Below are 51,128 nucleotides of genomic sequence, written 5' to 3' on the forward strand. Positions count from 1 at the left end.
ACATATTTGTCCCCCTTTCCACAGCAGCTATACGATGTTGAGTTTAAATCCATCTTTTCACACCGAGGACGACTGAGGGACTCGTACACGACTATAACGACAGGTGCAAACGCTCACCGATGCTCAAGACGGCAACACGATACATTCAAGCGCACCTATTATGGTTTTGAATCGTGCCTAATTTTGTTTTAAATGTCTCGTACGATAAATTTACACGCATCCGAGGTCAAAAAACACGTTAACGTGCTCATAATTTAATCTGCGGCGTTACCTTTTATTCCCCCAGTGTCACAAACGACTCGTTCAATGATCCGTTCTAAATGATTCGTTCTAAACTCCTCCTTTCAGAGAGCATACTCTGCTCTGATTGGTCAGACTTCCCAGTCTGTCGTGATTGGTCTACCGCTGTCAGCGTGTGTCGGAAAAGGAAACGCCCACTAGTGTAACGAGTTTCAGCTCCGTCTGTCAGCGAGCAGACGATGAAGACCGGAGGCGGGGCTTATTGTCACAAACCTACGTAGGTTAGTACAGGAAGTAAAGTCTGGAATCACTAACGAGTCGTTTCAGCTGTTCAGAATCGATTCCTTCATTCAGGAGTCGATAACTCCGTTTGTCCAGCGCTTTGATTTTTGAAACTTTGCAGATTTTTTACCTTCTCAAACAGGTACGTATATAACACACTACATGAAAAAAGGTCATAGTTGAAAAACCATAATGGGTGCACTTTAACAGCCAGAAGGTGTGTAAACTTTTGAACAGGATGATCAGTGCAAATTATTATTCGGTCATTATTGTGTCCTGCGGACTATATGTAAACATCCGCTATGTGAAGGACTAAATAATAAAACTAAATGCAATTTTTAATGATCCCTCTTTTTTTAAAATGATTAACATTCAGCAGATTCTGCAAGGCGTGCGTAAACGTTTGACCTCGACTGTAATAAACCGCACGAGTTTAAACGTGCCTCAAACCTTCAGAGTCGCTCAAGAACTCCACGCGCACTGCCAAACCTCGCCATGCTCTCAGTGTGTGTGTAGTTTTGTTTTTTTTTATTTTATTTTATTTGGAGACACTTTTATCCAAGTGACTTACATGAAAGATCCAAGCTAATTAGCTGTGAAGCTTCCAAGCAGCACTGGGATTATTCCCGAGAACGTAAACCCATCAAACACACTTTAACGCTCAGTAAACTCACACCGTCCTTCTAATTCTGAAGCAAATACATTGATTCGAAGTTTTTTATATGAAATATGAAAAGGTTACCGCTTGAATGAGTCTGTAGCGACGCTAACCACTCACACCTCTGATTATTTCTAGAAGAGGTTTGGTGGGACAGTTGTGGCTTGGCAGTTAAGGCTCCGGGTTACTGATCGGAGGGTCGGGGGTTCAAGCCACAGCAGAGCAAGGCCCTTAACTCTCTCTACTCCAGGGGGCGCTGTATCATGGCTGACCCTGCGCTCTGACCCCAACTTCCTGACATGCTGGGGCATGCGAAGAAAAGAATTTCACTGTGCTGTAGTGTATATGTGATCAATAAAGACTGTAGATGTATCATTACAGAGACGTACACGTTGTAATTCATTTATATTCATGCCATTCGGCAGACGCTCTTATCCAGAGCGACTTACATTTATCTTATTTATACAACTGAGCAGTTGAGGGTTAAGGGCCTCACTCAATGGCAGCTTGCAGTACTGGGATTTGAACTCAAGATCAGACTTCCGATCAGAAGTCCGACATCTTAACCACCGAGCTACCGCTTCCCTTTCGCGTATGAACGCGGACGTTTATTCAGACGTGTCTACACGCCTCATTAATCACGTTGAGCGACGCTTTTAAATCAAGGCTTCCGGCACTTTCGCACTCAGCGATCCCTTTCACAGGAAAATACCGTAAAATCCCCCGTGCCCCGAGTACATATTTATTTAATAAATAACAGAATAGTCGAAATATTAACCACGTTATGTGTGGAATCATTTTGGAGATATTTATTGGAGCCAGAGAGGGGTTTTTTTTATTCATTTCTCAACTTTCTATAGAACACTTTTTTTTTAAATTAAAATTGTTATTAGATTCCAATATGATGACATTATTTACAGGTGTAATCACTGATAAATGACCGTTTGTGATTTCTACCTCTGTAACAAAATGATGGCTATGCTTCCAGGACCCTTATTTGGCCCTAAATGCTTTGATTAAAGTGGTATGTGGACCATGGATAAGTGTCCCAGTGTATGTTACTCAAAGTTCATGAAGAGAATGTGGGATTACCTAAAAATCCCTCTTTTTTTTGCATTTATTATACAGGAATCTTACAAAAGGTGAGGAGATTTTGATGTAGACAGTCAACACAAGCAGATATATCCTTTCAAAAATGAGTTTGGCCCCACCTAGTGGCGGATACAGAAATGACAGTTAAACACTGCATTTGTCGGAAAGTGGCACTGAAATCAAAACGGAGCATTTTGTGCCTGTTTATTCGTTTTATAGACAACAATACGATGGAATGATACGTGATGGAAGAAACAAATATAAAAAGTACTCCTGTTTTCATTTTATCGTGAAGATCGCTCTAGGTGGTGCTGCCCGTTTTACACCAGTGTTCTTTGTCGAGAGGTGTCTCAAAGGGGCATGGGGACACCCTGGACGGGGTGCCAATCCATCGCATGGCACAATCACACACTACGGACACTTTGGGACTCGAACCCTCGACCCTCTAGGCGTGACCTACCCCAAACGCGCTAACCGCTAAGCGATGGGATGATCAAGTATCAAGTGTTCAGGAGGGTTTGAGTTCAAATCCCTGGATGCAAAACAGGGTTGTAAGAGAAAAACTCACAGTCTTTTGTTTTATTCATTTATTTTACAAATGAATCGGAGGAATTATCCTATTCACACTGCACACTTAAACAAGCCAGCATTTAAACGAAGCGTGTACGTGTTATTCGAGACTTTTGCACTATTCTGACGTGCTGCACCAGTGAGCACATTTCTGCGTCCAGCCACGACGTCGAGTGGCGTGAAAACGAACACGGAAATATGCAGCATTACGTAACTGTGTACGTTTGTCATTGACTGATGATCAAAATGTGCAAATGTTACAATCGTCGTAAAATTATGCATCCAAAATAAAATAATAACGTACGGTGGTCAAGGCTTGGGGTGACAGAAAATGTACAAGGTCAATTTGGGGTCATTTGCCCAAAACTGCTGCGTTATCGTTGATTAAGATCACTAATCTTCAATCGTTTGGCTGTATGCGTGGACTGGAAGTCGCTGGAGGTCACTATGCATAAAAGAATAGCTCGATTTTAAATGATGATGATTCTGAATGAGCAGCAAGATTGTACTCTACAGTGCTTGCACAAAGCCGGTGTAATGAGTCCTGTGTGCGTTCTCCTAAAATCACAGGTTGGTGGTTTTCGCCTCTTCCGGTGACTCCATCTCGAGAGCTTTGTTTTCATATACTACACAAAGCTCTGGCGCATGCTCCTCTTCCTCATCCCTGCTGAGGAAAACGTCACTCGAATTAGACATGCCTCAGGTAGAAACGGTAAATCTGTACCAGAAATTTACAACACTTCACTCTCCCTCCACAAATACTGGAACCTTGGAGGCTGGTTAATCATTGTGTTAATCAGCCGGAGTTGATAGATAGACTCATGTGTTATGGACGTGATTTCGGTGCCTGTGTGAGACCTTGGGACGGCGTCTGAGCATGTGCAAAGATCACATCGTATCACCTAAAAGGCAATAAAAGCTCCATAAGCTGAAGAACAGCTCGGCCGTTTGGTTCCTCAAAATCGTTCAAATACATAACCTGCCGTTTGGGAGCTGAAAGAGTCGACTCTTACGGGCGAATCGATTCGAATCGAATCGAATCGAAACATTTGACTCGATGAAAATCAAGCCCGGAACGGTTTAAAGTGAAATCTATGTAGTGAATGGAGTGAGAATGGACTGGGGGGGGGGGGGGGGGTATTTTAGACCTTATGTGTACTCTGTACGTTTGTAAATATCTGCGGTTAAGCTGTAGCGGTCGAAAGCTCTTTTCTTTCTACTCTGTTTGTCTTTGAGTTTAGAAAGTGCGGTAGAATTTCTTATTCGGATCATGATTGAAGCTGTGGCTTATTTTAATTTGACTCGGTTCATGCTTCTAGTGACTAGTATAACGACAATAGATCGAATGGATAGCATTTCGTCGCTCTGCTAACGAAGGCGTTTCTTACGTTCAATAACGTGGACTCTTTAGTAAAGAATGAAATACTGCGTGGCATGTTTATCTTCCTAGAACAGCACATCCCCATGTACGTAATTCCCTCCTAAACCGCACCAACTTGCCGATAATGACGTTTTCTAATTTATCAATGAACGATACCTAGCGCTTTTGTCCTTTGCAGCTACGTTTACTGTTAAGGATCGTCCGCAAGGCGAGCCGCTCCCTGTTATCGCTTGCGTTATAGCGGCTATAAATAGCTCTCTTTTTGAACCTTGTGTTTGGTTCTACCTTTGGGGAAGCATTAAAATGCTGCGTAGACCAGACTACGGACCGTTTCCTTCATCCGACGGAGTCTTAAAGCACGCTCTGATGAATAAACCTTTCAGACTAATGATGTACAGTATACTCACTTCTCTTTCTTGAAAAAGATCCGTTTCACGATGAGGAGGATGAAGACGATGAAGAGGAAGCCAGCCACCGCCGCCAATCCCACCATCGCGTTGGATAGCAAGCCTTTCCCCTGAGTGCCAGTGCTGGCCCTCAGACCGCCTGTGTGGGTTCACGCACATGAAAAGATGTTGAACTTACTATCTAACATACAGCTGCCTGGCAAATAATTTCAATTTATTCCATAATCTCTATTCTGGTCAGTCGGAACGGTTTATGTTAACGCTCTCGTTCTAATGCAGTACCTTATCGCTTCTATAGTTACAGCTCATTCTCAGGGACTTGTACAGTCCGATGGACGCTCCACATAAATAAATAAATAAATAGATAGATAGATAAATACGCGCGTAATCATTGATTTGGTGACGTTTTATGTAAGGAGCTTCATGTAGCCTATATTCGGCATTTTTGGAAGGAGTCTCCAGTGTCAGCGCTCTGTAACGGTCAGAGGTAATGCTGTATCGTAAGTGTGTAACTATTAATGGATAAAAAAAAAAAAGAAAGAAGAAGAAGCAGAACATGTTCTTTGACGAGTATGATTTGTAATCATTGGGAAGTTTGCCGCGGTATACGTTACATGAAAGATATATGATCAGAGAACATTAAATACATAAGCAATAAAACCAGAAAACGATTATTTATTTATTTTTTTTAAATAAAGGATGAGTTTTCTTACCAGTGTTCGCCTGGCAAGTCGAGACAAGGAGCAATAAGCAAGCGAGGATGCTCCCGAGGTACGACATGATACGGCTTTGTGCTCTTCACTGACTGACTGACTTCTGTGAGCTAGCATTAAATGTCCTTGTGTCTCTGGAAAGAGCAAAGTGCAGTTATAACGAGAACACACACACACACACACACACACACACACACATATAACAAGCTTATCTGATCGAGTTCCTTGTAATTACGCTGTAAAGATAAATAGTTCAGCTTTTAGGAGTAGTGCGTTAATAACATGAGCAGACTTGCATTTTATAGTTTCATAATACAGCAGTGTTCATTGGTACATGATCGGAATTGAAGGAACAAAGTATTAATCCATTAATTAAAAATGTATTAATTAGTGAAGCAGTGTTGTCTGTGATTAAGATAAATCATGGTATATATATATATATATAAAACAGTGTAATATCAGTATTATCAGTATTATGAGCTCTTCTAAAGAGAATTTTTGTGCTTTAAGAATATTCCGGTAACGGTACCATACTCCTGATTAGTTAAATATCTAAAGATACAAAAATATGTAAGTAATGCAACCCTTTTAGGCGTGTCATTCTAATAAAATACTCAGTGATCGAGTGGCGTGCTGCGGTCTGAGCTGAAGTGGAGTTACTGTCACCACTCGGAATATTTTTTTTCCAATAACACCACGACTCAAAGTCTTTTATTCCTCTTTTACCACAGCGATTTACCCCCGATTACAATTTTTCATTACTAAAGAACAATCCGTCTTTTTTTTTTTTTTTAAATCATTTCTAGTTACGTTTAACGTTGTGGAACATCTGTGAAACAAGTCAGTTCTTCCCCTGACTTACACGAGAGCAGCTATAAAGAGTCCTTCCTTCACCAGCCCCTAGTCTTTGTCTCTCTATTGAAGTTAATAAGACTAAAACAAACACGCACACACACACACACACACACACACACACACACACGCACACACACACACACACACACAGCTTGTCATGTTACAGAGAAACCTGCAATGCATACACCCCTCTGTCCTGAAGACGTTCTTGTGGGGGAAAACTTCTGACTGTTACGAAGCCCTAACACTGGAGACTCCTTACAGAAATGTTAAATAAACTTCACCTTATCAACAATTATATATATCCATCCATCCATCCATCCATCCATCTTCTATACCTCTTATCCTTTTATCCTTTTCAGGGTCACGGGGAACCTGGAGCCTATCCCAGGGAGCATGGGGCACAAGGCAGGGTACACCCTGGACAGGGTACCAATCCATCGCAGGGCACAATCACATACACATTCACACACCCATTCATACACTACGGACACTTTGGACACGCCAATCAGCCTACCATGAATGTCTTTGGACTGGAGGAGGAAACCGGAGTACCCGGAGGAAACCCGGAGGAAACTCCATATATATATGGAGCATCCTTCGTCCAAGTCCTTGTGTACACTGTTGCAATAGAAAAAATAACATATTACATCGAGCGCATTAATATAAATCTGTGATGTGTTTTGCGCATCCAGAACTACCTCCAGAGCTGCTGCTAAATAAAATGAATCAACACTTTCTGACCAATCACAATCCATATTTCAGGGCTGTTGTGGTATAATACATGAAATCTTGAATGATAGATTTCGCTTTCATTACTTTTAATGCCCTTCTGCTTGGATAAGAAGTGTGTCTGTGTGTGTGCGTGTGTGTGTCCAGCTTTTCATTCAGCTTGATGACAGCAGCGTGTAATCCTTCCAATCTAATCCTCTTCTCTCTCCCAAACCCAAACTTCACTCTGAACCTAACGTCCAGCTCCATGAGACGTTATCTAACACGCACATACCGTGCGTTTCTCCTGGAGCATCACTACATCCTCGTATTTCATCAGAAAGCGTCCAATGCTTTATGAATAAAGTGTTAGCAGCGGTTGATAGAACTTGCTTAATATATATAGTATTTATAAAAAAATAAATAAAATAAAGAAGACACATGGAGTCACGTCAAAAGTTATGTATTTATTGCATGCGCTAGAGCGGAAATATCGAACAGCGGCGTCGATTGATCATGCCTTTACGTTCTTGAGAGAATAAATCAAAGGAAAACAACAACAACAACAACAACAACAAGGTACGAAACTGACGACTAGCATGGTTCTAGCTTGTAACCTTGTTCGAACATAAATTGAGAAATAAAATAGTTAGCATGACTGTTAATTCAGTTCGAGCAATGGGAAACGGTACCACATATAACCTAGCGCACAAGTTAGCTATTTAATCCGTTACATTTTCTACTTATACGTAGTTTATCGTCCACAAAACGTCACTCGTGGATCAAATCGAGATGATTGGCTATAGTTAGTATGCAAATTATTCACAAAACATTACTATTAAGCTTTTTAAGCTTTACGTACACGGCTTAGCCGTAACGCACAATCCGTTTGTTCAAACCGTAGCTAATTCACTGTATTTAACGTAAACGTCATGTAGAACTGATAAAGAGGCGTTCTTAATCACTACACTACGCCACAGTGTTTTTGGTAATATTTTATATTTGGTCATATAAATTCCACAAAGCCACGCGTAAGCTGTGATATTGATTAACACAGGGGTTCCCAAACTTTTCCAGGGCAAGGCCCCCCAAAATGCATTCAAATTTGACCGAGGCCGCCGTTTTGCAAGATGTCTTTAAAACACATTAAAAATACAGACTTCTGCATATATCCCCCCTTTTTTTTTTAAATTAATAATTACATCTTACAACTTTACATTACATTAGGAATTGATTGTGTGTCTGTGTGTGTGTGTGTGTGTGTGTGTGTGTGTGTGTGTGTGTGTGTGTGTGTCTGAGCGTGAGAAAGAGAAAACATACATTTATTTATTTTTCACACCAAATTGTTGAGGCCCCCCGGGCGCCCCCTGGCGGCCACCAAGGGGACCGCGGCCCCCACTTTGAAAACCGCTGGATTAACAGAATACGTTAACAAGATGTTAACGCTTCACGACTGTATTAATGGCTACAGTGGGTTGGTAATCTATACACATCTTTAGTTCCTCATGTACTGAGGATTAGTAGATTATTAATTTGTCGTTAATTAAGTTAGTATAGTATAGGGTAATGCTTATTTGTGGAGTTGTGGATGTTATAGGAAAGTATTACTTGGTTTCGAATGCGATCGCTTTCTTAAACGTCTTAAAAGTTCTAGACGGATCTAGTTTCACGCGAACTACTTCAAAAGTACGGTTTATAGGACAGACGACATTTTACACTGACGGTCGAATGATTAAACGCACATGGACGAAAATGAACGAGTTTGGGAACGAGAGAGATCTGAAAGCGGTCGGTTCTCGTGGTGTTTTCGGTGTTTTTAGGTTATTAATGAAAGTCTAAGTCCCGGACTGTTCTCGTCTACGCCGGTGGCTTTGTGGTTCTCTTCCTGTTTGCCTTTCCGCTCTGCTGCTCCAGTCCGGTCTTCCTGTCCAGACGACTCCACCACGTCCTCTTCCTCCTCATTCTCCTCGGGGTCAGGGCCGAGTAGCCAGTCTGTTAGGAAACGGAGACGATCGTCATTACAGTCACTGAGAAAAGATCTACATCGTAGTGTTACCTACACGGCTTGAACTCTTTCATGCATAGTCTCCTCATTTATGGCCGTTTTGGGGAAATATATGGAAATATAACTCCCCTCCAAAATCACTTCGAGACTATTATCGTAGTTTAATAAGAACAATTTTCCTGGTTTCTGATGCTCTCTGGATTCATTGCGAATTCTCAGTGCAGCACGTCTTTCGTGTACCTGGACAAACTTTCCACTTTCCAAATCCCAAATTAAGTTAAAACTATGTTTAAGGCAGATAAACTACAATTATTATTATTATTATTATTATTATTATTATTATTTTACATTCTTGTACGGGCCAGTAGGAAGAACTTGCTGAAATTTAGTAATGAAATCTTCAAAATGGTCAATGTCAAGTATTTATCTACACCAAAGTAAATTATGAGGTTCAAAATCATAACACAATGCCAAGTAACAAATCAGTGAGATGTCGGTGAGCATGCAGTAATTTAGTATTTAATCTGAATCCCCCCTGCACACCCCCCCCCCCCCCCCCCACGGGATTAACCCGGCTAATCCAGTGCTAAGATGTTGGACATCTCGCTGACGCTGATGTTCCGGGGTTAGTATTTGGTGCCGTTGGCTTTCATCAAGGTGAAACTGTCCGACTGTTCAGCTGAGAGACTAGACGTGTGTGTGTGTGTGTGTGTGTGAGTGTGAGTGAAGCTCAAGGTCCACATGTTGTATATTAAAATCGAAATACAAATAGAACTTTACATTATTCATCATTCATGGCCCTAATGAAGAATAATGTTAGTTTCTGTTAGTAGCCTTACTCGAAAGAATGTTTACCCTACGTACAGGAGATTCTCGATTCTCAATGTTTAGAAGGTGTTATCGATTTAAAAAAAAAAATTTTTTTATAACAGCAGCTCGGACGGTAGTTCCAGCTGCAAATCAAAGGTTTATATTAATTCTAACACGCGACCGTTTACAGCTAACTCACTGGGACTTCGTTTCCGCCTAATAATAAACAGGCTGAAGAATTGATCTGGCGAAGATGCGAGACACATCTCCAGCGGTTTTGGGAGAAAAAAAAAAATGCTACTGTTTTCCAGACTCCTCATCAGACTGGAGCGTACACGCCGAGTCTGCTTGAAAGCGATGGCGGCCATTGGCAGGAGAGCGATTCGTTTGAAACGCAGATCCGTGAAGTGTTAACGGTTAAGGCTCTGGGTTATTGATCAGAAGTTTAAGGGTTCGAGCCCCAGTAATGCCCCAGTTTGGCGCTTGACCCTCTGTGCTCCAGGGGCACCGTATCACGACTGACCCTGCTCCCTGACACCAACTTCCTGACTCGCTGTGCAAGGAAAAGAATGTCACTATGCCGTAACGTATATGTGACAAATAAAGGCTTCTTCTTTTCTTCTTCTTTATTTACCTGCCAGGTCGTGCAACAGATCCTTAATCAGGTGACTAGTGATGCTATACGTTCCCACAATAATCACGACCGCCCCTATCAGGACGTACAGCAGGTATTTGGGCGTGATGACGATGGCGTCTCGGGCAGGTGGGATATATTCGGAGAAGTAGCGTTCATCCTGATGTATCGCCTCCTCCTGAAGGGGACGTCTCGAAACAGGATGTGCTCTCGAACCATTCTCGAGCTCTTTATACTGGAATGCTGGGCTTGGCATGGATCCAGCACTGCTGTTCCTCTCCTAAGCAACATTTAAGCATCGGATATCATTCATGTCGCGTAGATGGGATGGTAAATGAGACGACGGTGAGATGACGATGAAGGTGACACTCGCAGCCTGGATGTAGGCATGATTTCTGATTGGAGGTTCTACACTTGTGATTCATTTCCTGCTGCTGTAGATCCCTACACATGGACACCCTAAAGACTGACACCCAGAAGAGGACGGGTTCCATTTTGAGTCTGGTTCTTCTCAAAACGGGTTCCTGTCATGCGTCATGGATCTAAATCTACGGCTGTGTCTCGGGCACTAATGCACATATGTAGTTCAGACCGATGATAAACCCGAGTGATGAGGTCGACGACGCTAGCCTAGCCAATCAGCGTACTGGCATGTTTCTGAGAGTTGGGAGAAAACTGGAGAACCTGGAGGAACCCCGTGCTTTAAAAACCCTAAGGAGAACATGCACGGACATTAACCCAAACTCAGAGTTTAACCAGGAACCCTGGAGCTGTGAAGCAGCAACACTTCCTGCTCCACTCCACCACCGAGATAAAAAAAAGCAATGATTATTAAAGCGTTTTCTTTAATAAATGCATCTACGTAGCTATATAAGAACGTGCTGCTCACTCAGACAGGCACGACCTCCTCAGATCTGGGTGCGTCTTTAATCTTCTTGCAGAACACCTGGGACAGCAGGAAGTTCCACAGAATCACCGACAGCGACGTGTTGGTTGTTATGATGGCGACCATGAGAGGATGCATCTCTGTCTTCTTCTTCTAAACTCGGACGCCGATGTTACTCTCCGCACGTCACGAGCGACTGAGCAGCTTTCCGTGCGTGTTTACGGACGTGTCGTAGGCTCTCGGGTAGCTCTTATCCTCTCACAGGCGACCTCAATCTCCACCTAACCTAGTCTCCCACCCTTTCTGACCTTCTTGCGGTGCACGCCGGTCTCGCTAATCCACGTTATCGTACATCACACGTTCGGCACGCTTAACTTCACGGTCGTCGAGGTTTACAGAACGCGTCTGATGTAATCCGCGAGATTCGAATGAATTCGGTGCTCGGGATCTCTAGGAGTCTCTAGGTGGCTCAGTGGTTAAAGGCTCTGGGTTACTGATCAGAAGGTCAGGGGTTACTACTGCCAAGCTGCCACTGCTGGGCCCTTGGGCAAGGCCCTTAACCCTCAGTTGCGCAGTTGTATAGAGTAAATGAGATAAATGTACGTCTCTCTGGATAAGGGCGTCTGCCATGTGCCCTAAATGTCAATGTAAATGTACCACAAACAAATATTGCCGCACATTTCCATGTAGTGAGGAAAGAACAGAAACCCTCTCTCACAGAGGAAAGTGAATTACCTCTTCCACTCTTTCCGTTCTGTTCCATTCCTCTTTTTCTCATTATGTTCTTTTTGCTCCATTCTTTCTGTTCTGTTCCCTTCATTCGATTTCCATCTTTCCTCTTTGTTCTTTTCATTCTGCTCTTTCAGTTCCTTTCCATTCTTGGTAAGAAAGACTTTTCTTGTTCATGTTCTGTTCTGTTTTTTTTTTTTTCTCCTCTTTTTTTCCCCCCTCTCTCTTTGATCCTGCCCCTTTTGTTCCGTTCCGTTCTTTTTCGTTTCCCCCCTCATTCCTTTCACATCGTACTCTTCTTTTTAATTCTGTTCTCTCTGTTGCTCTCCATTCTCCTTGTCTCATTCTTTCTTCTTCATGTTCTGTTCTGTTTTTTTGTTTTTTTTTCCTTCTCTTTTTTTTATTTAAATCCTGTTCTTATTGTTCTGGACCCCCCCACCACCCCACCCGCCCCCCTTGTGTTCTCTTTGTTCTGTTCCGTTCCCCTCGTTCCTCGTTCTTTCCACGACACTCGTTCCATTCCGTTCTATGACGTTTACGTTGACGTTCGCGGCAGTTCACAGACGCCCTTATCCCGAGTGACCTACAGACGTGTTCCCTCCGTTTCTGCTCACGGCGCAGAGAAAAGTTCTAGTTTCAGTTCATCGCCATGGTAATGACAGGTGTACACTAAAGATGGCGTGGACACTAAGGATGACGGGTTCCTTTCAGTATTAAAACACGCCTTGCTCCACCAGACGTTCGCGTACTCGTTCTTCGTACTCATTCTTCGTACTCATTCTCTTCGTTGGTTTACTGGACGAGCCTGAGGAAACTTCGCACCTACGAGCGAGATCGCGATAAAACGTAGAGACAAGGACAGCGAGGATGGAAGTGCGCAATGATAGATGAGAGACTGTTGTGGTGAAAGACAAGATGAATGAATGAGATGATTATGGACTCCTAAAAAAAAAAAAACCCCTGCTGATTAAGGTGATTATGATGTTTTAAACGGATAATAAAACAGCACTAACATATTTTCTAGAAAGGATTCTAAACATTGGAACAACAACAACAACAAAAAAAACATCCGGTAACACTTGGACGTGAATAACGTCCAAGTGCACTAATAACTGCACTAATAACTGAATGAATACTTATTCAACTATGAACTGATGATGAGTTAAGGCAGTGGTTTTCAAAGTGGTGGCCACCAGGGGGCGCCCGGGGGGCCTCAACAATTTGGTGTGCCCATCCCTCCCACTAGTATGTTTTCTCTTTCTCACTCTCAGACAACCACACACACACACACACACACACACACACACACACACACACACACAATATATTCCTAATGTAATGTAATGTAAAGATGTAAGATGTAATTATTAATAAAAATAAATAAATAAATAAAAAGTGGGATATATTCAGAAGTCTGTATTATAAAGACATCTTTCAAAATGGGGGGCCACGGTCAAATGTTAATGCCGTTTGGGGATGCCTTGCCCTGGAAAAGTTTGAGAACCCCTGAGTTAAGGCACGTACTAATCACGACCTAACGAAGAGCTAACGTTGACTTTAACCTCAACCACGTGAGTCTTATGAATTCATGCGTGCGTGAATAACAACCACCAACTTACTACATGTCTGTTGGTTAATGTATTCGTTAACTCGTAAGGGTAAACTCAATCAAACGTGCTCTCTAAGAAAGAATACGAGTCGAACGTGCATCATTTCGAACCGTTCCTGAAGCGTAACGAGAGGAATCCAGCGCCATCCTGTAAACTTTCAGCTGCAGACGGCAAACGATATCAACCGTTTGGAATGATGCGCGTTGAATTCGTATTCTTTCTTACAGGGCACGTTAGTCGATCAAGACGCTATCTGAGAAACATGTACATGTCTGTTATCCACGTAAGGATTCATAACATAATAAGGTTAAGGTTAACTCTTCAACCGTCCGTGATTAGTACACGCCTTAGCTTACCATTAGTTCATATTTAAGGAAGTATTCATTCAGGTATTAGTGCAGGATTATTCACGTTCTGTTACTGTAAACTGTCTCAGCATCATGAATTCAGACACCTTCTAATATTATAACATTGCTCTCGCTCTTAGACAGATCTAAGCTTACTCGAACACCTGTTATTATATTATGGCTTATTTCTAGAAAGAAGGCAAATTATCTAAGCGTTCGAAATGATGTCCAGGCTTAGACGGCGGAATAATGAGAAACATCACGTGACGTTTCCTTCGCATCCTTTTTTTTTTTTTTTTTTTTTTGCGGTGTGTATGAAGAAGGAAGGAAATAAGGCCAGAAGAAAACGTTACCTTTTCGCTCGGTATTCGTTCGACGCCGGTCCTTTCCTTCACATGATTAAGCTCGAACGGGTTGATCTGGAGGAGATCTTGTGGACGGTGTCCGGACAAAACGAAGGGGTTTTCTACAATCTGTCAACACGTGGGAAGTGGTAGGAGAGAACGAACACCATCTGTAAGGGGGAAAAGTCACTCTGCAGTACCCAGTCTGTGCAGTTTAATCTTCGCCTCTGCCCAGAATAAGCGGTAATACCCTGAGCAACAGAGGGAAATAAAGCTCAGACCGTACTGCGTGTGGGTGTGGGTGTGGGTGTGTATGCCGATATAAAGCAGACGGTTTTTTATTTAAGAATGCTGAGGATGAATCACCTGAATCTGAATCGTTGACGATTAAATCACATGAACTAAACGAGTTAAACGATGAAAAAGCTTAGCGTGTGAATATATAAACAAACAAACAAACAAAATCTACTCTGGAAGTCGTCTCAGCCCGCGCTCGGACCGTCGTTTTATTCTGGATCGTCGTCGTCTTCAGTCTTCGTGCAGAAGGCTTGTGTCAGGATGTAGGCCCAGTAAACAACAGTAATGGAAGTGTTGACGATTACGATACCGATCATCATCGGGTGCAGCATGGTTCCTCCGGTCCGAGTCCGAGCTTCAGCTCCTGAATCTGTGATGGCTTCGGTTTCTCTGCAGCTTCTTCTGGAACTTAATTCCTTTCTAGCGCTTATGATTTTAAGAGGTTCAGCCCAGGACGTGCTGAGAACTGAATAAATCCTCTCTCGTCTTATGGTTAAAAAAAAAAGAAATATCAGTGTTACAAGGTATCATCTATCACTTGGATTAAACCTGGTTTGAGCATAGGGTGTATAATAGAATAGAATAGAATAGAATAGAATAGAATAACGGTACTCTTTTGGAATTTTTTTTTTTGGGGGAGTTGGAAAAGTTCATTAAATAATGCAATAATGAATTGTTTTTAACTAGCTATCCAGCTAAGAGTTCGTTTCGGATTACGGACGTGAAAATCTTAACGGATGAGACGGACCCCTCGCTGCGCAGGATTATCTAATGTTATTACCCAGCTTTATCCTCCTGCTAGAGACCGAAAAAAAAAAAAAATCCCTGATCATCAGGACCGTAAGCACCTTTTGAGCGCATTTCGTCTCCGCGGGTTTAGTGAGTCAGCACAACGGTACACGACGTCTTTACTACTCGGCGTCCGTCCAAAAAGCCGCGTCCATACAGACACGATTCCGTGCCGGAGACGGACGCGATCACGTCCGAAATAAACGGGATACGGCTGTACGTTAGCGACGTGGAGAAAGCATGCCGCACTGAAAAGCAAAGCTCTCGGGGAAAAAAAGTATTTCGAGATGGCGGGGTGATACCAGCAAAGAGAAAGGTCTGGAATTGGATTTGGGAAATCGTGATGTACCGCACGTGATTTCTGTGTGGAGAACTTTAACCGAATCAGTCATGGTGTTATCAATGTATTTTTCATCATATCGCCCGATACTCAAGCTTTCGGTGTCAGTATCGTAAAAAGAAAAAGGATCGAACAAGGTATCGCGACAGCTCTACTTTTACGGCGTGGTTCGTACGCCGTCCGATCTCTTTAATGAAAACCGATCGACGGTGGATTGAATTTTTTTTAAAAAAAGAATTAAACGCTGAATAAGAGCGAAAAGTGAACGTGGTCCACCAAAAAAAAAAAAAAAAATCAACAATCACTGGGGATTGCTTTTTTAAAGAAATAAACACTGTCTTTTAGCGTCTGCTAAACGAGTAAATGTAAATGTCTTGGCCGCACTGACATGCAATCGCTGTCCAATCACAGTGCTCATATATATATATTTATTTCATCCATATATAAAGGTTTATACACGGTTTATATTGTTTCGTATTGGCTCGTTATTGATTTTTTTCCCCCTCATTCCTGCTGTACGAACTGCTTCATCGCGTTTTTCAGAATTACTACATGGAAAAAAATGACAAAAATATAAACGCCACTGAACTGAACAAACCGTTTTATTTGTAAACAATTTTGTCAATTTCACTTCCTCCTTAGAAAACAAAACTCTTACTTAAACACCGATAAATAGAGGGGTCTGAAAGACGGCAAAAAATAAAGCGCACTGTTACCCAAGTCTTTTTTTTATTTTTTTTTTTAATAAAAGCTTCGATGAGGTAAACAGATTACGTGACTCTGTGAGTTTGTCTGCATTTCTTAGCGCCGAGCTGTAACACGTCTAATTTGCATATTAACGGCTGTTATGTTAAATAAGGTTTATTAATTAAAAGCAAAGTAAGTATACATTAACCGCGCACACCGTCGTTGACTCGTCTCCTCTCGGATACAGCGCTGCGAGCTCGGTCCTGCATGCGATTCTCAAAACGGCCACAAGACGGCGCCATTTATCGGTTGGATCCGATATTACAAAACCGATATCTGTTTATGGAAAAATGCTTAAATATCAGGAAAAACATCAGGGAAACCAATTTTCGGTCGACTTCTAATTTCATTTCATGGTTTTTTTTTTTCAGTGGTACGACTGCTTTGCGCTCCACGATTTTAGGAGCTTAAAAGAAAGAAAGAAAGGAAAAAAAAGCAGCAGGAGCGTAGAAGTTTGTTTGGAAATTTATTGCAATTACAGGAAGCACAACCAAAACAAAAGAAACAACCAGATTATGATACTGAGGAATATCATGCTCCTGCTTTATAAATAAATGATCCGATTTCCGTGTGATCATAGCTTGCAGGAAATATCTGAGGACGAGATTATCCATCAAGCTGCAGCATGGAACTTAGGGAGGATTCTGCTAATTGAAGTTGAGGACGGTTGTACGCGAGTCATAAATCCATCGACCCAACGAGCGTCGCCGCGCACCCAGCGTCGTATTTCACGGATCTGCCCATATCCATGCCTGTCGGACTATTAAATCTGTATCAGAGGCTGGCAGGAGAGCGAGGTCTCCGATTAGATGTCCAGCCTGGTGAATCACAGCCTCGTTTTTCAACTTCTCAACGTTTCTCAATTTCATATCGCTATTTTGAGCTCACAGCGACGCAGGAACGCCTCCCATGTGGCTCAAATACCTTTTCGAAGTTCCATGCATTAATAGGAAAGTAGTGTGGTTAAACCTTTGCGGAAACTCTTGTCACTTGAGTTAACTTGATCATTCCTAAGCATCTCACACCTAGTGGGGATTAATACTCATGCCCAGTGTTACCGTTATGCATTCCAAAACCACGTCTAACCCAGAAAACGCTTGACATGGGTTCAGAAACTGCTCTCGCGGTTTTAAACCGTGAGGTGAGGTGTAGATCGTGGGTAATGACGGAAGTCCTAAATGATTCGGCGTCACTGAGCAGCGTTTACTCGGAGCAGTCCGTCTGCGTACTGGAACTGCGCGCTGTTCTCGTACTCCAGCATGTCCAGCGCGACCTCACAGCTCTCCTTCACCACGCGCTCGCCGTCCTCGCGGTACCGCTGCAGGACGGACAGACACGCGTCCTGCCCGATGGATCCCAGCGCCTCGGCACACTCGTGCCTCACCATGGCGTTCTCGGTCTCGTTCTCCAGAGCGGCGCGCAGGTGAGGGATGCTCGCCTCGTGCTGCATCTGTCCCAACACGTAGCCGATCTCATGACGGAATAAAGCACTGCCGCACTGCAGGCCTGGAGATCACGGGTGAAAAGAAAATAGTGATTATTTTCCCTACAACGGTGTGTCAGGAAGGGCTTCATTTCTCTTAAATGCCATTTTTATTTGTTAAAGGAAAAAATTTTATAAAAGCACCGAATCATGGTTGGGAGAGACTTTTTAACCTCGTTTATATCTAGAAGTTGTTTTTTTTTATCCTCGAGCCCTTACCGTCTCCTAGAGCGAGCACGGCCTCCTCGCTGCTGAGGTTCCTGAGAGCGAACATGGCTCTGTAGCGCTCGAACAGGGGTAGGCTCTCGTCCAGGAGCTGCATCCTGAGCTCAGGAACACTCTTCCTCTGTGCAGGAGGGGCGGGGTCCACCGAGCAGTAAGGGTTACTGTCTGCAGCCTCTGATTTCTCAGCATCGCCACCACTCATCAGCCACTCCAGCCTCCTGACGGCCAGCTGACACGTCTCTGCCACCTACACACACACACACACACACACACACGTACAGAGCTCAGTGCACGTCAGTGAAAGTCTATTAGAAGAGGAGGAGTGATTTTGAATGTTTTACACGATTATACCTCAACGACCGGGTCCTCTGAGTACTGCTTCAGTAAATCCAACACTTTTGGATTCCCAATGGCTCCCAAAGCTTCACCTACAAACATGGACAAAGTTATAAATCACTCACATCCTTCACCAGTGCTCGTCTTATTCCAAAGCCGTGTTGTGTTATTCGACGTGTTGTGTAACTAGGGATTGAAAAAAATATTAATCAAAAGTCTCGCCAAGCCTTTTTAACGTTTATCTTTAAATCATCATATTATCATCCCGATGAAGTCATGTCTCATTCGAGCGCTCCCTCTAAGAACACCGCGTAACAACCGGATCAATCCCGAGATCGGCTGAAGATTTCACCTGCTTCGTGCCTGACCATCGGTTCCTGCTCGGTGTCTCTCAGCACCGTCTCCAGGACGGGAATGGCCCGCTCGTCCTGCATCTGCCCCAGGCAGTACGCCAGCTCGTGCTTGAGAAGCGCGGACTCGTCCGAGAAAGCCTCGCCGATCCATCTCACCGCCTCGGCTCCGCCCAGGTTCCGAAGCGTGAACAGAGCCCGGAAACGAGCGGGAAGCTCCTGCTGGCCATCCACGAGGATGCGTCCCACCGCCGCTACGTCCCGATCGCTCGTCATAACACCTTAAAAAAAAAAAGTTGCCTGTTTTTTTTAAATCACAAAAAATAACAAAGGTTTGGAAGGGATGATACTTTTACTGTTTTCAAGATTTTATGAATACATTCCCATCACCTAGTGTTTCATATTCTGCATATTTACTACGCAATAAGACTTGGTGTCACGTGTTCAATACTAACTCATTTAAATCTTTAAGCTTACTGGAGCTTGAGGAATGAGGAGTGCGCAGTAAAGATGGAGGTCAGTCGGAAGAGGTACACTGTTCCTGTATACCTAAAAAAAAATTACAAAAAATAAAAATAAAGTGCAACCAGAGTCAGTGTTAAAGTTAATCTTGTAGATTATATCAGAATCACTATGAGATCATTTACTGTAACTGTACTTGAGAAGCTGAAGCGAGAATTTACGCCACGTCACGATCTTTTTTTCTCTCATAATTTAACAAACACAAGCTTTTCATCAGCTGCTGTTAATGTTCTGTAACACAGAAATAAAATACTCACTGAGAATAACGTGAGCTATCCACTAGCATTTAATAACATCCAACTCTCCATGCTGTCCATGCAGGAAGGAAGAGTTTTTCGTCGTGACTTCATAGAAACGGTTTAAACGCGCGTTGACGCCGTTTCGCCACCTAGCGGCCTGGAGGAATGGTAACTTGTACTAAAGTCAAGTTGTGACCAAAAATACTGCTTTAGTATTATTATTATTATTAGTAGTAGTAGTAGTAGTAGTAGTAGTATATTATATGTATTAGTATTATATGTTTTCCTTAAGTTCCTTAAGCAGAAAGTATGCTTCACTTATTAATGGTACACTAGGAACAGCGTGCAGTACGCATGACGCAAATTTCGTCATCAGCAGAGTATACGCGTACTGTGACCCTTTCCCACACTGATGTATTTCAATCATTTTCTTCCTCATCATTTCTGGAATTTCTTTGGCATAGTGTGTAACTGGGTAAGACCTTTTAACCCACTTCATGCTGTTGAAAAAGTTCTATTTAAGTGTAGATTTGATTGAACAGGGTTTGCAGTAATCAGGCCTGGTTGCGTCTGGTCCAGCCGAACCTGATTATGAATGCAGTTTCATAGATTTGGGGGATTAGTAACTATGGGGGCAAATACATTTTCACACAGGCCCAGTTGGAATTAGATAGCCTTTTTTTTTTTTTTTTTGCTTCAATAAATAAAAATCATGTAAAAACTGTATTTTGTGTTTACTCAGATTGCCTTTGTTTTATCTCAGATTTTGTTTATATTAAAAAAAAAAAAAAGTTTTAATAACCATTTCTTATCTGTGTGAATTAAAATTACCCACCAGAACTATACAAACTGGAGAGCTTTCACGACCTCTTCCTAACAGTGTAGTTATCTTGGTGAAGTGTAATAATAATCTGTAACATAGAACTTAACTTTCCTATATAAACAGGGGTTTTTCTTTAAGGGTTTTTTGGATGGTCTTAGTCTCAAAGTAGCAATATTATCTGTCATTACAATATTAGAAAAATGTATATACTGCCAGGTGGCAGTAGGGCGTTTAATTATGGAATTGTGGAATTAAATTTATTGACAATTTATTATAAACCATTTTAATTATTGAATAGTTGCTCCGCGTTTTACAAAGAGGTGAGTGTAGATGCTGCAGCTTGGAAAATAGACTGCAACAAATTATTTTTAACTTGTTAATTTGATTTCATTCATATTCTCTTTATATGAATATGTGCTGTGTGGAGTTTTGTTCAAACTTTCACAAAGTAATTAATAATAAAGCATACATAATATACAATTTAACAGATATTTTTTAAAGCTAAATTTCATATGCAAAAGCATTTCTTGCAATAATAAGAAAACCACAACTTATCGTTAGATGTATTGCATTTTAACGTCTTCCTATAATTAAACCGGTCAGTGTTGCAAGGCAGCGCCCCCTCTCGGTGATGAGTGATATTAAATGTCCACTAGTGATGACTGGTGATGTACATATACACATATATACATACATATGCATACATACATATTACCTACTCAGCGTGGCTCAAGGTCCCTATCAAGAACATTCAAACTAACTGTTCCTCAGTGGTGGAATGAACTTCCAACCTCAATCCGGATCGCAGAATCTCTCACCATCTTCAAAAAACAGCTAAAGACCCACCTCTTCCATGACCACCTAACCAACCCATAAAAAAATTAAAAATAATTTAAAATAATAATAATAATAAAAATGCTTCTTCTGGAACTCAATTCATGGATCTTGTATAGTAGCACTACTTGTATTGTTCTCCGCTTGATATATCACTTTGCTTGTATTTTCTCATTTGTAAGTCGCTTTGGATAAAAGCGTCCGCTAAATCAATACATGTAAATGTAAATGTAAATAAATAAATATATATATATATATATATATATATATATATATATATATATACAAATATATATATATATATATAAAAAAATATATATATATATATATATATATATATATATATATATATATATATATATATATATATATATATATATATATATATACACACTTTTACGTGATATCTTTATCACCTAAACATCGAGTTAATTAACATTCACGTATCCATGGCAACGTAACTTGTTTTGATTCAAATTTCGTGACGTCAGTCGTTCAAATCCTCCTTACCCACAATCCTTCGCGGCGGCTTCAATTAAAAAAAAAAAAAAACATATCTATCTCTGCTAGCAGAGATAGCGACTTGCAAAGCTTTGAGTTTTGTAGCAAACTGATTAAAAAAAGTTTGTTTTTTTTAAAGAAAATTCTCTCAAAACCCAGCATTTTCAGTGAATACTAATCGAACCGAGAGCTCGAGGTAAGTTGCGAGTTGTGTGAAATGATTAGCTAGCTAGCATTAGCGTGTTAACGGATTGATTAGCCGTGCTAGTCAGCTGATCTATTTGTATCTATAACAACGCGTTTCAAGATTTCGATATATTGTGTACGTGTGTGTGTGTCAGGTTCGTCTTTAGCTGAAACAATGAAGTATACACGCAAAACATTAACGCCCAGCCTTGTTAATAAAGCCTACAAGTTATGAGCTTAGTAAGCTAGCAAAGATGAAAAGAGAAACCGGGTTTAACAATAGAGCCGCCGCTTTGAAGGCTAGTTAAAGGGTTAACTGAACTAGTTAACACTAACCCTAAACGGGGTTTGTTAATTGTTGCCTAACGTCAAAAAACGTTGCCTAACGTTAATTTCTGACCGGAAACAGCTGTAGACAAAGCTGGAGTCATTGCCTTATATGGGTAATCAGCTGTGTTCTATACACAGTGCTGTCAGTGTATTTCCGCCTCATTTCTCACACTCTGTTTACTTCAGGTTGAATAATTTCACCAGGAGGACGTAGTGATCATCCTGACACACAACCTAATTTCCTTTTTTATTAGTTTTTTATCAGTGACTGATTTGAAGCAGCCGGTCTGAACAGTTGTCTCACACTGTTTATAGCCTGCTTGAACAGGTGTGTGTGTATGAGAGAGAGACAGAGTTTATATAATATTATCTTTTGTTAAACCTCATTTTATAATCTCAAACTAATCCAGGAGAAGCACAGTCCGTATTCATCTGTCCCAGAAGTCTCCACACATAGGGGACTGTGTATTGCAGCGCCACGGCGGTTGTGTCTTCGAAAGTGCATGTTGGTGGAGAAGGGGGGGGGGGGGGGAGTGTTAATTTCCTCTACGTGTAGAGACTTTTTTCACAGAACTAGAATTTGGATCCTGCATTGGCTGATTTCCTCTCGTCTGAGCTCGGGAAGGTCACACCGGCGCCATCGTTCAGTGAAAACTTATTAGTTTTAATGATCCAGAAAGCATTGTGTGTGTGTGTGTGTGTGTGTATATATACTCACAGAAATATTGATGAAGAAGCATAAATGTCGATCGGAGCAGGTGACGAATCAAATCATCTATTGCGTAGGTTCGAGGCATATAAGAAGTAAAGGCGTCAAGTCTACCTGATGATGATGATGATGATAAGAGGAAGAAGAAGAACCGAGAGAGAGAGAAAGGCAGGGTGATTTAGGAATGTTCCGGTACACAAACTAGAGACCTTCAGAATTGCGACACGGCGATCATGCCTGAAACTCATCAGCCACCCTGTCGATGTTAACGACAGTGAAATGAGCTTCATGAATGTAAGGTGTAAATGTTGGGTCACGTTGTTAATACGTGAGCGCTCAAAGGGGAACTCCGCCCTGAAACACGTTAGATATGTTCACGCTGAAATATCTCTGGAGCGCCTAGTGGTTCCGGTGCTAGTTCGATACGCTGTCGGCGGTATATTTCGGTTACTCCCGTGAGAAGTTGGTGATCGTGTGCCGTGCTGATGTCACGAACCGGTCACGGATCTCGAGCCTTTGTCGGGTTTCGCTGTTAGTTCTTGAAAACAAAAGAAGGGGTTGTTTTGGTTTGTTTCTCCTCTTCCTACATTCAAACCAGCGACAAAAGGATTTCAAGGTGATTTCGGTGGCGTTAGAATCGAGACTTCCTGTGCGACTATCACGTGTGCTAAGGTGACGAACGCAGACGATTCCTCGGACCAACCTTGTCGTGTGGTCCGACGTTTCTTTCGGTTCCCCGTTCACAACTTTACTGCCTAAGCTAGTTCCCATTTACTGTACGACTCGCAGACGACTCGTTTGCGCCCCGCTTTCCCGCGACGACATTCTCCAACGTCGTATAAGCGAGAGATCTCGGGATCTCGGGATGTCGGTGCGAACATTGAACTCCCAGAATGTAAGCGGGCAAGCAGATAGCATGACAGTTGAAGCTGTGGAAGCGGACGTGTTTGAGGTGAGAGGAAAGAACCGGACAGACTGAACGACTTAAGCGCCGCTGCATCGCTCTCTTTAGGCAGAGATGCAGTGAGGGGACCGCTATCAGCAGGCAGTCGAACGGCACTGTGCGTAATGTCGTTAACTAAAATGAAAAGCGACCAACGTGTCTCAGTTTAAACACAATAAATCCTGGGTGGTGTTGCAGATCACACATCGGTTTATTTATTTATTTATTTCCTTTAATGAGATGTGACGGAATGAGTGTAAAACCTGCAGTGGTGCTTTGAGGTCCTGTGTAAATTCTGGTCTTAATCTTGGTTTGTATTTTGTGTGTACTTATGTACCACGCTAGCATGGCCTCTTAACGATTATTATTTATTTACATTAAATCCAACCGCAGGTACCAAAATCCCCGCGGACCATTTCCCTCCTCTCCCTGGCCGACCACCTCCATGGATCAGGACTACGAGCGTCGACTTCTGCGGCAGATCAACGTCCAGAATGACAACGCCAGCCCTGTCGTGAGTGCCGCGTTGTCACACACACCTCCATCTCCTCACGTTCGACACGGAAATTCGACAAGAAATTTGCTCGTACTGACGTCGCTAACTCGTGAAGGGATGCTGATGGCTACCAGTTTAGCACCGTGCAGAAACGCTCTTCTCGTGCTGTTCTGAGTTTCCCGAGCAAACCCTGTCGACGTCTAGTAACCGTAACTTCATCACACCACCACGTCGTCGATTATTTTCCTGCAACGGCTCTAAAATAATGTTTCATTCCTTTAACATGAGACTCTGATCTCTATAACAATGGACACGACACTTTTAGTAGTAGCCATCTTGATGATGTGCAGACTTTTGATGATGTGAGGCGAGTGTGTGATTTAGGCGTTTGTGTTTCTTACTTATTAGCACCTGAGCCGACTTCAGACAAACTTAGCACGTGCGTATTGTCTGACTGACTAAGGAGAAAACTGTGTACTTTCATTCATTTATTCACCGAACTATTTTCCAAAAGCATGATTTTGACCGATGTTCGAGACCAATCCAACGACTTTGTTCTGTGAGTCGTGTGATTTTACTTTATTCCTTCGTCTTATTTTGTCCACCTGCAGAAAGTCACGGACGTGATCCGTCACCTGACACCCACCAAGTCGCCGATGTCGTCGCCGAGCAAGCACGGGGATCGGTTCATCCCATCGCGAGCAGGAGCCAACTGGAGCATCAACTTCCACAGGATCAACGTAAATACTCGGTTTAATGTGCAGACTAACTAGAGTAAAAATAAGGAGCTTCTCTCCTGAAGGACAGTGTCGGTTTTGACCTGTGGTCAGGAAGATGGTCCTGTAATTCCTTTTTGATGGTGCGTGACGAGAGCTGATTGTTTTTTTTTGTTTGTTTGGTGCAGGAAAACGAGAAGTCCCCAAGCCAGAATAAGAAAACCAAGGACGCGACATCAGATACGGGCAAAGGTGAGTTCACAGCTTGATTGTTTGGTTCCACTCGATTTGGGTTTGGAGGCTGATTTGAACTCGAGCTCGGCGTCTCTTTAGCAGCGGACGGTTTGGCGTACTCGGCGCTCCTGAAGAACGAGCTGCTCGGAGCCGGGATCGAGAAAGTGCAGGACCCTCAGACCGAAGACCGGAGGCTGCAGCCTTCGACGCCGGAGAAAAGAAGTCTCTTCAGCGTAAGCGTCTTGCGTCCTCCAGCTGCGCCGTGGTTTTTAGACCAGGGCCTCGGAAGCTTCGAACGTAGAGCTCGAAGTGCTGATCATCTACAAGCATTTTGTCTCACATGTAGAGCATGTGACTTCAGAATAGTGGGTGCTGAACCAGTGACAGTAACGAGCTCCTTCGTCTATCCTTACCGGTTCAAGATCTCCTCTAACGCGGCTTATATCTCAGCCGAGACGGCTCGGATGTTTTCTAGCTGGCGAACAGCAGTAATAAGGCGCGTTCGACAATCTTGCGGAGGTTAACGCTCATCTCGCAAGTAAGTTAACTCGCCAGACGATGGTGCGAGATTGGAAGGAGTCCCCAGTGTTAGCGCTTTGTAATTATTTATTTTTTGCTTGTGTTTTAGAAATTCTTCATGATAACTAGGCGAGGGAAGGTTATTTACAGAGTAGAACTACATACACAAGGTAATTGAGTGCTGATTACTGATCTAGACTTCAGTCCTACATTAGGCAGGCATTTTTTATTTTATTTTATTTTATCTAAAGCCATTTGCAAGCAAGGCAGAATCCAATCCAGTCCAATCTCCGAGAGCGACTAGAGGACCGTGACTGGTTTAGTGTAGAGTTAGATTTGTAACACTGCCTGGTATGAGTTAAAATCTTGTTCTTTTTGTTGTTGTTGTTGTTGTTGTTGTTGTTGTATGTCGTGCAGTATACTCTGAGCGCCAAGAGAGCCACGCCTGACGACGGCAACAACGTCTCTCCGTACTCTCTGTCCCCCGTCAGCAGCAAAAGGTAACCGGCGAAAACGCCACCGCTGATGAGAAAACTGACGAGAGGTCACGACCTCTGTTTAAACTGCCCCGCGTTTTTTTTTTTCCCCTCCCCGCAGTCAAAAGTTGCTCCGTTCGCCGAGGAAGCCGACTCGCAAAATCTCCAAGATCCCATTTAAGGTGCTGGACGCACCAGAGCTGCAAGACGATTTCTACCTCAACCTGGTGGACTGGTCCTCCTTAAACGTGCTCAGCGTCGGACTGGGGACCTGCGTGTACCTGTGGAGCGCCTGCACGAGCCAGGTACGTCGTCACGTCGCCGAGGATTTCCGTCCTGGTGTGGAAACGGCTTTTCCGAACGTTTTCTTCCTAATAGAGGGTACGTGTCTTTGTTCTTCGGAGGTGCTAAAAGTTTCTCTGCGCAGGTAACGCGGCTGTGCGACCTGTCCGTAGAGGGAGACTCGGTGACGTCGGTCGGCTGGTCAGAGCGAGTAAGCAGGACCCAGAACTGGTTTCCGTTCGAATTCTGTTTAGACGCTGACAGGTTATTAAGTGTTTTTGTTTGTTGATGTCCGACTGGATCTTTCCGCTTCAGGGGAATCACGTGGCGGTGGGAACGCACAAAGGATTCGTACAGATCTGGGACGCGGCAGCCGGCAAGAAACTCTACACGCTAGAGGGACACACGGCCCGAGTCGGTAAGATGCTCGCAATCCCGACCGGAACATGCAATCGTATATAATAATGCAATATAACGTTGTGCATAAAATGTTTGTGTTTTTTTTAAAAAATATATATTCTTCATGCATTAGTCTGTAATTTAATACGTTACCCGTTGGTCTCATCCTGTCGAGTCTACGGTGCGTCTTGTGCAGGCGTCTATGTAACGAGCACATATAGTGAATACGAAGCCTAGAATAGTAAATAACGCTTTTTTTTTTTTTTTTTTTTTTTAAACAGTATATTCTACATCAGCTCGCTGTAGTGTGATCTGAATGCGCCGTGTAGCACCGCGTTTGCGTCGTCCGTGGCAGTAAACGCGCAGCCACGTTAAAGAACACGAAGAAAAAAGCGATAAGACGACACGACACGGTGACTGATCTGTTTTCTTCCCCGTCGTCGTCAGGCGCGTTGGCGTGGAACGCAGATCAGCTTTCCTCGGGCAGTCGGGACCGCATGATCCTGCAGAGGGACATCAGGACGCCGCCGCTGCAGTCTGAGCGCAGACTGCAAGGCCACAGGCAGGAAGTGTGTGGCCTTAAATGGAGCACCGACCACCAGCTTCTCGCCTCCGGAGGAAACGATAACAAGGTGGCTTCGTCGTAACGAAGCGTAACGTTGGTGTTAAGTGTTTCTAGAAATGCGCCGTCTCTCTGAACGCTTTCTCTCTCTCAGCTGCTGGTGTGGAATCACTCGAGCGTGGCGCCTGTTCAGCAGTACACAGAGCATTTAGCGGCAGTGAAGGCCATCGCGTGGTCTCCTCACCAACACGGCCTCCTGGCGTCCGGAGGAGGAACGGCCGACCGCTGCATCCGCTTCTGGAACACGCTCACGGCTCAGCCGCTCCAGTGCATCGACACCGGCTCTCAGGTCTGCAACCTGGCCTGGTCCAAACACACCAACGAACTGGTAAGAGTGCACGTGCGCACACACACCTACGCCAAATCGCACGCATCGTCCTCAGACCAGTGATTTTAGCTTGAAAAAAAACCCCCAACATTTTTTATACATATATATTTTATTTTTTTTTTATTGCGAGGGAGTACAAGAACCAGTTGTTCATCCTACTGCAGTAATCCGTGTCTAACCTTCACGCTCATCGTCATTGTGTAGTTTGTTTTTGTTTGTTTTTTTTCTTTAGATCCGTGCCGACGCTTTTCACTATCGTTTCCTCCTCACCGTTTTCCTGGCGTCTTTTTCAGTCCTCTAACAAACAACGGGTCTCGTTCGTTAAGCTGGATACAAGCAGATTTCTTCTTAAAGTCGTACGCACGAGCATTTCCACAGGAAACCTGGCGTCCGTAAAAATCCCGTCGATTCGGAAACACGTCCGTAACCTGCTCGTGCTCCCGAGTTTGTGTAAATCTCCGCGTAAGAAGACTGACTAACGTAAACCTCGGCTTGATCGACTTCAAATCATATCATCATTACTATCGTGGATTACCGCAGTTTAATATCTGGAATGTACTGTCGAGGTTAAACTGCTTATTTATATAACTTTAACAGCGTTTAGTTTATCCAGAGCAGCTTCTAGGAGAGCTTTGGCGTCTCTATCTGAAGCACATCCTCGTACGAGTTCACTGCGCGAGGGCGTCCGAGGACCCGTCGTCTCGCATGATTAATTAAAAGAAGAGAGCCGACACAATGCTCTAAATTAAGACGAAATGAATCATTCGGTCATGACATTGTCTCATGTGATCAGTGTTGCGCGCGAGTGTGTGTGTGTTTGAATAAGATGTGAGTGAAGTATATGCAGTCGTGCCAGAACTTTCCATAAGATGGTATACGTGTTCTTTAGTGTATGAGATTTCTTTATTCCTTCTCTCTCTCTCTCTCTCTCTCTCTCTGGGGTGTGTTCCTCTGCAGGTTAGCACACATGGCTACTCACAGAACCAGATCCTCGTGTGGAAATACCCGTCTCTTACTCAGATCGCCAAACTGACCGGTCACTCGTACAGAGTGCTTTATCTGGTGAGTATCTTCTTTATTAACTGTAGATCAAGAAGGTTTAGGAATTTATTTATTTATTTATGTATGTATGTATGTATGTATGTATGTATGTATGTATGAACATTTTCAGTTGTAACCGAGTTAGATAAAAAGAAGAAAACTACAGGAACCAAGCAGACTATCTCTCTAAGGAATAAAAGACTCCAGGATGTGCTCGATTATGGCAAAAACTTATTTAAAAAATTATTTACTGACTTTGGAAACATCGTGCATTTATTGAATTTAAAAAAAAAAAAAAAGTAACCCTTTTTTTATTGTATTTTTAACAGTGGATTTCCTTGAATATAATTCAACTGGGGGAAAAAAAATATGTAAAACAAAATTAAACAAAGCTCGCGGAGCTGGTCACGTGACTCATTTCGGCGAATCGCATCGCCAGACATGAACTTAACTTCCTTAGCCGATGAAATCCTGTCGCCTGTAGTTTCTCACCGTTAGCGAGCTCTAGAACGGAAACGAGCGTGTTTACAGTTCTTCTTATTAATTAAAGAACGAAACCCGCCCAGATTATAGCCACGTGGAACGATGTGGAACGTTGAAGTTCTAGCTGCTGTAACGCAAGTGAAAACCGGAACCACGCAGTTTCCTCTCCAGACTCTCTCGTCGTTGATTCTTTTAAAAATAAATAAAATCGGAAAGTGTAAACTCCTGTTCTACTGCTACAGAGCACTGACATCGGCGACTCCTTCCAGCCAACTTCTAACACGTTTCATTAATTCAACCACTTTTTATCCGTTTCCTCTCTTGAAGTTACGACGAATATAACACGGAATCCTGTCAAACGTACAACTCCTAGTGCGAGTTGTCACTATAGAAACCAGCGCATTAGCTTTTGATTTGCAGCCGCACTACAGTCAGAGCTGCTGTTATAGACAACGAGTCGAGAGCGCCACGCGATCGGACCGCCGTTTTAATAAATGAAACATTTAGCTCTCGTTATTGTTTTTGTTTCACCACGAACTGACGTCTGTCGTCCGTTTCTAGGCGATGTCTCCGGACGGGGAGGCCATCGTGACCGGAGCAGGCGACGAGACGCTACGCTTCTGGAACGTGTTTAGTAAAACTCGATCGACGAAGGTAACTACGCGAATTCCCAGAACGTTATGATGCCCCCCCCCCCCCCCCCACCCATTTGCAAGTTCGCTCTGGTGTGTTACTGTTAATTTAATAAACAAAAATCTGGCTTTGTTTTGCTTTCAGGAGTCCGTGTCCGTTTTAAACCTGTTCACCAGAATACGGTAATGGCGTGGCTGCGTTCCAGGATCTCGTCATTACATCCGCTTCTTACCGGCCGCTCACAGACGGAACGCAGACGGCGTGAAGCTGAGAAGGCCGCGTAACTCTCTCGTTCCTATTTGTACAGTTCTGGACTTTGGGCCGCACTGCCGCCGTTCATCGGGCCGACTCCAGTGTTGTCACGATCGTGTTTGTTTATTTTTATGTTTGTTGTACAGTTTATTTAGTTCATGTTTTTACGTTACCTTGGAGGGTCTGACGACGCAAGCCTTAAGAGCGTACCCTAACTAACGTTCCTGGGGGGAAAAAAGGGTGTGATGGAAAAGCATACGAAACAAAAAAAAAATCAGCATCTCAAGAAAGTATGTGTAGCGAATTAATCATCGTTGTTTATTGGGGGGGGGAATTGTAAAATGTGTATTTAAAAACTAATAAATCATGACTGTACAGCAAGAACATGTCTGTCTAAAAGCATAAATGGAGCTGCGGAAGATTAACAATACAAAAACACCCTGAAAGAGCAGTGCGGCTTGACTTATTTTCCTACAGCACAACACCCCGACAACTCACGTGGTTTATACTTCAGTATAGGCTACAGTCTCTAGCCCCGCCTCCTTCCTCCATCTGGAACAGAGCTGCTCAGCCCGGCCTCCTTTTCTTTTTTTCCTGAAAAGGAAATCGAAGGCGCAGAAAGGGAGGAAGGACAACGACGTCTTCTGTGCAGCCTAAAAGATCGCTTTCCGTTGCGTTAAAAACGACAAACTGCTCCTAAACGTGAACGGACCGGCGTTTAGAAATACAGTTCGTAGTGACGCGGACGACAAATCCACGTGCGATTAAAGTTCCTTTGTAGCCAGTTTCCATCTCTGCAGCCACTGCTGAAAGGTCAGGCCGTCCTGCTGCATGTCTGGCAGAGCGAACTGAGCCGGCTGCTCCCACCTACACACACACACACACACACACAAGGCTCTCGTTAATTTCTTCGCTGGTCTAAAGACAGAATTGTGTCCTCGCTCTGTTTATTGAACCACCCCACACACACACTATTTCATGTCACAAAACCGCAATTTAATTGAACAAACTCCACCTTTTTTAAGGTGTAGATGTAATTGCATGACCATACATCACACTCCGTGTCCCTGTATTTAAAAAAAAAAAAAAAAAAAGCGTGTGAGGTGTAGGTTTAAGAGCCGTTTCCTCACCAGTGTGTGATGGAGGTGTTGACCTGACTGGCGTAGGCCATGCCTTTAGAGCACCTCTGTGTGAGCTCCTGTACACGGGGCAACAGAGACTGCAGCAGGTCTGCGTCCTCCGCTTTCACACGCTGAAGCAGAGCTGTCTCACACACACACAAAACATTTAAAAGATTTAAAAACACTGCAGTCCCAGCTTTTACATTGAGTATGCTATGCTTTTTAACACGTTTCACTAATACAAGGGCAATTTACGGTTAGGAATATAGAGCAGGGAGGTGTGCGTGTTAGTTACCCTGCTGATTAGGAGCAGGCAGCTGTGCTGTCTGGTTCTTCAGGTCCGTTAGAGAGTCGGTGCGCAGCTGCAGGAGGCGACGGAGGAAACGCAACTGCAGCCTCTGAGACACGGCCTGAGAGAACAACGACTCCGGCGCCTGTACGATACAAAACGACGACGCCGGCCCTGAGGGTTATATTACACGCTACACACAGACAGATCTGAAAAACGCTTTCTCAGACGCCAGCTGAACTTATCGGCGTGATGACACTGACTCTGGATTGATCGATACATATACCGTCCACCAACGTAATACATTTTAGAACCAAGAGTTGAGACAAATCTATTGGATCTGAAATAGACGGAAATGTAATGACAAAAGCAACTCGAGTCATCGTGGCAACCCGGATTTACAAAGGCTTGACGGTTAAAAGACTTGAATTGTCCAGGTACGATTCATTTAACCGTTAAATGGTTCCCGAATTACGATACAGAAGAAACAGAATATTACACTGCATCCCGAAGTGTTTAATTTCTCTTACGCCACTGCGAATCACCAATGCTAACCATTTCTATCCGTTAAAGAACGACAAGTCGTTCTTATGTGGAACATTATGTGGATTAGTTCCTGTTCTCAAGTGCGTTACAGCAGCTATAAACAAACAGGCGCTCTCTCTACAGCCTCTGTTTTCATTAGAGATTTAGCATTTTTCCCATGATCGGTTATCGTTTTTTTAATATCGGCCATCTTGTGGCCGTTTTGAGAATTGCGCGCAGGACCGCTATAACAGCCGTTAATGCACAAATGAGAGGTGTTCGGTAAATGCTTGAGATGTAGTTTAAGCAGCTTGGTGCTAAGAAATCACGACAAACTTTAGTAACAGTGCACTTTATTTTTTGCACTCTTTTTTGGTGTACAAATAAGAGTTTGCAAGGAGGAAGTGAAGTTGACAAAATTGTCATCAATAAAACGGTTTGTCTGGTTCAGTGGTGTCGTTATCATTGTGTTGAACACAGAAGTGAAACAGTAAATAAATAAATAAATAAATATCGGTTATTAAAAAAAATTGTGGTTTGTCACGTTAACGCAAAAGTGTAAACCCCTCTGTCCTGAAGATGTCGGAAAACATAAAGCTTTACCTCTGACACTGGAGACTCCTTCCATGAACGTTAAAGAAAAAAAAAAAAAAGTCTCCTTACGGAAAACATCATCAGATCTACGATAGTTTTTTTTTTTTTTTATCCGTTTACGTGGACCGGCCCTGCGTCGGGTGTTGCTATAGAAACGATAAGAGCGCGTCTATGCAATCCTGTGGTTTGTAAGACTACTCACCATGTAGAGTGGTGCGCAGAGGTCCTGACGGACGGCCTGCAGAGCCGGAGAGTTCACGCGATACACGGAGAGCTGATCCACCGGTATTCTCTCACTACGACATACAGGAGAAACGCAAAGCTGCAGAACATCCCATGTGATCTTTATTCCAATCAGCGTTCATTTCCCAACACTAATGCAGGAGAAGTGAAGGATATTACGTCATACGCATCATGAGGTATAAGCGACGATGTAACGGCTGATATAAACCAGCGTATTCGCCTTAGTTACCCGTCTGCGATCCTGCGGTCCAGGGCAGCGAGAGACACCGAGTTAAACAGCTTGGCCTCCTGGGACACGGAGTTACGGAGTTGGTTGGCAGACCGGATCACACCCCCGAACTGTGGACCGAGCTTCTCCCGCACAAACTCCCTCAACTGACGGGACAAACAAACAACATTTATCCTCCGGGTTATCTGTACGAGTAAGAAATAAAAATATATCGACTACTGCACCTTTAATAAATCATAAAATGAATGCTCTGCTGCCAGTCTGTTATCAGACCCGTACATCACTATGCAGATCATACATCAGAAATGTCTTTTGAGTATGATAATATGTTTGGGGTTTTGTTTTTTTGGGCAATATCGCCCACCCCTAGACTGACCGAAGATCCGCTGCTGGTTCTGTCCCGCTTGATCCCAGCTTTCTGAATACTCAACGTCAAAGGCAAATGATTTACAGCGACATTCTTAAGAAAAGTTCGGTCCCTAGCGGTTGGTTAGCGAAACCTACAGTACAGTATATAAAGGTTTTGGATGGCAAACCCCGGTCGAAGGGAAAGAAACGCTTGTAGTACAGAGAAGGAAAACATGCAGACGCTCGTACCTCCGAGTGAACACGTGCGAGTTCGGTCTTTAGCGTGGAGTTTCCTTTGATCAGACTCCGTATCTGTTCCTGTCTAATATCCTGCGTCACATCACACACACACACACACACACACACACACAGATATCAGAAGTAGCGGAGACAGCAAACATGGGAAGATCTTGAACACTGGTTAAGATTCGAGGTCGACTCGGAAAATGAAGTACAGAACACTGACCACTTTACATGATGGACAAGGAGGAACTACTGCAACTGCGAATTAGCTTAAGCAAAAAGTTTAAGATGACCCAAACCCCGCCCCCCCCCAAAAAAAATGTACCGGTGCCAGATAACCAAGTACCGATTCAGTGCATACGTCAACAAGGTGAGAAAATGAGATCTATGATTACGGTGACTCGTGTTCTCCTTGTCTCCTTCCTCGATAATTGGAGTTATTATACCCACCGCTGGTTCACACGGTCACTGCCACGTACCACGAGCTGCCTGAAGTCCATGATGCTTTGCCACTGCGCGTGGAGGTTGCGCAGAGCCTCACGTCTCTCTCGGTTCTCCAGCTGGAGCTGTGCACACTGCTCTCGCACGCTGTCTCTCACCGCAGCCCGTCTCACCGCCTGCACCTCCAACTCAAACACATTCCTGAGACGCACACGACACGACGGAGGTTTTATTTATTGGGCAGATCTTGGGGGCGGAGCTTAATAAAAGTAACGATCCGGCGAGATCCATTGCATTGAAAAAAATTTTTAAAAAAATACATATTTCAAACGAGATATAAGGCAACATCGTCAGCGTATAAATCAAGCGTTGATGAGTGAGGAGAGTGAACTCGCCGGGCCGTGGGGTTAAGGAGATCGTCCTGTCCCAGAATTCTTAGCTGGACCTCCTTCGTGAGAGCGCCGAGATCAGCGCGCAGTCTCCGAGCTCTACTCCGAACCTCTGCCAAGCGCATGTAACGCTGTTCCTCCTCCTCCCACGTAGACTGCACACACACACAAAAGACACACAAGCACAATATAATGAACATGAGGCCATTTAAAATGAACTAATGCCACAGCGCTGTTTTGTTTTTTTTAAAGAATACTCTGATTGGTCAGAAGCCGTTGATAAATTTTCCATCACAGCAGCTCCGAGAGTAGTTCCAGACTCCCACATAAACAGTGTATAACTGTCGACGTGGTGAAGTTTACTTTAAGGAGACGCTTACTTAGCCTATAAGGAAGGAGTCTCCAGTGTCAGCGCTCGTGTTATTAAGGTATGAAGAAATGCATTTCTAGACCGATTAAGAGTCCGGCGTCGGTGGGAACTCCTTTACCGGCTGCTTTTCTGAATATTTCGCTCCGCGTCGTCCGTTTCAAATAATAATTTTTGTAAATAAAATGTTCGTTTTCTAATGAAAGAAACGAATACGTTGGGCACGACTGGTATTTTGTGTCTACGACGCCGACTTCGCGCGTTTAATCACGCGCCTTCGGATCGAAAGCTTTTTAAAGATCACGAGAAACATTCCAGTCGAGCGTCCACAAACTTTTGAGCGGTAGCGTGGATATATTCGCGTTGTTCTTATATTCATCTCACCTGTAACAGACTGCGCACCGGCGGCAAGTCCTCGTCTTCCTCCACGGACACGTCGAGCAGGTGATCGCGCTCATATCGAAACCTAGAGCCGTCAAAAATCATCGTTAAGAACAGAGCTTTTTCTTTTTTTTTTTTTCCTTTACGACTTCTGCCATGCCGAGGAAACTTGAATTCTTTTTATACCCGAGAGCAGAAACGTCACGTTCCACATCCAAAGCTGCGGTTTTCTCCTCCAGCGCCACCTGCTGTTTGGAGGCCAAAGCCTGCAGAGCTAAAAGGAGCTGATTCGGCGGGTGAGATCGCAGCACGTCCTCAAAAAGCCAAGGAAAGACAGTTTTACAAAATAATAATCTGATACCTCATAAAAAACGATTCTGCAATAATCTGATTATGTTCCTATGCACTTGTGTAAGTCCATACAGTATAATGAGTCAAAATCTGATTGTTTAAATACATGTTCTGATAGAAAAGTGTTCGCACGGACACGGTTTAAAGTCAGGTAGCCTGTACTATTTGAACCGGTTAACAGTCACGTAATCCTCTCAAATATCTTTACTGGTAAATGTTTATTCTGAGGTTACGCTTAAAGCTACGTTCACACACACACACAGCCTTTTTATCGCTGCGAGTCGCCAGTCACTGTACTATGATGCCGTTCCTACGACTGGTTGCCATAGTAACGTTTGTCAGCAGGCGACAATCGTATCTACTCGTTTGCACCGAATTACATTTTGCCCCCAAATAGCAAGATGGTACAATAAATACTCTTTTTTCCCCAAAACAAGTACGCCATTTAAAAGATTGAAACACACGCATTGATCATGAAAAACAAACAAACAAACAAACAAACAAACAAACAAACAAGCATGTGCCTCACCTCCACAGAACTAAGCCAGTGCTGATAAACTGCACTCCTCTGATCAGCAGTAAAGCTGCAGAGAAGCAAATAATCAGCGTTTATTAAACAGGAGAAGAAAAAAAAAAAGGAAAGAGGTGAAATTGTTCCTGGGTGACGTTTTTAAGCGACCCTGCTCTTACTCTGAAGACGTGGACTTCAGCATGTTGTCCTGCAGAGACTGGAAGAAGAGGACTCGCTCCCTGCACAGATCTCGGACGTGCCTCTAAAGAAGGAAGAGACAGAACCGAGTCAGCGAACATTTTCATTAATTAAAGACATTTTAATCTAACAGCTGGATTAGTACTAGATTAGTACCAAAACCAGAGGCTCTGCAGCCGTGCCGCCGTCACCGTCGCCGTCTCTGCCGTCGGATCCTCCGAACGCTACGGTCACCTCGGCTTTCCTGTAAACGTAAACGACACGGGAAAACCGGCATTTAGATCAAACGGTCGAAATGAACGGGCTTGAACTTTAAAATAGGTGATGCAACTAAAGATGGCACTGAGATGATACCCAGCATCAACGGTGGAACAGATATCGAATTAGACGTATATCGGATATCGATCGGATCCCGTAGCGATCGGCAAAAAGGTTGGAAATCGGATTCGGAAAAGAAATTCACGTGTACGTATAAAGACTCTTGACTGTTTATTCCTTTTAGTCGCGATGAGCTTTATTATATTTATACTTTATTATATCTATAACGCAGCTGTTCTGTTGGTTTTTTTTGGTGAAAGATTACCTGTAAAGTGCTTCAGTTCAAATAAAATGTTTTTTTTTAAAGCTTAGTAGTTTTTAAAGGAAACGGGTATCGATATCGGCTGATGCTGAAGGTTTCAGTATCCGTATCTACAAACATATAACGTTCGACTCTTTCTGTGTTTCTGTCAAACGCTATATTGACCGCCATTTGACAGATGTGTGTGTGTGTGTGTGTGTGTGTGTGTGATATTAAATAAGTTCTTACCTGGAGAGCTGCTCTAAAGCCTGCCTCTGGCTGCTGATGGTCTGCGTGTCGTGCGTGAGGGCGTCTCGTTCCTCGGCGCAGCGCAGCCTGAACGATTCCAGCATCAGCTCCCTCAGTCGGCTCTCCTCGTACTGAGCACAGTGTCTGTTCACACTCTGCTCTACTCCACACACACACACATACATACATACATACATACACTGCGGTGTAAGATAACAGTACAAAATGTGGAAATGTTCAAGGGGTGAATACTTACGTGATGCATTAGATTTGCATAAGTGAAAGGCTTATAAAATGAACTAATACAATAAATAAAAACAACTTCAGATGCCGAAGAGATCTTCACCGATCGAGTAGATACGATGAAAGAAAATAAATCATTCGGAGGGAATCCTGACCTTCGTTAGCGAGCTGCTCCTCGGCCGTGCTGATTTTCTGGTCGATGTGACGGAGTTCAGTCTGCAGCTCGGAGATCTCCTTCTGCAGCTCCACACGCCGAGCGTCTTTATTTTGTCCCTCCACCTGCTTCAGCTGCACATGAACACACACACACATACATACATACATGCGACAGGTCATTTAATCCCACTGTAATCTCCTGCAATCAAAAGTCCAAGATCGAAGCATATTTTAACTCCTTACCTCTTTATCCTGTAGAATTTTGTACCTTGGGAATCAAGACGTCAAGGAAAACTGATAACAGTTGTACGGAAGCCCGTTTCCACCACGGAGAATTATTTATTTCATTTTTTTTTAAAAAAAAGGTCATTTAAAAAGGTTGCAACTTTATTTCTCACGATTTTGAGTTAACATCTCGCAATTCTGACTTGTCATGCAGCAAAAAGGGCGGAAGAGGGGAGGGGCTACCAGGTGCTGACGTCGGATGAGGGAAAAAAAAAAAAGAGTCGTGGCAGTTCTCAGACTCCTAGAGTTTAATTTTAAAAAATGTACAACACCGACAAAACTATGTCTTCGGCCATCTTTGGGGTCAAAGGCATGCCGGTGAACCCGTCACGTATGTTCCGAGACCACAGACTCATTTCAGCTCATGGCGTAAGAATTGTTTTACGATTCTTTTGCGATTTATCTACGGCAACAGACAACGGATAGAAAATCGTACTGTCTGAAACAAGCTACAGAATAAACACCAGTGAGCCGTTTGGGAGCTGAAAGAGTCGACTCTTACGGGCGACTCGACTCGACTCGACTCGACTCGAATCGAATCAAAAGATTTGACTCAATGAAAAGAGCCGGAATCAAGTCTGGAATGGTTTAAAATGAAATCTAGGATTCAAGTAGGATACCACTGAAGATTCCTTCTCATGAGTCGCACCTTCCTGTAGAAGAAAAATGGCAGAAAGTGTAAATAAAAGAAATATGGATAGGGAAGGTACAATGTTATAAGAGTGATGTTATAAAAGGACAGACTTCACATTACCTCTCACTGTAAACATGCTGTATGACATATTTCCAAATTGAGGCTCCTGTGCCAACACACAACCTTTAAAAAAAATTACAACATAACTAAGTACTGTTTAATTAACTATCAAAAGTTATAACAAGCTCAGTTATAATAATTTAATTCTTATTTACGTTTTAATGTAGCTGTCGTGTGGGAGGTTGTGAGGAGGCAAATCCAGCTCTTCTGTCGCCCAACGCTTCACCTCCTGAACCAAACTCCCCATTTTCTGCGTTAATTCCTTCACTAGCATGCACTTTTCCGGACTCTTATGAACTATAAACTCTAACTGAGTTGTAAATAATAACTTTTTCCAACACAGACCTGGAGAATGGTCGTTACGCTGAAGCGTACGTTATCCTCCAGTTCGACACCCGTATTCTAACAAATCCCGCCTCCTGATTGCTCTGATTAGCTAGAAGTTCGTACTCAAAAGCAGTCAGCCTATCAGAAAGTCCTGCTAGAGTGTATTATCCAATCACAACGGACTGGTCGGTATACAGGTAGGAAATATATATTTAAAAAATGTTTGCTAACGGGTATTTTCGTAAACGAGCTCCAACCGGAATTGTTAACCAAATTGTACTCTTTTTTTTTTAGAATATAAAACTGTGAAATAACATCCGAGTTAACTGTATAACGTACTAAAAAATATTTTTCAGGGAAGGTCGATTAAATATTTTGTTTAAAACTCGCACCGCTTCCCGGGTTTATTTTTAGTTCCGCCTACGTCATTCTACGTCATTAATTAAACGAATAAAATTGACTTCAAACACATTTGAAGAAAATTTTTTTGATTGATTTTATGAGCCTGTGTGGTAAAAGAATATATTTTGAACGTCATTTAATACTGCTTTTGTAAATTAAAAAGAAATAAAGAAAAATAATAATACCATTGCATTCTGATAGGACGAAACGTACAACTTAACAGGAAAGATGTCGGAAGAGGACATTAATTTATTTCTGTCTTAAGACTGTTGTGTTATCACCCCGCCAGAAACATCTGGTTTAATCATTGTGAAATCAGAGAATCTCTCTGAAGGAACAAATATGTTTAGGAGATAGTCCTCTCTGCAGAACCAAAAGCCCAGGGGGTGGAGCTGGATCTGATCCAACCCCTCCCACATTCCTAACCAACATGTAGCTATATAACTCACAACAGCACATTAAACACATTTCTCCACTCTGAAATACACTTCACCTGCTGAACTTGTGAACTGCTCCCAGGTAGGAGTAGCTGGATCAAGTCTGACTCCACCTCACGGACTTTTTGTTCTGTTTTATCAGGTCCACCTATTCATACAAGCGTACTTTACATACTAACTCTAACCCTTCTGGTGTTGTGCATGTGTTAGCTCTAACCCCCTTTACCCCGCTCATCAACAGAAAGGGATCAGTTTAATTGAAGCCACTCTGGCAGAAGTTCCTGCAACAGGTTATCGTTTCCATTGTAACAGCTCAGCTCATTCACAGGTACTCCTATAGTGGACGCTCCAGATAATCTGACTTAAAATACATACATTAGAAATGTGATTTTGTTTAATGAAGGGAAAAAAAAGAAATGTATTTATATGGTCCAGTTTTCTGTAAGGAAAACGTTTTTTTAAACATTCATGGAATGAGTCTCCAGTGTCCAGTTTTTTGGTCTTATTAGCTTCAAACAGGAGAGAAAAATACAGGCTGCCGAGGGAACTGTTTGTAGCTGCTATAACGTAAGCGATAACAGGAACTAACTTGTTTGTTTTGAGGATGTTCCACGGCATTAAACGGAACTATAAACGAATAAATGTTATGACGTGCCAAACGGATGTGCTACGACATCGCAGCAACGTCAGGATGCAGATTATTTTCCTCCAACGGCATGACCAACAGCGTTTATATTATTGATGACAGGACCCATAAATAAGCAGGAAACACAAAACAGAATCAGGATGTGGGATGAAATGTATTACTTCATAACAAGACATATACGATAGTGTTTACTTTTAAGCCAGCACGAGCTCATCGTTGTTAAATGTTAATATAATTTCTCTTTCAAGGAAACACACACACACACACACACACACACACACACACACACACAATCACGTTATCCACAGCGTACAAGTATTAAATACCCCCCCCCAGTCATACACACTCATACATTCTGATGCATGTGTCTCAAGCAAGCATCACACTTTAATCTAATCTAAAAACATCTCACAGGGAGGACGGATAATGAAACATCAGACACGCAAAAAAAAAACAAACAAACAAAAAAAAAGCTCTGTACGATTTTTAACAAATCAGCACAAGACCAGACAGCAGATTCGGCTCCTTAATGGCCGGGTTGTAAATTTCTACATCGCACACGACTGAAGCTGCTGTTGCAGTTGGAAGCTTCTGCGGTTATTTCTGCTCGCGTCTCCAGATGATGACCATGCCTGTGGCGTCGGAGGAGGCCAGGAGGCTCTCGTCACAGTTGAAGCTGACGTCCAGAACAGGGCCGCTGTGGCCTTGCAGCTTGTTTACGATGGCCTTAGTGTTGCGCTCCACGTCAAAGAAGTAAACGCACGCGTCCTCGCTGCCGGTCACTATGTGAGGAAGAGCGATCGTTAAATGCTTTGTGCACAGAATGTAATGCAGTAGTAGACCTATATGTTCATCATGGTTATTAAACGATCATTTAAAATTCACTTTACATGTAATCACTCAGCCAGGACATGCTTGGTGAGTAAAATGTGATTCTTTCCATTACTGCTACATTACGATTTCAAACGTTTAATCAAACACCTTCAGATCAAAAGGTTTTTAAAGATCATGAGAAATGTTTCGGTCGAGTGTCCACAAACTTTTGATCGGCAGTGTAAATGAAATCACGATGGAAGGACACAGCGAGGCTGTTTAGATAACTGGACAACAGAACATGTGACTGGTCACTGAACCCAGAAAATAAATGTACTGATAGGATAAATAAATTAATGAATAAACGCAGATGTTATCGTCGAGTTGATTAAATGTGTGTATTGATGGAGGTGCAGATGTTTGGATGGTAATCCTTACCGATGCAGGCCCCCTGCCTGAAGGACATGAGTGGACAGAAAATGCTGTGGAGATGCTGCGAGCCATGCTGGATGGGGAAACTCCTCTTTAGTTGCAGCGTGCCTTCATTATCCACAACCCTGGAGAGCCACAACCACATTCTTCATCATCATCATCATCATCATCATCTCACGAACCGTTAACATTACAGTTATTTCTATGTGTATTGTTTTATTAGATGCATATTTTTAGTGTTGATTGAATTGGAGTGGGAAAAAAAATAATTGTTAATCCTGAATCATATGTTTTGGTGTGTGTGTGTGTGTGTGTGTGTGTGTGTGTGTGTTCTGACCTGTAGAGCAGCAGCTTGTTGACGCAGGCGTTGATCAGCAGAGATGGGTCCCGAGCCTCTCGGCTGATCCACGAGCGTGCCGAGATACTGGAGATGGGACTTCCTTCGCTCACCACCAACCTCTTCGCTTTAGTCAGCTTCCCTGTGCAACAACACGACTTCAGCACACACACAAACAACAAACACCACACTGACGTGCAGCTCGTATTATATTTGGAAGAGAGAGAGAAAAAAAAACCCATCACCGCAATGTCGTTTTAAGACTAAGCTTTTTGGACTATTTCTTACACGTGTGCACTTTTGTCATGTGACCATCAAATTCATCTTCGTGAACATCCCTCCTGTCCTTCAAAGACCTTCACAGATGCGTCGTTTAGCCGGGTAGCACTTTAGCTTAGGTTATACATCAACAACAATATAAAGACATTTTCGCAAATCGAACAGGAATTTTTAAGTTCAGATTGAACACGGCGTTAACCGATAACTGAAAAAGGAGGCCCGCTGTAAAAGACGTCAACTTGATGTCTGCTTTTTGAGTGTCTGATTTCGTATCGTTCACACCGCGTAGGTGTTACCGTTACTGACAGCTCTCAAAGAGCTGAAAACACCCTGGTCTCGGAAGATATCCAACCAGAAACGTTATTAAACCCTGAGAACCCTGCCGTGTCATTGGCTGTTTCAAGGATTTAATCTTGAATCCAATCACGAACTGGAAGAGTTTGTCCTAGAGGATGTTTCGAGGAGCTTTCATTTTCCGTGAAGGAAAAATAACCTGTCAAAAAGGAATGGGGTCCTTCATCGTTTCCTTCCGGCGACAACCTGGGAGTTATTAATGCAGAGGGCTCCGCACTGCACTGCAGAGATACAATACTTACAGGACCTTACAAGATCTAGAGAAAACAAGCGAAGGATATGCAAAATATCCCTGGCAATATTTATACATATTCATAAACACTATTTAAATCAACAATGTTATATTTAATAACGAGTTTCATTTGGATCTCGTGGTGGGAAATTAACAGCACGATGCTCACTCATCTCCTCCAGCCTTCGTTTACTGATGATGTCAGGGTTAATAATTTGAGTCTTAAATCCTAGAGACACCATGTTCTGCACAGTTTATTTTCGGGGTTTTTAAAAAAAAAAATTGTTTTGGTTCAAATCATCCCTCCTCATAACGCACCGAATTCTGTTTATCAGTTACTTATCCATCTCTATACGTGTATAGAGAGAAAACGTTCGGGTCTCCGAAATCATGCTGTGGAACCTAAAGGGCAGGTCTCGCTACCTGTGGCCATGTCAAAGAGAAAGGAGAATATGCTCCCTCGGTCATCCCCGGCCCACAGGATCCTCCCCGGGGCATCGAACGACAGCGACAGCACACGGCCGGTCAGTTTACTCGAACCTCCTTTGACTTTCTTTCCCGTGGAGATGTTCACCACCTGCAGCAGGTGCTTACTGTTTCCAACCTGTACAGAAAACAGGAGTGGGTTTTTGCTTCTTTTTTTTTTTGGGGGGGGGTTACACACACGCACAGACACTCTCACTCCACAGCTTTAACCACTTACGTACAGTCGTGGGAAACAGAAAGCACACCCTCCTTCAAAGCTAGGTTTTCATTTGTCAGGTCCTAAATAACAATTGTGTGGTCCTCAGCAATTTCTGTAAACAAACATATAACCTCAGGTGACAAAAAAATTAACACAACAGATTTCAATTTGTAGTCATTTTTCTTCTCCCCTCCCTAAAAAAAAAAAAAGTAAACAAACATTCAGAAACCAGGTGAGGAATAAATAAGTACACCCATCGTACTTCCTCAATCATCGAGAGGGTAATTAACAGCTAGGTACTACTAATGAAATGCACAAGATTAGTTAATTATCAAGAAGGGTGACTACCTCTTTAAAAACAGACCTTTTGGCAGTTTGGTGTTCGGGATCATTCAGGTGTGTGTCTACATCATGCCAAGAAGAAAGGGCATCAGCCATGACCTCAGAGAGAGAGGAGCGACTGTTACTGCTCATCATTCTGGGAAGGGTTATAAGGCCGTCTCCAAACAATTTGAAATTCGCCGTTCTGCAGCGAGAAGGACTGTTTAGAAAACGGAAAGCCTTCGAGACAGCTGCCAGCCTTCCCAGGAGTGGGCGTCCCACTTCGAGGACGGACCTTTCAATGTTCAGAGAGAAAGAAAAAAAGACAAGACCTACACCTACATGTGACCTACAATCTGGAAAAGAAAAAAAAAAGACTGAACAAGTATGGCTTTCAGGTAAGGGCTGTTAGGAAAAGCCCTGTTTCTCCAAAAAGAACATGGAGCACGATGTAGGTTTGCAAAATTGCATCTGAACAAATCGCAAAAGTTCTGGAACACTATCCTTTCGACTGATGAGACCAAGGTGGAGAGGTTCGGTCATCATACGCATCATACATCAAACACAGCGTATCGCCACAAGCATACCTCATAGCAACTGTAATGCATGGTGGTGGTGATAGGGTGAGGATTTGGGCTTGTTTTACAGCCATGGACCTGAGAAACTGGCAGTTTTTGAGACAAAGATGAACTCCACTTCATTCCCGACTATACTTGAGAGCCCATCTGTCCAGCGGCTTAAGCTAGGCAGAGATTGGGTCGTGCAACAGGACAATGACCCCAAGCACAGCAGAACGGCTAAAGAAGAAAAACAAATCAAGGTGTTGGAAAGTCAAAATCCAGAACCTCATTGAGATGCTTACGAGATATTACGAGAGCTGTGCATAAACAAACGCCTTCAAACAACAACAAACTCAAAACATGTGGTTCTACGCATTGTTGAATTCATAGGGTGTACTTATTTTTTCCCCCACCTGTTTTATGAATGTTGGTTTACGTTTTGGGGGGAAAAAATTACTACATATTGAAGTCTGTTGTTGTTGTTTGCTGTTGTTACCTGATGTTATTTGCTTGTTTATAGTGGCTGTTGAGGACCACACAAAAAATTTAGGCCCTGCTAAATAAAAACATAGAATTGAAGGAGGGTGTACTTTCTTTTTCCCATGCAAGAAATTAAGATAGTCGCTTATTTCTCTTCTAACGGTGATCTATACAACTTACGGCTTGCGTATGAACTTCAGCACTCACCACAGTGAGGTTGTTATTCATGGGCTGGAAGGTGCAGCAAAGGAGCTCGCTCGTTTCCGGGTCAGCGACCTCGCGGATACATCGACCGTCCTCCGTGTTCCAGATACGCAGCGTGCCGTCCAGCGACGTCGACACGATGATGTCGTTGCTAAGCGACCAGGCGAAGTCAGTCACGGGACCCGCGTGCCCTCTCAGCGTCACCCTAACGGCCGGGGGAGGCGGGGACAGAGTCATGATCGACAAGGTCCCGTCCAAGGAACAGCAAGCGAGGAGGTGCTTGTCGTCGTTGGCGAACTGCAAGCGAGGGACTGAGGAGGCAAAACGGGAGCGGATATACACAGGACGGTATACACAGCCACACACTGACGAATCAGCGTAAAATAAAACTTTGACACCTCTGGTGTTGTTTACCAGCTGAGTCGACGTGTTGGTCAAAGATGTGATGCATGCCAGCGAAGGCGTAGTTCTCACTCAGAGTGGTGTCGCCTGCCATGGCACGGCTCGCCTCAGCCACAGAGGTGGGCACCAGGCTGCCCGGAGGCCTGAAAATACAAACACAAAGCCGTGTCAAATGTTTCAGAAATTCCTACAGCGTACGCATTAGTATTGATCAATTTAAAACTGATGCTGAGTGAAAACATAACACTCGAAGTACAATATTGCTGAACTTTATTACAAAAATAAACAGTACTGACCTTACCGTGAACATGTACTGCACTTTTTTTTTTTTTTAATGAAACAAATACATAAATATTAAATGTACACTAACTATTAATAAATATTCTGGTAAATTTAAAATCTACATCCAAACTGAACCAAAAAAGTAACACTGCAAAATAACAAATAAAAATAGAGACATCCAAAATGGATCAAAAAACACTTCAAACAACACAAGAAAATTAGTCAGTGATTTGTCGGTTTTTAACACCGAACAATCGGTCGAGCGCTACTGTGCTCCAATGAATGCAGAACTGTGCAATCGAAACAGTACTGTACCTCTCCTCATACACTGCCCTGTTCATCTGGGCCTGCAGCTGATATGAACCACGGCTCACTGAACGACGGTGACCTCGAGCACCCTGAGCCCTGGAGTCCTCCTCAAAGTCCTGGAGCAAACGGACAAAAAGAGAGAGAAAGAGAGAGAAATAAAGAGAGACAAGGGAAGTGTAGACATGCAAATAAAAGACAGCAAGGGACATAAGCATATATACATATATATATATATATTTTTTTTTAGGTGTTTTTCCTATTTGCTTCTTTATTTTACTGTTTCATTCTCCAAAAGGAGAATTCTCAAAAGCAATACAAAAAGAGATTCATGGAGAGTTCTTTGGTGCTTTAGGTTTATTTTAAATTATGCAAATAGTAGAAACATTTCCGACTACACCAGCAGTCTCTGAATGAGCTAAAACTGCTTATCAAACACACACACGTACACACCCACACACAAAACCCATGCAACATCCCAGAGCGTAAAGGGGACCAGTCACGCTTCTTCTAACTCTGAAACAATTGAGATATGCACATTAGAGCAATGTGTGGGGGGGGGCACTACGCAAAAGGAACAAATGACAAGAAACAACTATCATGGTGTGTATTCTCTATCCTCTCAAACTTTTTTTCTCCCCAGTCAGTATGTAAAAAGAGACATGGCACTACATGTGCATAATTAAATATGTGCCAACCAATTTTTTTGTTCTTCATTTTTTGGCCAATTCCTACTCACCTCTATCATACAACACCTACAAACTAGGTGAAGGCTATGAGGAAGACGGCGGATAGCGCTTTCCCTTTCCTCCGAGTTTGAGTTTGTCTCAAAGGAAACACGTGAAGCCAGCGAACCGGATCTGCGTCACAGGGCGGGTGTAACAAACTCGGAGGAAAGGGAAAGCGCTATCCGCCTTCCAATCCCTCTTCCTCGTACACAAGCTCACAAACACCAATGATTGGCTAGCGTCGCTGTGATCGACTAGGGGAGAGACGGGAACACGAGCACGGCCAATTTAGCTCTCACGGACTCCCGTGCGATCATCAAGATTCGCACACGCCATCTCAAGGGTGAATGTTTTTCTGCTGCACCGCTCAGCAGCCTCAAACCATGTCTATTTTTCAAATATGTACCACTTTAGATTTGGCTGAAGCAGATTTAAGATTTTTCTTGGTCTTGTATTAACTCAGAAGGCCATTGGTTTGTGAACTGACACGTTAAGTTTGACCTTGGCAGATTAAGTAACCTCTACTGTTGGCAAATGTGCATCGTTCACATCATGTGTCCTTTCCCCTTCAGTGAATTCTGACTGCTGCTTTAACTGAAAAAAAAATAAAAATGCGGAAACACCTAGTTTTCAGGTGTCTCTTTTGTTGTTGTAGAAAAGGGTCAAATATCATAAACACTACAGCTAGACTGTATATACTGGCACCTCTGCTGGAAACCTTAATGCAGTCTGAGAACGCTGCTCTGGCCCATCTTCTTTACACATGCAGACCGTGACAGTAACGCTTGTCATGTTAGTTCCTACATCCCTCAGTGTGGTTTCATCATCAGCGTGACTGTTCCCCTTTAATGTGATTACACTGGACAATCATGGACAAGATGAACAGCTGCTGCATTTTCGCTCAACATTGAATCAATGTAATTTAATAAATAAAAGTAATGCCTGGATAAAATTTCCGACTCCAAATTGTCTCGGTGCTGAGCGATATGTTTATACTGCGTTAGTTATTTGATTAATTTGCGTTCGTTTTGACTGTAATTTTTTTTTTCCCTAAATGAATGCTGTCAGGTTCTCGGTGGGCCATGAGAAGCCTAACCTCCATGCGGTCCAGTGTGGTGCGGGAGCTGCGCACGCTGCTGGCTCTGAAGCTGCTTTGCTCGGACAGCGGGCCGTAGCGCAGGGCGAGCAGCTGGCTGCGCAGACGCAGGTACTGCCTGCGCAGCACCGGCTCAAAGCCACACTTAGCGTTCTCACGGAGCAGCTGGCTACGCCGGCGGATGTACTGCGTGCGGAACTGGGGGAACGTAGGAGTGCGGTAAGCATTGTACCTAGATTGGGGAAGACCAAGAAAAAAAAGAGAAAGAGGACGAGAGAGAGAGAGAGAGAGACAGAGAGTGGGAATGTGAGATTTAAAATAACATCCAGGCAAAAGTAAACACAGAATAGAACCCTCTAACTAAAATCTAAATGACAGTATGTTATTAAAATCATAGCCAAGTTGTCCAACTGAATTTTATTTATAACGTTAGAATCCCCGATCATCACTCTTCCCACTGACCCATCCCCGATCATCACTCTTCCCACTGACCAAACCCCGATCATCACTCTTCCCACTGACCAAACCCCGATCATCACTCTTCCCACTGACCAATCCCCGATCATCACTCCTCCCACTGACCAATCCCCGATCATCACTCCTGCCACTGACCAATCCCCGATCATCACTCCTCTCACTGACCAATCCCCGATCATCACTCCTCTCACTGACCAATCCCCGATCATCACTCCTGCCACTGACCAATCCCCGATCATCACTCCTCTCACTGACCAATCCCCGATCATCACTCCTCTCACTGACCAATCCCCGATCATCACTCCTCTCACTGACCAATCCCCGATCATCACTCCTCTCACTGACCAATCCCCGATCAGCACTCCTCTCACTGACCAATCCCCGATCATCACTCCTCTCACTGACCAATCCCCGATCATCACTCCTCTCACTGACCAATCCCCGATCATCACTCCTCTCACTGACCAATCCCCGATCATCACTCCTCTCACTGACCAATCCCCGATCATCACTCTTTCCACTGACCTATCCCCGATCATCATTCATCCCACTGACCAAACCCCTCTCTATTCTATTCTAATGAGCTTCAGGAAATCTCCCTTCTTCATGCATCCTGATTTGTACTGTGATATGCAAATCGTCACGCGCGTGTTTTCAGCTATTATTCTCTGAACAGAGTCAGTCCATCCTGGCGATTTCCGCTCACCTTGCGTCCACTGCCAGCACCTGCTGCCACACTGCAGCCATACCATACACACTCAGGGGTACCTAGAGAGAAAAACGAGTAAAACAAGCTCATAAAAAGACACATGTACTTTAAATACATTTTAAATGCTAAAACTGCAGCTATATAAGGTGTTGTAACATCCTTCCTGTTTTCCGCATACGACAAAAATGACAGGACAGCTACCCTAGCTTAGTGTAGCTTAGCATAGCTTATCTTGTTTTATTAGCTTAGCCGTAAAGAAAATAAATTCATAAATTCATACGCATTGCAGTACAGGTGAGTCACTCATGCTGAAGCAGTAATTAATCCCCTCAGCGATGTTTTTATTGATCAGAAACCCCCCACAAAAAAAACCCTCTGAACCTAGTGTTAGCTCAATGCTAAGGAAACCAGCGGAGACGCTAACTAGCTTAGCCGCTGTGACAGACGGAAGCCAGGCAACTAAATGATGTCTGCTACCCAAGCACACATGACATCACTGGGGATATATATATATTCTTTCCCACAGACTTAAAAACGAATAAAAATCCGGATATTTTTCGTGTTAATAAACACCTACCTTCAATTCCTCACCGGAACATTTTTCTCTCCCACCCCCAACGGAGGAGGTCACGTGACACGGCGGACAGGCTCCCTACGCCTGGAATTGCGCAAGTCACCATGGCAACGTCCGTACTCGCATACTACCGTACTGAAGAGTGCGCTACAGGCGGAGTGCTCATTGACATACGCACTGTTTATAAGTGCGCATCAAGCGGCGTGAAAATAGTGCACACAAACGGAGAAAAACTCTACGAACAGTTTCTTTCTAGTTATATGATGCTTTAAGATGATTTAAAATTCAAATACATTAAATAACATGCTAAAAAATAAAACATTTTAATGAAAAACTACACCCACAGTAAACAAACAGTCAAACAAAGGAAGGAATAAATAATTACTCTAGTATGTTTAGTATTTATTTCTATAATATTTACTGTAGAATTTGATGTTTCTTTGTCTTCTACTTTCTATGTAACCTTAAATATATCAAATATATCACATATATATATATATATATATATATATATATATATATATATATATATATATATATATATATATATATATATATATATATATATTTAATACAGGTAGTACCTGCAGTGTAATTGTATTATAAATGTCTGTACTTTTCAAAAGCCTATTGTCTTGTCTTGTATTTTTATATATTTAAAGTTACAAAGAAAGTATAAGTCCAAAAACATAAGTTATATAAGTATTTTACAAAAATTGCATATACGTAAATACAAATTCAAATAATAATTAACATGCAAATAATACAGCACTTAAAATAAAGAAACATCGTATTCTACAGTAAATATTGTAGAAATAATTAATAAACATACTACAGTATTTATTTATTCATTTGTTTAACTGTTTGTCTACTTTGGGTGTAGTTTTTCATAAAAACAATTTTTCATATATATTTTAGCATTTGCAATATAAAGGACTTAATACAGTGTAGTAATATTACATTTTAATACTACATTTCATAAATAGTAAACTATATTTGAATATGCTATTCAAATACAAAATATTCTCCAATGCTTACATTTTTTTTTTTACCCTTTTAAAATTACAACCCCAATTCCAAAAAAGCTGTGACGCTTTGTAAAATGTCAATAAAAACAGAATGCAATGATTTGAAAATCTCATAAACCCGTACGTTATTCA

General features: G+C 42.9%; 5 protein-coding genes and 1 long non-coding RNA gene across 10 annotated transcripts; 1 reads left to right on the forward strand and 5 right to left on the reverse strand.

Moving 5' to 3' along the window:
* Window positions 1–2,844: 2,844 nt before the first annotated feature.
* On the reverse strand, window positions 2,845–5,482 carry smim24 (small integral membrane protein 24). Of its 2 annotated transcripts, none has more exons than XM_017466999.3 (3): window positions 5,344–5,482; window positions 4,631–4,769; window positions 2,845–3,506 (listed from the first exon to the last, which is right to left on the reverse strand). In XM_017466999.3, exons 1-3 carry the CDS (start codon window positions 5,408–5,410, stop codon window positions 3,407–3,409), a joined length of 306 nt encoding a protein of 101 aa, XP_017322488.1. In that variant the 5' UTR covers window positions 5,411–5,482; the 3' UTR covers window positions 2,845–3,406. The 2 variants fall into 2 exon arrangements, with proteins under 2 accessions (XP_017322488.1, XP_047011273.1); XM_047155317.2 differs by having other exon boundaries at window positions 2,845–3,509.
* Window positions 5,483–7,363: 1,881 nt separating this feature from the next.
* LOC124628148 (uncharacterized) lies at window positions 7,364–14,271 on the reverse strand. Its single transcript, XR_008396488.1, has 2 exons — window positions 11,248–14,271; window positions 7,364–8,901 (listed from the first exon to the last, which is right to left on the reverse strand). It is a non-coding gene; the product is annotated as an uncharacterized LOC124628148 (long non-coding RNA).
* Window positions 14,272–16,829: 2,558 nt separating this feature from the next.
* Window positions 16,830–19,751, reverse strand: dohh (deoxyhypusine hydroxylase/monooxygenase). Of its 2 annotated transcripts, none has more exons than XM_017467001.3 (6): window positions 19,621–19,751; window positions 19,319–19,390; window positions 18,844–19,122; window positions 18,507–18,583; window positions 18,150–18,402; window positions 16,830–17,953 (listed from the first exon to the last, which is right to left on the reverse strand). In XM_017467001.3, the coding sequence occupies exons 3-6, from the start codon at window positions 19,115–19,117 to the stop codon at window positions 17,637–17,639; spliced, it is 921 nt and encodes a 306-aa protein (XP_017322490.1). In that variant the 5' UTR covers window positions 19,118–19,122; window positions 19,319–19,390; window positions 19,621–19,751; the 3' UTR covers window positions 16,830–17,636. The 2 variants fall into 2 exon arrangements, with proteins under 2 accessions (XP_017322490.1, XP_017322489.1); XM_017467000.3 differs by having other exon boundaries at window positions 19,297–19,390.
* A 2,025-nt stretch (window positions 19,752–21,776) lies between these two features.
* On the forward strand, window positions 21,777–30,860 carry fzr1a (fizzy/cell division cycle 20 related 1a). 2 transcript variants are annotated; one of them, XM_017467005.3, is made up of 14 exons: window positions 21,777–21,956; window positions 24,322–24,442; window positions 25,036–25,164; window positions 25,329–25,392; window positions 25,477–25,607; window positions 26,311–26,393; window positions 26,491–26,674; window positions 26,797–26,862; window positions 26,967–27,069; window positions 27,498–27,682; window positions 27,767–28,000; window positions 28,958–29,062; window positions 30,086–30,178; window positions 30,302–30,860. In XM_017467005.3, exons 2-14 carry the CDS (start codon window positions 24,374–24,376, stop codon window positions 30,341–30,343), a joined length of 1,488 nt encoding a protein of 495 aa, XP_017322494.1. In that variant the 5' UTR covers window positions 21,777–21,956; window positions 24,322–24,373; the 3' UTR covers window positions 30,344–30,860. The 2 variants fall into 2 exon arrangements, with proteins under 2 accessions (XP_017322494.1, XP_017322493.1); XM_017467004.3 differs by having other exon boundaries at window positions 21,778–21,956; window positions 25,474–25,607.
* Window positions 30,705–39,360, reverse strand: haus5 (HAUS augmin-like complex, subunit 5). Its single transcript, XM_017467003.3, has 19 exons — window positions 39,041–39,360; window positions 38,886–38,948; window positions 38,752–38,784; window positions 38,090–38,114; window positions 37,846–37,978; window positions 37,448–37,607; window positions 36,796–36,883; window positions 36,621–36,703; window positions 36,460–36,514; window positions 35,766–35,893; window positions 35,583–35,664; window positions 34,838–34,986; window positions 34,481–34,643; window positions 34,008–34,088; window positions 33,411–33,556; window positions 33,141–33,234; window positions 31,826–31,964; window positions 31,540–31,672; window positions 30,705–31,276 (listed from the first exon to the last, which is right to left on the reverse strand). The coding sequence occupies exons 1-19, from the start codon at window positions 39,157–39,159 to the stop codon at window positions 31,174–31,176; spliced, it is 1,977 nt and encodes a 658-aa protein (XP_017322492.1). The 5' UTR covers window positions 39,160–39,360; the 3' UTR covers window positions 30,705–31,173.
* A 1,472-nt stretch (window positions 39,361–40,832) lies between these two features.
* wdr13 (WD repeat domain 13) lies at window positions 40,833–50,069 on the reverse strand. 2 transcript variants are annotated; one of them, XM_017467007.3, is made up of 10 exons: window positions 49,972–50,069; window positions 49,392–49,453; window positions 48,209–48,440; window positions 46,394–46,503; window positions 45,809–45,939; window positions 45,398–45,705; window positions 43,568–43,748; window positions 42,280–42,421; window positions 41,949–42,067; window positions 40,833–41,479 (listed from the first exon to the last, which is right to left on the reverse strand). In XM_017467007.3, the coding sequence occupies exons 2-10, from the start codon at window positions 49,430–49,432 to the stop codon at window positions 41,295–41,297; spliced, it is 1,449 nt and encodes a 482-aa protein (XP_017322496.1). In that variant the 5' UTR covers window positions 49,433–49,453; window positions 49,972–50,069; the 3' UTR covers window positions 40,833–41,294. The 2 variants fall into 2 exon arrangements, with proteins under 2 accessions (XP_017322496.1, XP_017322497.1); XM_017467008.2 differs by lacking the exons at window positions 48,209–48,440; window positions 49,972–50,069 and adding an exon at window positions 49,675–49,693.
* Window positions 50,070–51,128: the final 1,059 nt, after the last annotated feature.

Source organism: Ictalurus punctatus, chromosome 5 (genome assembly GCF_001660625.3).
Source record: "Ictalurus punctatus breed USDA103 chromosome 5, Coco_2.0, whole genome shotgun sequence".
Lineage (NCBI taxonomy): Eukaryota > Metazoa > Chordata > Actinopteri > Siluriformes > Ictaluridae > Ictalurus > Ictalurus punctatus.

Bases quoted from the DNA above. Each gene is read 5' to 3' on its own strand.
- smim24 (XM_047155317.2), bottom strand. From the start codon at position 5,410: ATGTCGTACCTCGGGAGCATCCTCGCTTGCTTATTGCTCCTTGTCTCG. The intron at 4,770-5,343 runs GTAAGAAAACTC...GAACCCACACAG, and splicing joins GACTTGCCAGGCGAACACTG to GCGGTCTGAGGGCCAGCACT. The intron at 3,510-4,630 runs GTGAGTATACTG...CGTTTTCCTCAG, and splicing joins ATCTTTTTCAAGAAAGAGAA to CAGGGATGAGGAAGAGGAGC.
- dohh (XM_017467000.3), bottom strand. The intron at 18,584-18,843 runs GTGAAATCTTCA...CCATGTTTGTAG, and splicing joins GATGGTCAGGCACGAAGCAG to GTGAAGCTTTGGGAGCCATT. The intron at 17,954-18,149 runs GTAAGGGCTCGA...CGTGATCTCCAG, and splicing joins CGTGCTCGCTCTAGGAGACG to GCCTGCAGTGCGGCAGTGCT.
- fzr1a (XM_017467004.3), top strand. From the start codon at position 24,374: ATGGATCAGGACTACGAGCGTCGACTTCTGCGGCAGATCAACGTCCAG. The intron at 25,393-25,473 runs GTGAGTTCACAG...GCGTCTCTTTAG, and splicing joins GACATCAGATACGGGCAAAG to CAGCGGACGGTTTGGCGTAC. The intron at 27,683-27,766 runs GTGGCTTCGTCG...TCTCTCTCTCAG, and splicing joins CCGGAGGAAACGATAACAAG to CTGCTGGTGTGGAATCACTC.
- haus5 (XM_017467003.3), bottom strand. From the start codon at position 39,159: ATGCTAGTGAAGGAATTAACGCAGAAAATGGGGAGTTTGGTTCAGGAG. The intron at 38,115-38,751 runs GTATCCTACTTG...TTGATTCCCAAG, and splicing joins ATGAGAAGGAATCTTCAGTG to GTACAAAATTCTACAGGATA. The intron at 35,894-36,459 runs GTGAGGCACATG...TGGCTTTTTGAG, and splicing joins ACTGGCTTAGTTCTGTGGAG to GACGTGCTGCGATCTCACCC.
- wdr13 (XM_017467007.3), bottom strand. From the start codon at position 49,432: ATGGCTGCAGTGTGGCAGCAGGTGCTGGCAGTGGACGCAAG. The intron at 48,441-49,391 runs GTGAGCGGAAAT...TCCCCAATCTAG, and splicing joins GTGCTGGCAGTGGACGCAAG to GTACAATGCTTACCGCACTC. The intron at 43,749-45,397 runs GTGAGTGCTGAA...TTTTCTGTACAG, and splicing joins TGAATAACAACCTCACTGTG to GTTGGAAACAGTAAGCACCT.